Below are 60,948 nucleotides of genomic sequence, written 5' to 3'. Positions count from 1 at the left end.
TTGAAGCAGATAGCCTTTGAAAAAATATGCTGGTTTGAGTGGTTCATTATACTATACAACTTTTGTTTCCTTCTGTGTATTCTGAAAGGATGCTAATATATCTTTTAAAGAGTTTAAGCTTTTTTTGTCCTTTCTTGCTTTTGAGAAAAAGTGTGTTTCCATGTCAACTAGCACATTTGTTCCCATATATTAAGACCCATTGTGTAATTGAGATTTTTTTTCACTGCAAGATATGACTTGTTGAAGGACAAGTAGACTCCTGTTAAATAGACCTAACTGGTTAGAGTTTTAAAATGCAAATCATCAGCCCACTCTCATTTGAACATATTCAGTAACATGTAAGTAGATATTCTTGAAAAATGTGGCTGCAGCTTTAATGAAATGGACACCCATTTTTATTCTGCAGAAATGCAGAATTTCTCAGACAATTAAGTGATCACACAGGAGGAGTCAGAGTTGCTGCTGCAGAATAGAGGATCTGACTGAGGTGGGAAAGCCCCAACTGAGCCAGGTTACAGCACTAGGAAGGGTTAGGACAGCCAGTCCTTGATAGGGTGTCCTGCACTTTTTTTGTGGTCACCAAGGTGACTTCATGCATGGTATGTGATTGCCTGAGAAGTGTGAGGAGATGCAATGCATCTTCCAGCCCATCACCTACTATGCTGCTTTGGCCCTCAAAGGTTTGCATTCCTCCTTACTTGGTTGACTATGCATGCTTCATTTAAGCGTTTTGTATTTATAGAGTGAGCTGGGTGGAAGCATTGTCACTTTTTTCGTTTTCTTTTCTCTGTTGCTGAAGAAATTCAGGTAATTTTCCATCAAGAAAAAAAAATCACTGAAATTGTTAACCAGTTGAGATTATAAATCTACCATATAATTTAGTTTATTGCTTTTCTGAAGTCAACTAAGCTGCCTTTAAGGCAGTTCTTATAAAATCTCCTGCTAATCAGAAGCACTCAAACCTTTGAAAAGTTTGTCACTTTTTTGCAGTTAACAGTATTTCCACTAAGCCATTTGATTATACCTAAAAGCAAGAAAGAAGCAAGAGAGTCCTTGTAATAGTGTTGATATGGCACAGACATCCTATGATGGATTTTCTGTTAAGAGTGGCAGTTTCTCTTCAATATTTTAGTGTAAACTAAGGAACAAATTTACTAAAATAGTTTCTACTACATAGAACTTAGGAGAAGGGGGAGAGGGGGGAAAGCCAGAACATATAAGCCCATGTATTTCAATTTATGATTCCTAGTGAATAAACTTAAATTATCATAACAAAACTTCAATCATTATAATAGCACTCTTTTTATTGTAAGAGCGAAAGTAATTAATCTGTATATTTATGATCCTTGTCTATGATTAGTTTTCTGTCACAGGATGTGGTGAGTCTGTGCTGTTATGACTATATTTTATTTAATAATATTTTCCTACACAGTGCTGAACACTTCCTGCTGAAGCAGCTGAATGGACAAATCCATGAAGATATCTTTCATTTTCCCTGACAGTGAATGATGTTTCCATATATAAACATAATAATAGAGTCGTTACATATGCACTCACATTATCATAGCTGCTGTGTGCTCAGTGTTATTCAAAACAAGGCAGGAAGCCAAATTTTCCTAGTTCCCATTTTGATTCAAATTGTATTTGTAATAAAGGGATTTTCATTCAACCTAACTGCAGTTTCATCCTCGTCCAACAAACCTCCCCACTTTTTTTTTTTTATTATTATTATTTTTCCTTTTTTCTAGGTCACTCAGTCTTGATGCAAGAGAAATTCTCCTCTGGTGGTGATAACAGCAGTGCTACTCAATGAACTATAACAAGGGCTCTAAATGCATCTCCTGTAGCATACCACAGTGATTTGCAAAAGTGGGAATAAATCAAAGCAGTGAAGAGATGCCATGTTGAGCCAGAAGCTAAATGTTACATCTTGTTGCATGAGGCTGGGGGGAGAACAGATCCTGTTTTTCTGGCAGCACAATATCTTTGTGCTTGTTACCTCCGATCCAACCCCATTAAGACAATCATTCAGAATCTGCAGGAAATTGTCACCTCTTTCTTTCATGCAATGGCAGCTGTTATTGGTGCCTACACACATTTCTCATTTCCTTCAAGATTTTCAACACACATAAAAAAAAAAGCTTAATTTATATTAGAAAATGTGTCAGCTTACCCTGAGGCTCAGCATGAGCACCAGGGGAAAAAATAAAAGATAAATGCCTCTAGGTGAACTGGCAGAGGCTCTAATTCTCTCCTCACTCTACTGCTAACACAGTATGCTCTGCATTAATCATTTCACATAGGCAGACATTTAAAAAAACTTAAACTATTTTAAAACAAAGATGTGTTGCCCTAAACTTAACAATAATAATACAACTGTATATTGTGGAACAATTTCAGTTCACACACACCATATCCCCTAGTAGAAGACATATAAAACAAATTATCTGTCATAATTTTTATTGTTCTGTTTCTTTTGTCTATACAGTTATGTCCCCTCTAGTGGGCATTTTTTGCCTGTGGGTAAGGATACATATATAATGTTGTCGTCTGTTTGTCATTCAAATGCTGACATACGCAGGATGTTTCCTATCTCCCATTTTTATTATGTGGCTGGATAAATGCATTTTGTGATCCTAGTGAACTGCTACACCTCAGTCCAACTCAAATATGGAGTGGTTTTACTCTCTGTGCTGTGATAGAGGGAAATATTTTTTCTCCCTTTTGTAGCTTATGGAATGTTGTGTGATGGGAAGGGAGTGGATGACAATCAAATGAGGAGGTGGTGGACTGGAGCAACAAATAAAGTGTACAGGATAGATGTGAACAGGAGAGATGTCACAACCAAAAAAATCAGGGCAGAAGGGAAGTCTACCCCTAGGTATCCACACAAACTAGAAAGTGTCTACAGAAAAGCAGGGTGAGGAAAGATCTAACACCTCTTTTGGAAAACTCACATGACTGGATGCATTTCTAAAGTGCATGTACACTAATACATGTGGCATGGAGAGGACACAGGAGGAATTCAATGCCTAGAAGTTTCCCATGCAGTGTGGTCCTGTGAGAGGACCTGAGAGAAGAGGGGTCCAGGGGAACTGGAGGATTTTCAAGAATCACCTTCTGCAGGTTCGAATATGATCCCTCTTGCTGTGGACTAAGACAAAGATGGTAGGAGATCCATATGGTTGAACAATTCCCTCCAGACAGAACTGAAGCACAAAAGGAGGCATACAAGAGGTGGAAGCAAGGGCAGATGATGCAGGGAATATAGAGACAATGAGTGTGCAGGGATGGGGTCAGCAAAGCCAAAGCCCATTGGGAGTTAAATCTGGTGAGGGAAGTGAAGGGCGAGAAGAAGAGTTGCTGTGTATGCATCAGGAGCAAAAGGAAGGCCAGGAAAATGTTGTTTTGCTGCTGAATGGGGTGGGGAACTTGGCACCCAAGGCTATGGAGAAAGGTAGAGGTACTCAATTCCTGTTTAGCTTCAGTCCTTATAGATAAGGTTGACATTGAGAGATCCCTGGCCTCTCAGGCAAATGGGGAGATCTGAAAAAATTCATGCTTACCCTCAGTGAAGGAAGATCAGGATAGGGATATTTTAAGCAAGTCCATGGAAACTGATGGGATGCATCCACAAGTGCTGAGGGAACTTGCCATTCTTAATTTTTTAATAGTCATGGTAATGGGAGAAGGTTCCTGAGGAATGGAAGAATGCTGATGTCACTCTTCACAGAATCAGCTCTGAGCAAGACGTTTGGAGTAGAAGCCAGGGGTGCCTTCCCACCTCAGTCATTCTGTCATGAAACTTTTTCCCACAGTTTCAGCTGGATGTCTCATGAGATCCATTTGCTGAGTGCAAAATATTGCCGTAGTTCCCTTAGCCTATTAAGCCTAAGTACATATTAGTCCACAGGATACACAGACACCATTCCCATGGAAATGTCAGGTTTAAATGGTGCATAGCTTGGTAGGGCAAAACAAATTTTCTCCTTTGGAATTTGACAGAGTGTATAGAAATGGTGTTGCTGTGGTAGAAAATATAATGTGGATATGGATGTGTGTGCAGTGGGAGTGTAAAATCAGAAAACGGGGAAGGAAATGCTTTCAATGGGCATGATTTAAACAGCAGGGATGTATTGCCTGCAATCTACACAACAGCTAAGTACGGCTCTGAATATCTATTTTACTCATACCTTTTTCTTCAAATGTTATGGTTTGTGTGTGTTTTCACACAGGTGTAGAGGGATTCACAGCATCATTAAGTAAGCAATGAAAAGGCTAAGGAAGGTGTCCAAATCTTTAGCTGCCATAGGATGGCATTTTTCTACTGAAGTCAATACATCTATTTCAATCTGCAACTCTTAATATGCGACCTGCAGAATGCTGCAGAATGAGTAGAGGATGGGAGAAGATGGGAAAAAAAATACACAGTCTGGTAATATCTATTGTACAGCTAAGAAGTACAGCCTAGAAACTTTCTTTGTTATAGTGAAACTGAACTCCTCTTGGATCAACTGACGAATATGAGTTGCATGTCTTCTGCAGGATCTTAGAGAGAGCCTTGGGTCCACAGAAGAATACACCAATACTGTTGCTGGAATCACAATAACAACAACAAACGTGAGAGTAGCAGAGGAAATGGATACACTGTGCTTTTTGGCTGCTTTCAGCTTTGCATCTTTTCCAATGGCTTTTTGAGAAATACATTTGAAAAATCTTGTGTTACTGTATACTTTGTGTTATGTACTGTATAATTAGTGCTGCTATGTTAGAGTATAATAATTTTAATACTTTCATGTTTATTATGTCTCATTACATTATTTATTAGATTGCTATATTAGAGGTCACAAAATGTTTTAAATGGTAACTGTTTGGTTTTGATCTGCATAGCTTTTTCAGAGAGGCAAACATACTGCTTGAGCTGAAAATTTTAAGTGCTTTTTCTCCAGCTGAGTTAATTTTTTTCCTAAAAAAATATACAAAATGCTAAGTTATTTCTGAGTTTTCTTCTCCTGTCCATCCCCCCACCCCAGCCCCCCTGCTGCCTAGTCTAACACTTTTCTGCCCACAGACAATTTTAAAATGGCCGATTTAATAACAACATTTGTAAATAGGTACTTCTTATAAAATAAGAACATGACAAATGTAACAAACAATTGCATTCATACGTGCACAAGCACATAGGGAGCTGGTAACCTGGCTGCCTGCTAGAAACTGCCCAAAGGGTTTGCCTCCAACACTACACATATTGCTTTAAAACATGCATGAAGACACAGATTCACAAATGTGCTGTGCTGCTGGGGAAAGCTCAACCTGCAGAAATGCAGAGGAAGTGACAAGTGATAGAATGAGTTTAAAAAGGTTTGTTCCTGTAAAGGAGGGGCTGTGGATACGATTTTGGTGCCCAAGCCGTAGCCCCCAGAAGTCATGCCCAAATTGCTCTGCTGCTCAATTGCACCAGGTTTAACCTGAAGTGGTGTATTCCTGCTAATCTGCTAAAAGACACTGTTGCAGCCAGGGGGAACTCTGTCAACCTAGGCACAGGGACCCAAAATTTATTCAGATCCTAAAAGCTGATTGTTTCATCACACAGTAGAAACTCTTCTGTTTGACTCTTGAATCTTCTATGACTCAGAGCAAGAAAAATCAGGGTATTCTTCTGTCATAAGGAATCCTTATTTCATGCAAGGTTTTCTTCAAAAGGTTCAACATTGACCATAAACATGGATATATAAGCTCACAAAAAAAAATTGAGATTTTTCTGTCAGTTTAGGACTGGCTTTCTATGGAACTACCTCAAGATCAAGTATGAAAGCTAATGCCCATATCCCCCCTGAGCAGCAGAAAAACATTTTTATCTCATCTGTACTTACAGTTGCAGAAGTAACTAATGTTAAAAAGTAATGTTTCAACTATAACTTTAAAAGCTCTGTTTATATAGTAGAATCCCTTTGAAAGGTCTTTCAAAAGTCATATTTTATATTCTTGGCCTTTTTATGCTTTTAATCTTTCATATTTCCTGATTGTATTTATTTTGACCTCCATCAAGTGAATTCTCTATTACTGTTATTTTTGCAATTTTATGGTATTCTTGTAGCTTACTGTATTCTCTTTGATCTCCTCCCTTTCAGCTTTTTCTTGGGTCTTTTTCATCTTTTAAAAGAAGTTTTCTCCTTTTTCTTTTCGTATCTCTGTCTTCCAAGTGCAAGCCTTTATTTTGCATTAGCAGGTAAATGTTTGGAAATCACAAAGTCACAAAGATTCTGGAATTTTCTACTGCTGAACACAAAATATTTCAAATTCTTGCTTCAAAGGCTTTCAGGAACAAAGAAGCTTTTCTCAGACCACTAGCAAATCCACCAAGTTCAAATGAACTGTCTTTGCCAGCAGAGATGAACTAATAACAGAACAGCATAGTCTTGCAAGAGTGGCCAAATATGTTAGGGGAACAAACATATCCTTGACATCATAAGAAAAAAATCACAGTTTATCTCTTTAATAACCATCTTCAAGGGAAATTAATGCTACTTTGTCCTTTGTGCAGAACAGTAATTGGATTGTGTGTTTCAATTATATCTGGACAAAGGCCAGGATATTGAAATACTTCTAAATATTAGATTTTCTTGTCCAAAAATTAGATTTTATTGGCATTCTCTTTCCGAGATTTCTTCATTAAAATCTTCATTAAGCATAAATCTTCTTTCCACACAGCAAAAAAGAAGAAATTGTTTTAAAAGGGTCATTTAGAAAGGTTTGCTCTCCCCTCCTCCCACTGTTTATGCTGAGAGAAGAGTCACCTAACAAGGTTAGAAACTAGCCTGCCTTACCTAGGATGGTTTTCAGCTAGTTTCTTGAACTCATTGTCCCAGTTTGGCCTTCCATAATAGGTTTTCTGTCTCAAACCAGTAATTACATCCATCTTGTCATCACAATGTAGGGCTATGTGAGTAGCCTAAAGGCAAATTTACAAAATATTAATTTTAGAGTCAAAAACATATATTCCAAGTAAGAGGCAAAAGCAATAATGCTGGGAAAGATGGAATGAGGGAAAGGACACTCTGCAATTATCAAATGGGAGGAGAGGAGAGGGAGAAAGAGATGGAGAGGGAGAGGGAGAGAGAGAGCGAGAGCGAGAGGGAGAGAGAAGGAGATGAGTATTTGAAAGTTCACAATATTACTAGAATTGTGAAAAGTCTTTCCAAAAGTACCTAAGAGCCTAGTCCAGAGCATTCTGGTACTGATGGAAAACCCAGTGGATATACAAGCTCAGCAGGGGTAAAAACAGGGGTCCAGCGGAGGACCACAAAGATGATGAGGGGTCTGGAGCACCTCTCTTATGAGAAGAGACTGTGGGAGCTGGGCCTGTTTTGTCAGGAGGAGACTGAGAGGAGATCTCATTAATTCATGTAAATCTTTCAAAGGCAGGTGGCAGGAGGATGGTGCCAGACTATTTTCAGTGGTGTCCAGTGGCAGGATGAGGCACAATGGCCATAAACTCAAACACAAGAAGTTTCATCTCAACATGAGGAAGAACTTCTTTACCCTGAGGGCAGCAGAGCACTGGAAAAGGCTGCCCAGGGAGGTTATGGAGTCTCTTTCTGGAGATATTCAAAACCCATCTGGGCAAGTCCCTGTGTAACCTGCTCTAGATGACCCTGCCTTAGCAGGGGAGGTTGGACTCCAGGATCTCCAGAAGTCTCTTCCATCCCTAACAATTCTGTGACTCTGTGTAAAACCCTCAATGTTTTGAATTTTCTCCTCAGGAAGAGGTAGGTACAGGAAGTGGATCACCTCAGGTGAAGCACTGAACCAAGTGATTTTCTCAGCTCCCAAGTGCCAGGAAAAAATCCTTCTTTTCATGGGCATTTACTGTCCTTCAGCTCCTATACTGCACCCATTACTGTGCTGTCTGGGTACTTCCCAGGTGCATTTAAAAACAAAAACCACTGTCACTCCTAACTGTACTGCTCTTGTGTAGGACTAATATGCTTGTTTCCACTACAGACTATCATCATTGCTTCCACTATCAAGAAATTAACAGAGGAAAGTAAATTAATAATGGACTTTGCATTTGGTTCAGGCCCTAGCATGGACTAAGTATCATGACCACTTTTGCAGAAGTGGTTGCTGAAATTTAGATCCATTTTGTAGGAATACTATGTATTTCTTCTTCTAATGATCTTTCATGTTCATTACCAACACAATTATTCTTGTCAAGCAAAGTTGTCACAAGAGGTCATGTTTCTAAAAGCTTCTTCTTGTTAGTTTGAGTCACTGTCATGAAGGATTAGGAATAGTCTAAGAAAGATCTTAAAGTGTTTGGTAAGAGTGGGAGGTAGAAAACTGTGGAATTTTTGAATTGTTTGCAGCAAAATTGTCCCGTTGATAAGATGGGCTGTTCTCATTAAGTGGAAGTTTCCCAGGATTTTTGATATTAGCCTTTTTAATAGCTCAGAGTGCTGAGGTTGCCTAGGAGTCCCAGGGGTATTGCAGGGACTTGTCCAAGCAGAGGCAGACCATGTGCCTTATCTGCTTGACCATCTGTAGCCAACATGGAATCTTCAAAGAGCTCAAAGCATTGAACAAACATGTCTGAGGAGAAGAGACTTGTCAGTAAAGGAGGGTGTACTAAAAGGTTTAAAATGCCCTTCTTCCTCCTTGAGTTCAACTTCACTTGACCACTGGTCATCTATATGGTGAGACAGGGAGAGAACCCTTAGAATGTTTTGTTTTTTGCCAGGGGAGAAGTAAAATATCATTCAAATATTACTGGTGCAGAAGCTCAAATTTTGAGGAGTGATGAACAGGAATTTACTAAAAATAAAGTCCTATAAGATTAGGGAGCTTTTTGTGTATCTGAAGAAGATGATGTTACTGAGCACAGTGCCCAGGTCAGAGTGGGAGAAATAGCCACTGAAGAACCTTCCTCTGACAGGAACTGAGAGAGATCATGGGGTTGAAGAGAGGAAGAAGTCCCTTCAGAAAAGTGCAGGGCACACAAGTGAAGAGAGACAGACACCCACCATTGTCAAGAACCATTGTCACCCTACCTGACTTCTGGCCCGATATTTGCCCAAGAGAGAAGAGAGGTGATAGCTGAAAGATGAGGGCAGCTTTGTGGTTTTTAGGTTCTCCAATAGCTTCTTTAACAGCAGGTTTTAGGTAATACCCTGTGATATTGCTAATGCAGAGCAGTAGTTTCTATAACTGCCATATACTTCACAATGGGAGTGGATTTTTCTGAATACAGCTTTATGCACATACCTCATTACTTGACAGAAACTCTAAGGAAAGCAGAAAGAAACAATGGGGGTTTTGTATCAGCAGAGGCAGAAAAGGAAAAGCTCTATGAAATCTGTATTTTTTTCATCTCTACTAGGCAGTCCTTCATTCAACAGAGACAGCAGGAAATAAAACAGTAAAGACTTCCCTGTTAGAGTTTTTCTGGCAGGTGCCTGACTTATCACTGCATGATCTCAGTGATCCATTAAAAAGGGAAGAGAGAGAGAGAGAGAGAGAAAATCAACACATTTGTGTTTATCTAAAGACTAAAGAGGTTGAACAATATTGACCCAGTCAAAGAATTAAGTGCCTGAGATGGTATGATCCAATGAAATTATGAGATGGCAAATGAAAGTCAATCAGAGAAAATGTCTTTTCAAACAACATGAATTAGACCATGGAGTTAGTTGCCAAAATTTTCCAATTGCAGTACTTTTCAAAAATGCACTGGATATAAATATATATATGTAACTATGTATATTTATGTGTATGTATATATATATATATATATATATGAGAATTACTACAACAGAAGTTGTATTAAATAATAAGAGTAAATTAAACCTACACTTTTTAGACAGTGTTCAACATTTCAGCACAAAAATATCAGAATCTAATGAAAGACTAAGACATAAACAAAATATCCCTTGATGAGCTCCTGAAAGCTCTATGCACTTTTCTGTGAGACACCTGGTAACAATCTTTGCCCAAGACAAGATGCAGGATTGGAGGAATCACCGGCTTGTTTTCTCATTCCTGTTTTCCTAAATGTGAGATGTAAACAGACATCTTAGGATCTTCATATTTACAGTTATTTTTCTCTCTGCTTCATCCATCATTTATTCAGCTGTTCCTCTTCCATATGTTACCATACTGGAAAAGGAAGGTACATTAACTCTGACTTGTAACAGTTTCATTATTACCTGACTTTCATCCCAGCCAGTAAGAAATATATGATAGCTTAGAAAATCATTTTTCCATTTTTCAGCCATTTTTGTTTCCAAATGGAACAGAAGATCAGCAAACCACTCAAATGCTGATGCGTCTCGACAAATCCAGTAAAAATAAACCTGTCAAATAAAGTAAAGTGATTTAACAACTTCCTAATTACTGGCTCAACTCATTAACCATATAGTGTGTGATTCTTCTCCACACTAAACTTATAGTAAACATAATTGAACATAATTTTGACATTTTAAAATTTTGACTGTCATCTTAAACAATGAGTGGATATATTAATGTGCTAGTGAAAGTAGGCAATGGGCAAGCTTCCCATAAAGCCCTGCCACTGCATCTCTGCTTTGACTTGTAATACCTAGCCCTTCATTTCTTGCAAGTAATTTGATGATTATTTGAAATTTTGGAATTATTTAATTTCAGTTTTATTCAGCATTGAAGCAAGGAATTCCTTGTTTCTCAAGACCTTATGCCATAGGCTAAGTCTTGATGTTGCCAAAAGGTACTTATGTTCTTCAAGTCATATGCCCTGTATAAAACAGGTGAGAAATAGTGAGAAATAGTCCCTATTCCTTTTTCAAAAATGTATTTCATGTTTAATTTGGAGCAGTTCCTAGGGAAACCTGAAACTAAATTTACAATTGCCAAAGGGGTAAAATGAACTGCTATCCCATGATCGGTTTTCTTAACCCTCCTCTCTGTCAAAAACTGACACAATTTCTTTTATCCAGATTTCACTAGTTTCACCTTTCATCTTTTATGTTTATTGTCTATTGGGTTGGAGAGCCTGTAATCAAAGTTTTGTTCAACAGGTAGAAATTAGAGGATGAGATCAAGTCATCCTATAATTGTGTCTATGGCAAACCAAATGTTCCTGGGATCACTGCCACTGAGAGGCATCCTTTAATCATTCCTATGGCTTATTTTTCCTACTCTATTGCAGTAAATTGAAAATATAGCAGAGTTTGTTGTTTTTTGATTTTTTTTTTAAAGAAGAAGCTAATTTATTAATATCTTGGCATAAGGTAATGCTTGCATAGGAAAAAAAAATTTTTCAAACAAGACTGTTAGTCATTGTCCATATGATGATGAGTTTCTATTTCAAGAGTCCTTCCTCTGGCATCTTCAGCTGGAACAGTGGGAGTCCACAAGAACCTTTTTCTGCCCAGTTTTTATAGCCAGCTGGCCCAGGGATCATTGTGACCACTCCTGCATGTGCATGATCTATTGTGATCTGTTGTCTTAGCTGCATATAAAGCATCTTCTAACTAATTAGCTAATTCTAGAAGGCTGTCCTATATGACCACTTCTGCAGGAATGGTTTCTGGTGACCATTTGCAAATGTCCTGTATGTGTACAAGTTAATAAATTTTGCAGCAGGAACTGCCTCAGAACTGCTGAAATTCCCTTGTCAGGATCGTATCAGTGCACTAAAACTCAGTCAGGCCCATCAGGAATTACCTTAGAGAGTCTTCAACACCATCATGATTTCCCAGTTGGAAATCTCCTCTAGCAATGCTGTGCTGTGTAGAGGACTGGGACCAGTCCATCCCCTGGTTTCAGCTCAGTGCCTTGTATGAAGCCAACGCAGCCCCCCCTCCTTCCCGCCCCAGCATGTTTTCTTCATTCTTCCAGGGTATGTATGACAATGCATCATACTCTCTGCGCCATCAGACAGTCCATGAAATGTAGGATAATCCTCATCATACGTCATGCCACTCCATCAAAAACCCAAACATTATCTCGCAAATGGATGATATTCGGCCAGTACACCCACCAGATACGTTCTTGTTTCAGGTACCATATAGCCCAAATGCTCCTACCCATGGCCAAGCCGCAAGCGTTCCCCAAAGACCCAGAAACTTATCTACTATACAAAGCACCCAATCTCGTGAATGAGGAATGTCCCAGTACACCTTTGAATTCCCCTAGTCTACAGGATTTGCCCGCCTCCTTGGTAATATTCTCAATCTACAGCCTTCAAGCACTCCCAAGAACTGAGCTACTCAACGTTATGTGTGCTTTAGGTTATTGTCTTCAGGCGCATACTTTCCCCCTAACCACCAAGCTCTACTTGCTCTTTTGTGCTAGATATGGAGAAATGGAGAAATGGAGACAACTCAACTGTGAGTTCCTGTTCTACCCAGAGAATGAATGCCTGAAATTCCCAGGCTGTCTGTCCAGGTACTACCCTGATGTCAGTGTGAAGCACAATTACAAGATAAGTCTGATTGCAGTTCTTATTACTCAGATTCTGCAGCTCTTGCCGCACACTCTACCATTATTTTGACCGGATGGTGCCAAATGTCAAATGGGCCTCTGCAGGCTGTGCATTTTCAAAATTTATCCAAAGAGGAAATTCACAAACATGGAGGAAGTCTAAAAATACACAGTTTCAGATGTGAAAGGAGCAGCAGGAAGGACAATGTATAAGTTTATAAAAACTGAATGATTGGAACTTATTTTATTATGACTGTGATTTTTATTTTGTTGAAAAATCCTTTAGCTTTCTCCAACTCATCTCCTCTGCTCACCAGCCCCTCTGTCTTTTATTGTACTGCAATATCAAAGTTGATCTGGGAAGTATGTTCCCAAGGCAATCATTAACTCTTTTCCACAGGATCAATGGGATAAAAATGCGTATTGGACACTTCTGAAATGAAAAACCAGAGAAAGAAATCAGAAAGCTATAAAGAGATTTCCCAAAGATTTAATTGTTGTCAGACTTCTGGTAAGGTGGTGGGAGAAAAATGTGGTAATACCATGCTTCAGTGGAAATTTGGTGAAAGACACTAACAGTAATTTGAGATGTTTCCTAGATCTGAGTGTACTGAAGAGACCATCTGTGGTTTATGTAAGAAATATAAATGATGTATGATCCCAGAAACAGAGATAAGGCATTCAGGGTTAAGTAGGGTATTTTTACAGCCCAGGAATAAGACTGTCTGTGGAACTTTAGTACTAACCATCTTGGCTGTTTGCTTTTTCCCCTTCTGTTTCAATATTTTGCCTTAAATATGACCTCATTGCTTTATGGAGGGGGGTTGCTGCTGATTTACCCTGGCATAGGTTATGAGAAAAAAGCAAGCCCACTAATGTTCTAGAATTTCAAATTTGTGGCCAACAGCAGCATTATTTTAAATTACCAAAACTAGGTAAGGTTTATAGCCTTAACCTGTATGTAGCTTTTTCTAAGTCCTAAAGTTGTTCTATATACTCAGCACCTCGAAAAACAGCCCACTGAGTGCTGTCAGTCTGTATCACACCATAGCTGTTGATTTATAGTGAGAAATTTCTTCCCCCAGATTCTACTTGATCATCTTATTTCTCAAGTTTTTTCAGCAGTGCATTTGATGGAAATGTATATTTAGTACATGTGTGTGGAGAGGAGATATGTGTTTCTAAATGAGTAAAGAAATGTTCATTGGGTAGCAACTGGGAGCATGTGGGCAGGACTGGGAGATAAGCACATTCAGGGAAGGAGGAAGGCAAGCTAGCCAATGAGTTGAGACAATACAGTCTTCAAACTGGGGAGCCGGTTTCTAGAACATCAGACTATGCATCTCGAAGGAATGCTTTTAGCTGTTTGCAGGCCTGGCTGTCACAGGAACAGCCAGTCCCACTGGTTGGAACAAGCCACCCCTGGCACACTCCTCTGAGGAAAGGATGCAGCTTTCTGAAGCTGCAAAAATTCCTTGAGCTCATCCTGCGGCACCCATTGCGTTGCCTCTGATTTTCACATTAAGAGGTGGCAGGCATTTGGTGATGAAGAAAGACTGTAATTGTTAGAAGAAATATTTTTGGCTGCGATTATAATCTTAGAAAGAAAGAGATAGTGAAGAAGTATGGCCTATGGGTAAAAGGAATTAGTTTCCCTTAGATCAAAGAGGACTTCTAGTCTAATATGTTAAAATAAATGGTGTTTACAAAGAAGTCTTCCTTTCTTTACACTGGCTGCCCATAGCATAGCACAACATATTACATATATAATTAAAATACAATAAATGCACCAAAAAATTAATCCTTATTAAAACAACAGAATAAAGTAGCTCCAGTGCATTTATATAATTAAAGATTATTCTGAATCCTGTTTTTTTCTTGTAAGCCTCATACTATTAACTGACTGCAATTATTTAGGACCCTTAAAAATCTGGTTTAGATTTATGTTTCATTAGTCTCCACCCACCCTACTGCCATCAATTGCATTTATCAGCTTGATGGCTTGCCCAAGTAAACTGTCTTAAATTTTCCAAGTACTCTTTTTGCAAATTGAGTTAGATGCAATATTGCTATTAATCAGATCAAAGCTGGGGTTTGAATAGTTGCTTATTTCTGTAATGCTCTTGCAATTCATGGATATTTATCCTTCAGTTTCCCACATCCTGTATTTTGTACAATGGACAAGAGCAAGAGCTGTGTTACCTCTTTCCTGTAAGGTGAAAGAACATTCTTTGTAAATCAGCTTCCATCATGAGGAAAGTCATTAGTAATTATCTGTTGGAGAGCATTCATCTGTTTCTCCCTGCTCCCTGAGGGCAGAGTTGGAGCTGCAGCTCTGGGCAAAGCCAGCTTTTCACTAAATGGGTGTCAGAGGAGGACATCCCTCTTCCCTGACTCTTGCTGCTCTCTCCTAGGCATGAATATCCCTGCAAAAACCTACACCTGCATGTGGGCACCTCCCTGCAAGCCTCCAGTCCTTCATGCTCTTGGGTATACTGCATTACCTGTGGGCTGTAGCATACAAAAACAAACAAACAAACAAACAAACAAAACAACAACAACAAAAATCTCAGAGGTCATGCAGGAGGGGGATTTGGCAGCCTACAGGAGGCACTGACTTAGGGTGGCAGCAAATGGCCTTTCCCATAAACGCATAACAAGGTTCAACATCATATTCCTAAATTTGAGGCAAAAAGCTTAAACTGTTATCAAAAAAGATCAGAAAGGTGGTTACATTTGACAGAAGAAAGAGCCTAGGTTTTTAGGTCTTCAAGACAAGATTTTTATGCAGGACTGGAGACTGGGGCAGATATTTACCTCAGGCGTGGAAGTCAGTCCCAAAGCAAATGGAAGAGGCTGATTGTGTTTTCCTTTCCTTGTAGCTGAACTGCCACAACATGCTATGGTTGTTTAAGGTATATATGGATTCAAAAAACAATTAGACTACTCCATGGAAGAAAAAGCCACAAAGGGATATTAAAGACAGAAGTACAGCTTTTGTATCAAGGGGTTACTGAGCTACAAGTCACTCAATGGTGAGGAAGTGTCCTGTAAAACCAATCACCATCTGATTTTTCTGGTCTGTATACTTTTCTCTAGGTGTTCATGAAGAGCCACCATTGGAGACAGGATATGGGGCTAGATGGATATTTGGTGCTACTCAGTAGGACCCTTCTTATGTCTTTTGTAGGGAAGAGAAAGTGGATGTTTGCTAACACTAGAATCTGATGGATCAGTACAATTTTATCAATTTCAGTAGCAATTGATCTGAAAAATGAAACCACTAATGTGAAAAAAAAATCGTATTATGCATAACTAGAGCCAGTAGAAACTTTCCAGCCATGCCTGGTAGTACATACAAAAAATGATGGGGAAATGAGGGCTCTAAGGCTTTTTAATTGTGAAGAATCAATTAGATAAATGTATACTCCTTTTGATTTGTTAGGTTTTTTAAATTATACAGCTGCAGACATTATGGAAACTATGAGTATTTATATCTCAACCATATGTGGGCAACACTAAGAAATATTAGTTCAATAACCGTAATGATAGCTGTACTCAAATCAAAATGAAATTGTTAAAAAAAAGAAAAACCTCTTATTTATTTCCTTAATAGACATTTCTATGGTACTCATCATGGCAAAAAGAGAGTGCTGAATACTTTGAGGAAGATTAAATTATTTGTAATTATACTACAAGTGGAAGCTTTTAACCAATGGAAAAAAAAAGTGGAGCTACCCTGAGATTAATCGCTCTCACTGAGATGACTGCTAAATTTTTTTAAGTAATGCTGTGAACTTCCCCATGACCTTTCATCCACACTTTCAAAATATTTTACCAGCACTGATGAAATTTAGCCTCATAACACCTGTGAAAAATAAACATCGCTATTCCCACTGCACCAGTAAGGAAGCCAAGATATAAAGAAAAGACAAGTAGAAATCCTAATAATTTTGTATTTCACAGGAATTCAGAAAAACTATAGAAAAATATGGAAAAAAATTTCTATTGCAGAAAGGTATGGCAGAATGCATGATGCATTTATCTTTGCAGGCACACTTAGCCGAAATTCTCCCTAATTCTCCCTATGAATGAACACCCTCAAATATTCTATTGATGCATAGTTAAATTCTGTTCTTTTCCCCTTAAGATAGCAACAATGACAATAATAACAACAACAACACTTTTACTTGTATACATGTAGAATATACATAATCTACATATAAAAAGTTTGTATGCATATGAGTAGCTCTCCTTCCAGTGAAAAAGATCATCCTGGTACAATTGTAGTGTTTGCAAATACACTTCTTTTCTCAAATAGCATGTATTTCCATTTTTATTTCCCTCCCTTCTCAGTGCTTTTTCTGCCTCAAAGATCCCCCCTGGCAATTTGAACCTGTCCTCAGCTCTTCAGTTACTAAAATCCCAGATTCTTTTTCAGTGGCAGCTCGTCATTAAGATGCCAGTTTTAACACTCTTTCACTTAAAAAGATCAGCCCCCTGGTCCTGCAATCAGCTCCATATGTATTGACCCTTTCAGAGATCTGTCCCTTCCAATGCAATTTCAATGTTTGTCCTTAAATGTGAAATGTTGAAAGTTCCTGATTCAGCTTTTAAACTGGAAAATGGCCTAAAAGCTGTAAGGTCCACAAGCTACCACTTGCCATGATGGATACAGAAGAGAATGTTTAATGCTGATTTTTTTCTATGCTACCTTCTTGCCCTCACCCCACTTCACCTTTTATCTCTTCTTCAACTATAGTCCCCAGTGCTGCCTCACATGCCATTAGCAGAAGGTATGTAACAGGTTAGAAAATTAAGAGTATGTTAATTAATTTGGTGCCATCTTTACCTTATACATCTGAACACATTTTTTCAACAAAATAATTAAAGTGCTGCGAGGGAGTAATATGCATCTTGATATATGCATCTCATCCGGAGCTTAAATGCCTTTTATATTCCTTCTGTGCTGGTTAATATCCCAACTGTGAGAATGTGAGAAAAGCAGCAAATGGTTGCTGAATGCAGCCTTCTGGACCAGGACATGCTGCTGAAGGACCCTCCTGAAACTTGCACCTGGGCAAAGAGCAAGTGCTGCCCTTCACTTCTGATTGAGATGACATTGCAGGATTTATTTTTCATAAGAAAGAGGCTAAGTTTCTCTTGTAGCTCCCTAATTATCTCTCTAGCTGTGAAAGACATTCCATAGTTATCTCCAGTTGCTATTGAATCTGATCCTTCAAATTTTACTAAAAACATTGCAGCTTGGGCTACCTTCTTTCTTGGAGAATGACACTGACTTCACCCCACAGCAGTTCCTAAGGCAACTGGAAAGGGAGTGCCTGCTTCTCAGAGCGAGTCAAAGCACTCTGCTTTGAGACTCTAGCTTTGAATTTCCTCTCTCCCCTGGCTAAGTAGGCTCACTTGTGGAACTTTTTAATGAAGCAGTAAACTTTTCCACCTACCTTCTGCAGTGCCAGTACTGTGTTAGGGTTGCAGCATTTGTACCAAATGGATTTTAAAATAGAGGCAAATGGTGTGACTCCAATTCCTGCTGCAATACACACACTGACTCGGTAGTGGAAGATGTCTGTGGTTGCAGATCCATATGGTCCATCCACAGCCAGTCTACAGCAAAAAAACATTCAGTCAGGAGTCAACAACACATAAAGTGACAGAAAGGTTAACATTTGTTGGGCTACACATTGTCAAAACTGAATTTCTGTTAAAATAAAAGAGAAAATACATGTCTAAGGCAGCACATAAATTGCCCATACAAATACATTTAATTTTCAGTGAGTGCCATTTAATAGCAAAGCAACTGTCTTCTCTGAAATGAAAGAACAAGAGCACCCATGTGGATTTGGGGCCTGGCCATCTATTTAAGCATGCAATTGCAATTTTCTGGCTTTCTGAAATGTGATTAGTCATATAATTGCATGTCCAAATTTAGCTGTGGAATTTGCATATTTAATTATGAATTACTGAAAAGCATCCTGTTTTAGAGCTTTATTTGTTATATTGTACATATCAAAGTAAAGAGGAACAGATTATATTAATCATTTTTAGAAGTTCTGCATTTGAGTTAAAGTAATAAAGGAGAAGGAAAAAAAGGGTCATCATATGCAAGGGAACTACTATTTTCTCAACTCTTTCTGAAAAAGCAGTATTTCAGGAATATATATTTGGCATAATACTGTACTTAGTATCTGATGTAAAGGCAAAAATGTGTAAGGAGACATGCTTGTTGATATTACTGCCTCCTGTAATCAGTGTTGCTGATGCCAAGAAATTAATTTTGGTCAAAATTTGAGATGAAAAAGATTGTTGAATAATCAGATTAATTCCTTTAGCTACATGAAATGTAAATACACACAGTACTTTGGAGTGCTCTTTCCAGCCCTGTCTTTATACAACATACATGCTTGGAAGATGGTTTCACCAACACCCAGTCCTTATGGAAAAAAAAGGCTTTTTCTTCCTTTTAGATTTTCTGCTGTTTTGTGCTCTTTACTGCATGAATCATTGTTAAAATTTATCCTTAAATAGTACAAATAGGCACACATAATTAAAATGAAGTGTTTTGACAAGAAGAGAAAGGGGGATCCCCAAGCAATGCTACACACAAATATGGGGACACAAGGGTATCTCAAACCTTATTGTTATTTTTTTAAAAGTCGTAACAAACATTCACCATTTTATTTCAATATTCAAAATGCCCTGCAAGTGCAGTAGCAAACAAAACAGCTATTCTGGCATAATTGCTAGAAATCTGACCCTAGACATAAAGAATTGGTTTTTTTAAAATATGTGCAATTATTTAGATTATTGCCCAGCCCAGTATTTTTTGAGCACTCAAAAATTCCTGCAAAATATGGTTAATTTATGGTATATAACTATAGTGCCTAAGAACAGCTTTCAGATAAGCCTTCTATGTAGTTCAATGTGAGGCTGGAAGCAATTCTCATTGTTGTCAGCAGATTGAGAAAAAATTGATCTGGAAGAAATTTCAAGGATTCTCTAGTCTGTTGCTGTGCTATAAGACAGGTTCAATTATTTCTGAATCATCCCTTGAAGAGATTTGTCTTGTCAGTCTGCTCCTAAATCCTCAGGTGACAGAGATCCCATCATTGGTTTGAATGCTTTACTCAGCCACAGATACACAGCTGAGCCAAACACAAAGCCTCAGAGAAGCAGGGAGGAGAAAGAGGAGAAGGAGAAACTGAGCTATGCAACTCATTCATTTGATCTAGACAGAGTGGACAAAGGTAGGAAGATTGTAAACAAAGTGCCAAAAAAAATTATATTTGCATTTGCCAAGGAGATGTATAAAATAGGGTTATGGACTTTCTTACTGTGGTTTGGATTGTCCATATTCTTCCTATCCATTTCATTAGAAAAGAAATTAGATTCATGGGGAAGGCAGGAGAAATATTTAGTTTTGAAAAAGTATTATTAACAGATTCTGTGATTATTTTTAGAATTTAAGCATTTGCTGATCACCATGATGATTGTGTAGTACTCCTGACTGTGAGAGTAGTTAGATTTTGGGGCAGTGTATTAAACCAGCAATTAAGTCAGCCAAAATCCTGAAGAGACATAACATGGAACTTAATAATTTTCACATTAATAGTCTATTCCATGGCTTTAGCTCCCAAATTTGTCAGAAATCACAACTCTCTTTGCCACCTATATATATGTATGAACATTTATTTTAATCCTCTTTAAGAAATTAAAAAACACACATTTTATTCTTAACCCTACCTTATTATTCAGTTGCTATGTCTTCTGTCTTCTGCACAGCCTTTGCTATATGTTATTTTTTTAATATAGTCACGAGTTTGGTGTATAACTTTAGATATTGAAACTGTGAAAAAGACCTGTTTTTTGCTTTATTGCTAGTTTAACCACTGAAATATTGTTCTTAGTATATTGCAAGAAAGAAACTGAAGGATGTCATTAGGCACCCTAATGAGATTAAAAAGAGAAGTGTTTATATATGTCAGTACTGTTAATTTCAACCCTGCATTGTGGCAAGCAACATCTGATAACTTTTTTCTCTTCCTCATTTTTTACACTTGCTTGCAATCACTTTGAACAATTTTTGCTCCAGTTCTGCTGAAATGGCATACTTCTCATTCCATTTGACTTTAACAAAGGCACTGATTTCATTTCTAATTCTTATTAACTGATACAATGCAAGGACTGGACCGGATTTTCCTGTCTGCACCCAACCTCTAATAAAACCCTGCAGCTCAGTGATGTCTATGAGCTTTCCAGGGAGAAATCAGTCCCTGCAGTCCCAGGCCCTACATACTCCACTAGAATTTAAATGATCCTGTGCTGGGCTCTTCTTTGCTGAAAATCTCCCCTATTCCTGCAAGCAGTGCAGAAGCAGAGCTACGTGGTTTGAATCCATTCAGTACAGAGCCAGATCCTTGGCTGGAGTAAGTCAGGATGGCTCCTTTGACTTCAGAGGATCCCTGCCTGACTTGGAACAACAGAGAATCAACTTTCTGCTTGTATTAAGATGCCAAAAATACATAATTTGAACACGAATAATCTTTATAAAGTGGAGCAGGGTTTGGAAAATAGAGACAAGGTCAAAGGAGAAAGAAGTAAGGTTTAGGCAGATGTTTCAGGGACTGCAAAATATCTAAGTAACTGAAAGGGAAAAACTAGAATTTTTGGATATTAAGTGATGGGTACCATAAGCATAGAGGCACAAATCTAGCAGATATCTTCCAATGTCATTTATTAAACAACTGTCTTCCAAAATAGATATATTTAGGTGTAGATATAGGTGTTAGAGATCCAGATGGAAGCAACAGAGATAAAGATCATGATATGGACTTTAAGTCTTGGATTAGTCATCACCTCCTTTTGGTAGCTTCTGGCCCTAGTTCATGCCTAGTAGTTTGTGGTGTTTTTTAGCATAATGCTGAATTTATGAATCCAGAACTACAATCTAATAATGTATCATAAAAAACATATGCAAAATTAATTAAAGGTAAAATGTTAGCATTTATTTTAAAATGTAGAAATAACATTTTAAAACATATAGTCTCTTATTCAAACCTTGGTAACATCCACAATTCCTTCAGAGCTTTTTCCTCTGCTCCAAAGGCCTTGAAGAGGGCTGCAGTCCAGTCCCCAACGAGCCGTATGTGGACGCTGAAGTAATCCTCCTCGGGAGCTGAGGTGAGGGTGAAAGGGTGCCACTCCAGCTGTGAGACTGACGGGCACTGTAGGAATATATACTGGCCAGCTCCCATTTTAAAGCCATGTTTCTTCATGTGGATCTCAAGGACTCCCGAGGAATGTGTCACCACCTAAAGAATGATAAAGGGATAAATTTTATTTTCATTCAGAAGGGTTAATGTTTGTTTTCATTAGGTCACAGATATCCTAACCTGCGTGTTGCAGTGTTGTTGCCCAATGGCTTGAGAGCATGTACAGTGTTATATATATTGTACATGTACAGAGCATGTAAAGTATGTATTGTAGGACAGCTTGGCTTCTGAGTGCGAGACACAGAGAAAAGGTTGTAACAATTCAACAATTTGTCAATTTTCTTGGTATAACCTGTGCAAAATATAATTCTTATATAATTAGAATAATTCCTTAATTCCTAGTTTTGCTCTCATGTAACACTGTTAACTCTGTGGGATTACAAAGAAAAAAGCACAGTGAGCTCAATTCTAATACACTTTTATAAAGAGGTAATCTCAGTTAAGCAGCAGTTTTGTATGTCACCTATAATATATTGAGATTCTCAGATCACAGCCACTCTGTGAAATCAGCAGCAGGACTTATCCAACATCCTGTTCCCCTCACACAAGATACACCTGTTCCTGATCCCTGGCATGACACACGTGGACTCATTTGCTTCAGTAGCAACATCCTCAGTCTATTCTGGTGTGATTTAAATAGTCCCTTGGCACATAGCTGGGGGAAATTGTTACAGTGGTATTAGTGGAGCTTTGACTATATATGCTAACTGATCATATAACCCTTCATCTCCTTGGAAGACTACAGATTTTATAGTAAAAACTGTGTGCTGCTACTGAAGTCAAGGTAGTCTCTGGCCTTAACTGCAGTGGAACATGGCTTTAGTTCATTAAAAGGGAGACCACAAACAGATGTTTGTGTTATGGTGGTGTGAAGTCCGGTAGTCATTAATCAAGTTTGGTCCCATATGGAATATTCTTATGGATTTGGTATTGGAATAAATGCAAAATGTAAAATCAATACTTGGCTGAAAACATGGTAATGATTGAAAAGTTGCTGAAGCTAGGAGTGAAAAATGAGTTCCCTAATGTAGAGAGGTTAACTAAAAACAATAAAAAACAATTGACATAATGGGGTTTTTTTTCAGATATGCGAGCTATGTTACATACCTTAGTAATTATGACTTCTTGTCGAAATCTCCAAAACCTAACAATTCTTTCACAGATGTACAACACCATAGGACTTAAAACCCACTTCCAAGCCTGTAGAAAATTCCATATTAAAAAGCAATGTTTATTTGAATGTCTACAAAATTACTTTGCTTTTCTGGTTTAAATCAGCAGGTAGCCTAAAATGAAATTACTTGATTTTCTGTGATTTTTGGTTTATCTTTCTCAAGAGAGTATTTGCGTTGCTGCTGTAGGTGTTCTGGCTTTCTTGTGGAATAGACATATGGGACTCCCTCACAAACACAGTCCAAAAGCAGTGCTAATATCTATCTGTACTCTGGCCAAGAAGAGTCCCTTAAAATGTTTTCCTATTAAAAGGTAAAGGATTAATCTATTTAGGTGTTGTTACATATAGTTGTCATTGGACCTGAAGCTGTATGGATGCATACAGTTATACAATATTACCCATAGACTTACCTTTATTTTTTTTGCCCAAAGTCTAAAGTATTTCAAAGCAGGCAGATAGGAGTAGCTGTTATTGTCAGCTGTGAGTTTTCTGATGGTGCATGAGAAAACATTAAGTCTCAAATATTCAATTAGAGAAATGGGATACATTTCCATTTAATCCATTAGTCAACTCTTTATCAATAAATGGGGATTTTTTTGATCTGGGATACTGAGTTGGTCATACTTTTAAGTATAGCAGATGATTGCTGCGCTTGTACTTGCTAATCCTATGTACTGATCTGTAACAATCAGAGATACTTGGCTATTCAAGTATACGAGCTGATCATTTCACTGAGTTGCACTGATAGCTAAGATAATTAGATATAATTGAATCTTCATGATTTAAAAAGAGTGTGGTTTTTTTCCCAGGAAGAGACACTGTTTTATTTCCACTTTCGTTAATTACACTGCTTATTCTAGCAAACTGAATACTCCACAATCATGTGGCTTTTAAAATTGCCAAAGAGTAACTTTACTTGCTGAAACATTGACTTTGCTCCACAAGCTGGGTAGCGAGGGTTATAAAGTATCTTTTATGAGAAGCAAGCCATAAAATTATGTGACTTCCTTAGAAAGTGCTAAGAGGAGGAATGGCAATTTCCCAAGGTTAATTCTTGAAAATTAAATTAAAAAAAAAAAATCAGGATTTAATAATGGGAAGAAACCAGCATAAGCCAGAAGATTCTCAGCTAAAGCAGAAACTCAACACATCCGTTGTCCCTAAATACTACAGGTGTCTCTGCGCAGTGGGTAATCTCATGTCTTGAATACATTTGCATATATCAAGGCACAATAATGATGAGATCTGTTTTTCCTCCCTTCCATTTGTGCTACCTGTAAATAAAAGCATGTGACAGGAATGATAAGGTTGCAGGCTACCCTGGGCGAGAGCTCAGCTGGGATTTTAAATGTGCCATCACTCCAGTGCAACGGAGCATTCAATCCAAAATGTCTCTTGGCTGGGTTGGGACAACAGGGCATCCACCACGGGCTCCTAAGCTACATGGCTTCTGGCTGGCTAATCAGGGCATCAGTATTCTTGCCCCAGCAGTGTTTCCCCCTGTAATGAGAATGAACTGAGATGGGGCAGTGATGGCCCAGGTGAGGCTGTGAGGACAAAAGTCCGGACACCTCGGGTGCAAGGGAGGTGCTCCATCATCCTCAGCAGAAGCCAGACTGGGCTGCTTCCTACCTGCTGAAATATGGAGCAGGGGAGCAGGTGTGATGGGACTGAGAGAGGGCTCTGTTGTAGGGGCTAGTGCCCTCTGGTCACTTCACAGTGTCGCAGCCAAGCACAAGGCTGTCCCCTCCCTGCTCCAAGGCTGTCCCACCTGCACCAGCCCCTGCAAGCACTGCACAAACCTCTCCATGGCTTTTTAGCCTCTGAGTGAATCTGTGCTGTTTGTCTGTGGTGTCTAGCAGGTATCACACCATAGCACATTAGACATCCAGCAAGGCACTGTTCATATAGATGATCTATATGCCATATGGTATTATCACAATTCATTTAAAGTAATGTGACTTTGCAAGTATGGCCCTGGGTATGCAGGAAAGTGTGACAAAAGAGGTTTAACACAGAGAAGTGGAAGTTCTTTCCGGTTAGTTTTATGATAATGAATGTCAAGACATGCTGTTGGAAGCAAGCTTGTGTCTGTATTCATGGTGCGTAGCCATGTATTGATTTTTATGGTGACATTGTAGCTGAAAGTTTTAGAGAGGCATTCATTTTCTCATTAATATGCAGGTTGGATAGTGGCTAACAATAGTTTAGTTTAAGAAAAATCTATGTCAGCCATTAAAAGAGCTACCAGACACTGAATGCTAATTTTTCTCCTTTAGGATTTCCTTTGGTATGCTTTTTTCTTTTTGGAAGAAACAACAGAAACTTGCATATGAGCAACCTAAATCTTGAGCTGAAAATGTTAAATGATTTTGTTTGTATGCAAGACATCTGACATACTGTACAAGTCTGCTACTTAATTACCCCCTGTGGATTTGCAATCTTGTTCTAGCAAAATCACCCTTCCGTGGGACATTTTTCCTGCCTTTTGCCTTTCCCTTTCATAATTCATTGTTTCAAATTCTCTCCTTTTTACCTAACTTAAGACATCAAGACTGGACAGTATGAAGCGTGTGGCCCAAAGCAAGGACATGATTTTCTCTGCACCTTGTTCTCCCTTGGTATTTAAACTACCAATACTAAAGTACTGTTAGTTAAAACAAAAATAATAATATTAATTTGCATCCCTAGCTTTACAGGTCTATTGTATTTTCTGTATCTCTACCCTTATAAGGTTTTCACTTGGAGGATCTCTTTGTGCAGTGAGCACATCAAGGTGGTGTGATATTGGTGATACTGAATTATTAAAAAAAAAATTATACAACAGATCAGAGTACAATTTTGATATTCATAACCTTCAAAGAGAGTGTTAGTTAGTGTTTTCTAACTAAAGGATCTTCCAGAAATAAAAATTGCTGTTAATGACACCAAAATTCAAGTATACAAAACTCTTCACCTGCACTGATTACAGAGGAGTTTGGGAGCACTATCTTAATGCACAGGGAGAGATCCTGGAACAGGGATGTGAAGCTCCTCTCTAAACATGACACTAAGTGCCAGTCACTGGCATACTCACTCCAACCCCCACTCCCTAAGACATTTGGCCTCCCAAGAAGGGACAATGTGTTAAAAGCAGAAGACAAGCATCACTCTTACCACAGGTTTGTTGCCAGAGAACTCTGGCAAAGGGCACTGAGTGGCATTCTCCCATTCCCAGTAGTGATCTTTACAGTAGGTGACATTGTGAAGCAGCAGACTCTGGGGTGTCTGACCTCGGACAAGCTGACTTAAAACAAAAAAGTTCATCAATGATATGTTTCTTTCCAAGGTTTCTGTGTTTCTCTAGGTTTTGCAGTCATAATCAAATGCCAGTTCTGAGATAAATGAAAGTTTGAGAATTGGCCATTTCATTTCAAACCTGTTCTGCTCTCATGTTCAAATTATCTTTCCTTTAGTTTGCAGTGAATTTTTGACCAAAGGTAAGAAGTGTGCTGTACTATTGGTGTCCATCAGTGCAGCTGAAATGGAGAGAGCCCTTGCATAGAAAACATGCATTTTACTGTATGTGGCAAAATTTGATTTCCAAGTTCTTTGCAGTAGGCTCTTTGACCTCCTCTGTATTTGAGCATCTGGGAGTGTTTAGTAAAGTGATAAAATTTAATAGTGACAGACCTTCTCTTTCCTTTACTGCTTTCTAAATGTATTTTTAAAAGCTATGAATAAAGTTGGAGGAGTGTAATTAGATGTATAATCTCTAAATATACTAAATTCTAGCTTGCTTACTTCTAAGAATGTTAAGTATGTGAATTTTTAAAAATATATCAATCTTGACTGTTTAGTTTAAATATGTTTCACCTGATGTTGATTATAGGCAGAGAAGGAAGATTTTTATGGGGAAATCCTGTTTGTTTCATATTGTTTCTCTGAATTTTCCCTTTCACACTTAGTTTGCCTCTGATGCTTGTTCAGACAGAAAGAAAAGGAGTTAGGAGTTTTGAGTGAGGTTTGTGCAGCCACCTGGGAAGGAGGAAGAAGTGGACGGGGAATGAAACCTTGGGGTTTGACTCTTTTTTCATTAGCAGGGGTTGCTCTGGGGCAGGAGGAAGCTCTGTTGCAGTGCTCTCCCAGCCTGGAGCAAGCAAAATGCTCATTGAATGGTATTGACAGGGCTCTTCAGCCAGTGCCCCAGTTCTGGAGCAATTTCTGGCTGAGTAGTGCTGGTCAGCTGGCTAGACAGAGGGAGCTTACAAAGCTGAAGGTATCAGAGGGTTCATTAGAGTTGTTTGAAATTAGATTCTAAAAGTTTTGCCAGAGAGAGGGGGGCATTTTAATCAGTCCAGGATAAAGTCTATAGTGTTTGCTTGCAGCTCTGTGTCTGTAAAATGGGACTAATTAATTGGGCCAACTTCAGGAACACTAAAGCCAAACTGGATGTGGCAACTCTCAAACCACAAGGGAAGAGGTGGGGAAAGTAACACACAACAAAACATTGCACTGGCCTGTTCCCTGCCTCATGATGAAGCATCCATGTACATCCAGAGAACAGGCACATGCACATACTGCCATGGGCTAGGAAGTTCCACTCTGTCAAAGAATCCTGGTCTGTACATACTTTAGTGGTGGGCAATAGCATCTGAATATTTTATGAAATAGACATAAAAAGTGTATTATGATCACAAGGACAGGCTGGTAGGGGTTTTAGCAACCTGGTCTAGTGGGAGGTGTCCTTTCCCATGGCAGGGGGGCTGGAACTAGATGGTCATTAATGTTCTTTCCCACACAAACCATTCTGTGATCCTGTAAACACCAAATGACTGCCCTTGGATACAAAAATCTTAACTACAGCTTGCGGCCATGTGCACACAAGCTAGCCAGCAGGAAAAGATCCATGGAGCAAAGCAATCTTTGTTGAGGGCCCTTCACAGGACATTATTGAGGGCTACCTATGGCTTAGGACCAGGTCTGGCTTGGTCATGTGAATGGATCACTTGTTAGCTCTTGGAACACAGCCATGTGTTTCTGTCACTGTATTTCCACCCCAAACACTGGGTTGTGCAGCCAGGGACTGTACCATGGTATGAGCCAAGTCCAGGGGGTGAGGAAGAGCGTGAGATTTGCCTCAAAACTGCACTCCCTGAATGAAAATGTGAATGTAGATTAACATGAATGCTATCATGCATAATGAGAAAAGGAAGTGGAAGATAGCACACAAGGGAGAAGAAGATGATTGCAGTGGAGCTGGAAACAGAAGATGAAAATGTTTTCAGCTCTAAGCACCTTGCTGCTCTCACTCTGCATTGACAGAGGATTTATCAGTCCCTGAGGTTCTCAGGGAAGGTCCCATGCATCTGCTGTCCCTCACTGTAAGAACCAGAGTCCTCTACTAAGATGACAGACCTTTCTTTTGTGCTAAGGAACAGGGAGAGAAACAGCAACCAGGCAGTCATCTCTGTCCATAAAAGTTATCCGGCTGGGCTAGTCATAAGCCTGACTTGTTTGTTACTGTAGTGCTTTAAACCTGATTTGTAGTATAGTACCTAGCACTACTACACAGTATGTCTGTATGGTGAGGAAATTTGGGGTTCTGGTCCTTGCAAGAGAAAGGTCAAAATCACTTTACATTTATGGAGGCAGAGGAGAATGGCCACAGAGACACCAACCATAGGGTAGATGACATGCTGAAAGCTTCTCAAGCTTCTACAAGGTCTCTTGAAAAATGCCTTACAAGAGCTATGAGCATAAGGTCCATCCCTTACTAATTTGAACCCACAAAGTTTTGATTTCTGATCTGTAATGTCCCCAGTTTCCAAGCATGAAAGTTCATTCATTGATAAGGTACAGGTTGTAAGGTGGTAGAAGAGTGGCTGAATAAACTGAAGGATGCTTTAATTCCTCAGAAGAGTGATGTATTTTAATTTCAGAATGTTTTCATTTTGCAAACTCCCCAAAGATCCCAACAGTTTTTTCATAGAAAAGCATGGGATTGTAGATCTGGATGGTGTTTCATCTCAAACTGTGGACATATACCCCATGTAGTTTACACAAACACTTACCCCATACCATGGACTATTAAACCAATGAAGAAAACCACAAAGAGGTGGTGGGTGTACCAGAAAACCTCATAGCATGACCTTCTGATGAGCTCAGTGGATGAAGTCATGATCAGAATTAAAGCCACAGTTATCACAACTCCAGTTATTCCAGCTATTGTGGTCAGTACTTGTCCTGTTGTGTTCTAGAATAAGAATACATTGTTAGTATTAGTATTAGTAGTTAGTGTTGTTATAACTTATTTTTCTTACTATTTCTGTTACTTCTATTATTGTTACTGTTTCTGCTATTACATCTGAAACCAAAATCTTCAGCATAGGTACAAAACCAGAACAAGACATGGAGGCAAGGCAATCCTTCATTTCACCACAGAACGGCATTGAAAGACATCCCTCTGCTCTGTTTCTACTCAGGCTTATTCCAAACAGATATTTAAATATTTGCTGCCATTTACTTGTTTCAGGGATTGAAAGAAAGAAATTAAACAGTCTCATTTGTACTTTGATCAATTTTACTTACTTGCACACATAATGAAAATGTGCCACAAATAAAGAAAAATTATCAGAGAAATGAGGAGATTAAACCTAGAAGTCTAATAAAGAAAACAGCACTAGAAACCAGCTTATTTTTGTGAAGTGATAATGTGAGGTGCTATGCACCTGCAACTGTAAAAGTGTGGAACTCTTTTGTGCTTACTTTACTTCAAAGTTTGTGGACCTGTAGAAGGCCTGAAATGGTACAAAAAGATGGCATACTCTCATTTACCTAAAAAATATATCTTGTTTACCTGTTCCTTACATTTATTTGAAGATACACTGCATAACACTTGGGTTTATTTTTTAAAATACATATTTAAATTAACAGTTTTATACTTGTCAATGAAGAAATATTAATATGCTGTCAGCACAGGTCTGGTATATCTGTCTAAACCCACCAAAATAAACTGAAGTGAGAGTGAAGATGTATTTTGAACACAACTGTCAGATGTTGATTGCAGTTATAAAGTGCAAATCGTGAAGAACAGCAGTAAAAATCTAACACACAAGATGAGAATCAGGCTAAATATGCCATCAGAGTGTAAATGAAGTCCCCATTTGTCCTACAAAGAATCTCTATCTGTCTTCCCAGTGCTGATACACAGGAATGAAGCAGCTCAGCATGTCTTCTGGATCCTGATTTGGTTCTACACCTTAATACACTAGGAGATAAAAAACAACCCTCTATTGTATTTGTAAAGTGCACTCATTTGATATGGAAATCCTAGAGGTGATAAAATTCCACAATGCCATTTTTACAATCACTTTTTACAGTAAAATCATCCTTTCAAATGCTCACACTTGACAGCACACAGTACATTTTCAAATGGGTACCTGTGAAGAGCGTGTTCAGAGCTCATTACATATTAACAGGATTGATCTAGGTGATATTTTGAACATTTCCACTACAGTGGCTAGTTTGGATATTGAGAAAAAAGGCAAAATGTCAAAGACAATACATTGCTTCAATGGCAGTAGGATAACACTGAAAAGAAAGCCTGAATTTTGATCTCAGAACTTTCTTCTCTGAAGTTAGAAACAATCTTTTGTTTGCTTCTCATCATTACTAATTCTGAGTTTAGCTACTGAGACACAAGTGAGTGATAAAAGAAAAATAAATATTAGAGGTTAGAGTAAAATCTAGGCTGCAAATTGAAAGGTAATTGTGGAGTGTATTGCTGTGAGAAATCTGAGAAAGAAATTCAAAATATCCTAACCTTCTTCCTCAAGGGTATTTAGAATCTTAGTGCTAATTAGAGGCCTACCTCACAATTATATCACTATGGAAATGCTTAGTGGAGAAAAAAAATCCTTACTGAAAGATGGTAAGTTCCTGTTCAGAGCTGGGAGCTTTGTTCTGCTCCTGGGGATCACCTCATGGCCATGCAATGGAAGTGGCCACTGGGTGTACTGAAGGACTGGGAAGCTGAGCCCTTAGCTTGCTGTCCTGCTCTGATGAACCTGACTGCTTTGTCAACACTAGCATGAAGACTTTTGCATTCATACCACTGACTGCGTCAATTTGCTTGATTTTCTTCAAATTTGAAATTGTTTTCTTGTTTATTTTGAAAGATGAAAACCCCATGCTATCTAAACTGGAAAGGAAGGAAGAAAAAGCAGGATAAGCCTTGCAGCTTAAAAGCACTGTTGAATACCATCAATGGTTCTCCAGCCATCCTCTCACTTGGGTTCTTGTTTCAGTGGAGCACATCACTGTTCCAAAGAGCACCAATCCATGGTGTTCAGGCAGTCCTTATTCCATGCTGACTGTGTGGGCATTTTCTAAAGAGCAGAACAATGTGCGTAGGAGTCTCACCAAGGCCATGTCAGCCCTGGAATGTGTAACTATGAAACAGGATACACAAGGAAACATCTAGCATAAATGTGATGTGTGCTACAATGGAATGTGGGAAAAAAAGCTGATTAACTTTTGCATGGTTTACATGCCTTCTCTGAATGCTCAGCTCTTCTTTATGCCATGAATATTATAAGGGAGAGCTTATAATGCTGTTGTGGCTTATCCAAGAGAGTGGACAGGGGCACAGTCACTTTTTTCCCCAAAACAAGCAGAACCACTTATGGGTTGAGGATCTTGTATCTCTGCTAGTCTCTGAAGAGCACACAGCAGCTCTAGATTCTGCCTGCACTGCCTCCTGTGTGCAGCAATGCCCTGGATGGTTTTAAAGGTGCTCTTCCCTGAGCAGCCACAGTTGACATGTAATGAGGCAGGATCAGCTCCCAGATCAGGAAGGTGCTGCACCACCGTGGGGAGAGAAAAATAGCAAATGCAAAAGCAATATTGTGATGTGCTATTGCTATTTGGTTATTTTTCTTTCTAAAAAGAAGTTTCACTTGTTTCATGTATTGATAGTTTTTAGGTTTTTTAAAATTCTTTGCAGGTTTATTTAATTGCCTACTCTTCACAACACTCCTTATCCTCCCCCCACCAGCTGTCTCCTGACAAACTAATTAAAATACTATAGACATTTCTTTGAGCTTAGTAACCTGAAAATTGCAGCTCTGAGTAAGTGTTTTCAGCTGAAATTGAGGTTAACCTTTGGCAGCACCTTCTCGCTCTGGTTAAAAGGCTTTGAAATACAGTTTTACCGGCAATAGAATCCACAGAGGAAAACTTTTTAGATGAGGAAACCTAAAAAGTGACATCTTACTGTTTCATAGGTCCTGATTGGGTTCAAGTAGCTTTCATTTGGGCTCTTGCCAAGACCAGAAAGTTTATTCCGTAACTCGCCAGCTTCTTTTGACTGGCTGGAATGATACCGCTCGATGTTGATGGAGTGGGCAACAATATGGATGGCTGCAGGAGAGAAAGAGTGGTGTGAAATTACAGGCACACTTGCATATGCCCACAGTGCCAGAAGGAACTTCATTACTCACACTGTGAACTATCTGAAAAGCTCAGGCATAAATTGAGAGTTTTGCATGGATTACGCTGACAATAAAAAAGAGAATTTTATCAACTGCATGTCTAATATGAAGCGACTGCTTCACAGTAGAGAGGATAGGAACAGCAGCAGCCTCACCTCCCAGCTTTACAGTCAAGTGCCCTGCAGTCTCCAGTGTCATCTAAGGAGGACATCTTGAGAGTTGATATAAAAGTGTATGCCTCTGACTTTAAATTGTTCAAAATTAGTTAAATTCATTAAAATTCCTATTTTTAGTTAATATACTAGGATGTACCATGGTTTACCCTTGCTACACAGGACACTAAGTTGACTAGTTTAAGCAAGTTTCCAACTTGCACTAGAGATGCTTTCAAAATCTGTCCCCTATGAACAAGCAGCTGTAGCATTACTTTATGCAGGTGGAGCCTGGGGAAGCCACAGGAACTATGATTTAAAGGGAGAAGAGCAAATCTCAGTGTTAGATCTGATTTGTCCAGAGTATCATATATGACCTCTACTTCTGGCCTGCCCCCGAAAGGTATATGAAATGGTCAGTTTAGAAAAATTCATTAGCTTGAAGTAAAAAAGTCCCCTGCAACTATTTTCTTGGGTGGAAACAGTATAATTTCAAGAGCTGAAAAGGAAGGACTTTGTTTTATTATTGGATTACATAGATAAAGTTGTAATCAAGCTAGGTGCAGAGTTTCATTTTTCAATATGAGAGATTCTCAAATCCATTACATGCAATTTGTAATTAATGCAAGATATTAAATGCCAAAGGATGAAAAAATGACAATGAAAGATAATGATATGTTTACAGCACAGCTATTTCTAGTTTTTATAATTAGCTTCCTGTTATCATCTCTCCTTCAGTGGTTATCAGTTTCTGTCCCTGACCATTTAAAAAACCTTTCTAAAAGGCAGTATTTGTAGTAAACCAAATATGATCTTCTTCTCTGAAAAATAGTCTCCTAAAATTTTTTATTCTCCTCTCTTCTCCTCTCCTCTCTTCTCCTCTCTTCTCTTCTCTTCTCTTCTCTTCTCTTCTCTTCTCTTCTCTTCTCTTCTCTTCTCTTCTCTTCTCTTCTCTTCTCTTCTCTTCTCTTCTCTTCTCTCACCTTTTTCTCCTCTTTTTTTAATTGTGACTATGTGGATGAAAATAATGTTTTACTATGCTAGTCACTGTTTAATCATAGATGTAAACACAGGATTATATGCATAAGGACCTTTGGTATTGTTGGTAATTTATGTGCCTATCTACTCTAGTGAGCTTACTCACTCACTCCATATTCTGAAGTCCAGCTCCTCTTCAGCACCTGGGGACAGCTGTGTCCATGGGAGCATGAGTTAAAGTAAGATGCTGGCCATGGAAATGGTTAAAGCAGCCAGTGCAAGAAGGTAAAACATTCCCTCCAACAGTAAGTTATCCCATGTGTCCACACTGGAGAGGGGCTATTTTCACTCTGTATTTCTGAGGTGATCCTTCTAGAGCAGTAGATGTGCTGTGGTTGGTTGATTGTCAGGATGCACTTCATTCAAAATGTAATGTTAACTTAGGGACTCCCCCGGCCACTTCTTGACACCTCATTGCCTCATGCTTAGATATTCACTGGGAGATGAAAGACCTATTTAAAAATCCCTGTTACATTAAATTTAAAGTAAGGCTTTAAACCAAATCACATGTCCTAGTCACTAGGTTGACTGGTTATTCTCTTTTGAGCTGTCTCTTGATGAAGCCCTTAACAAAAATAATCCAATATTTATTGATATAGGCATCCCAGGTGAGTATCCTGAGCACCCAAACTGCAAAATCAACCTCCCATTTCTCCTGAATCTTTGTCCCAATGAATAATAAATTATTTGTACAAGCTGGAATAGCTTCAGCAGGATGGAGACTGAATCCAAAGGGGTATGAACTGCAGAGAGATAAAGTGAGCCTGGAAATTAGAAGACAGATTCAAGCCATCAAAGGAATGAGACTCTAAAATAACCTTTTGATAAATGGGATAATGGGATCAAGCAGCTTTCAGCCCAAGGTTGGTCGTTTTATGAAATGGTGTGCATGACATGACTGTGAGCATCAGAGGGTGCTGGACTCTGGCCTGGCATGTCCTGCACGTGCTGTTATGGGTTAGGTGCTGCATGTGAAACAGCCTTGCCAGCATCAGGTGAAAGATGCTTCCTGGAGCCTGTGCATGAGAGTGTGCTCCCAGCACCCCAGCAGCGCTGGGAGCACTGGAAGGAAGGTGGCACTGGACCACAAGCAGCAAATGAGATGTGTGGATTTAGACTGTCAAAACCCAAGAGCCCAAGCTCTGAGCTGGTGGTTTAGGTGGCAGCTGTGTGGGGGCTGTGGCAATCTGTTCCCCACTGTACAGCTGATGCATAAGCAGTATATAAACACTGTTTATATATTTAAGTGTAACAGCACATTTAAGTGCTGAGTGGGAAGGGGGAACTGTTCCTACAATGGCCTTTCAGAACAGATGTGTTGGCCTGGTAAGGATGCTATCTGATCCAGCTGGAGGGGAACCAAGTCGCTGCTTGATGAGGACCTGATTTCTTTGACATCTCAAAAAGCTCACTCGTAGGACAGGAGTGTGGGGTAACAGATTTATGTCTTTGGTAAGTTGTGGAGTTACATGCAGCACATTTTCTGGGATGGGCTAAGGGAAAGAGGAAAGAAAACTTTCTAAGAATGGAAAACCCTGACAACGAGTCACTAAGTGGACTTCTACTAAGTAGTTTTATTTTGGCATCTATGAGTAATTACTGTAATTGGGCCTCTTGCTCTCTATACCTACAGGATGCTCTTTATAACTCTGGTATGATGTAAGAGTCCCCATAGCCTAGGGACCAGGAGAGTTTCACACAGTTAGGATCCATAGTGCTGTTACGCCAGAGCTTGCCTGCAGTCTGTCAGCTGCAGGTTTTGGATTATCTTTGCTCATTTAGAATTGTGATGTTGACTAATTGTGGAAGTTTGAGCCTGTGTTCATAGCAAAAGGCACTTTCTACTTTCACCTTCAAAACAATAGATTTTTTAAAGTGATACTGCAGACTATAAAATATTCACATGAAATGATGCCATTTCTGTTGTTTAGAAAGCTACAAAAATCTTGTACTTTCCCCAAAGTGCAGGATTCTACATGATTTGCACAAGTTCTAGTCATGTCAGCAGTGACAGGATAGCTAATGCTATCTAGTAAATGCTGAGTGTTGAGAGGGAAATGAGGTGATAGTTTTCTCCAGACAGGCAGAGGTCCACATTTCCTAACAGAGCATTTCTAGTCTTGGACAGAAGAAAAATGGGTTTAATGGATATAGTTTCTCAAGAAGGTCTTGAGACTATAGTTGATGAGGAGTACTCATGTTGCAACTCTCCCCTGGAAGGAGAGATCCAGTTCTGGCAACCTAGCCTAGTAAGGTTTTTCTGCAGGCTATCAGAGCACACTGTTTTTTCCATCTGCACATTGTTCTGTTTCCATGTGTTTCTGTCAATGGAAGCATCATCATAGATTCTTTGGGATCTACCACACCTTCCTTTCTGGTGACATTCTCTCCAGCTTTCATCTGATAGGTAGAGGATAACTCAAGTGTAGAAGATTTCCATAATGAACAGGAGAGCTGCTGTTGTTGTTTTTATTTTCTGTAAGCTGTTCTGTGGTAGATGTTAATGTAGAGAGAATAATGATACATTGAAAAATATCACATTCAGACTAATGATGTACTCAATATGTTGGTTTACCTGAGTCTCCCATGATCTTAGATATTGCCTGGAGTATTATTAGATTAATACTTCTGATGGTTTTTTTTTTGTGTGCTGCTAGCAAAAAATGATGCAATCTAAAAATGAAGTATAGCTGGATGGTAAAAGTAATGCAAAGATCTAATTCCATTTGCTGTGTGGTTCATTTAATGTATAATAGTTGTAGCAGAATAAAAATTCTGGCACCAAACACATCACCATTAACTAAAATATTTTACATCCCTAAAGTGCATTTTCTGAAGGTCTTTGCATCTGCAGTGTATAGAATTTACTAAGCAATTCCAAAATTACATATGCAGATTTCTGAAATCTCAGCTCACCATAGTTGGTAGCTATTTGCTCTGCACCACTTATCTGAGTTAACCATGAGGGCAAAGTTTAAGGGACTACATCTTAGAATTTTCAGTTCAATTTTTTCCTCATTCTGCATGTCCAAATATAACATATGGAATAAATCACCCAATCTGTTAAACAAATCTCTTTTTTATAACAGTTTATGAAGAATGAAGGATTTTTGTTGTTTTTAATGACATCTGGAACCTCTGAAGCACTTAACATACATTAATTTGTATTTGACCCTCAGATGTTCTATCTAGTCCACCTCTGAGATCAAATAAAAAGCTTTATTGGAAGGAGAGAGGGAGGAAAAGGATAGCTATTAGATCATGGTGTTTACTGTACATATCCTTAAATACAAAGAGATATAATTAAATTATCTTGAAAGTATGGTCAATTTAGCTACTCTTATTCAGCCAATTGTGCCTTCAGTGAAGCATGCACAATTCTTATTGAACTAAACAGAAATTTCATGTGTTTATCTGAGGACAAGATTTAACTCTCTCTTTTTCTGCATGCCTGTACAGGATAATAATCAAATTGGAGCTTGCTGCTAGCAGTTTAACATTTTGATTAACCAGCCTATCATGATAAAGTCAAAGGGTCAAATCCTGGCCTTTCTGCCCACAGCAAAGAGAACAGCTTTACAGGCAGATAACCCAGAATTCTGCCCCTCACCAAGGCTGGGGTTCTTTTTGCCACCCATTTTCTTGTGCCATTCCTAGTTATTCAGAACTCCTAATTCAACTTCATGATGTCTTTGTGGACTAAAAAGGTCCAGCTTGTATAAAAATTAGAAGAGTGACCACACATGTGCTGGCATTTTATTTTGTTTTTAAGAATGGTTATAAACATCAAAGAAGAACCTGACTTGGACCATTTTTTATCTTAGCTGGAAGCCTACAATCTTCAATTTAATATTGTTTCCTTCCTAGTACTTGCACTAAGTCTGGATTTAAACAATCTGACTAAAAAACAAAAAAGACATTTGATGGAAGTCTGATTTTCTGTAATTTCTGGAAGTACAACACTGAGGTATCAGCTAGACCTCTTTTGAAGATAGGCATCTGCTTCCTTGAAAACTTAATAATTTACACAAAAATGTGACTCAGGTCACCAAAACCATTCACATAGTTTACCAAAAATGGGTTGAGAATGGAAAGGTTTCCTAGTATTTTTACCTATAGATTTTTCAGTGCTTGTCAGAAGTCAAACACGCCTGGCATCACTATACTTCTTTCTTCACTTCGCATGTTTTTAAAGAAGAACGCATTGCTGGAGTTTTTAAGGAGCAGGAATCACCATTTCAAACAGGAATCACCATTTCAAACAGGAATAACCATTTCAATCAGCCTAACTCCAAGCAACCTGGCTGTCCTTCCCCTGTTTTCCCTTAATTGCTTAAACTTTATTTATATCATAATTCAAAGGTTGATGGATCAAAATATCTATATGACCTTTCTGCAAACACCAAAAAAATGCAAGCAATTTCTTCTTTAAGATAAGCCCAACATATCAAAGTAAAGAAAGAAAAATGCCCCCAACACTCGCAGTTCAGAAAATGTATGCATATGCTTTTTTGAGAGTGTAAAAACAGTACAGTAAGAAGTAGGTGCTGTAGAAAATATTATTGCTATCTCTTGTGATGTCTTTAAGTTTCAAGCCACTATGTCTCAACTGAAAAGGCTCTTTCCAGTACAAAGCGCAGAATTATTTGCACTGATCAAACTGAGAGTGCATGAAACTCTGATTTTATTCTAGCAGAGTTACAGGTCTATAAGGAAGATTTATTAGTGGCTGAATAACTCCCAGACAGCTCTTATCACAGACAGGCATGCAGAATGCAGGAAGCCAAACTAAGCAGAATTCCCTTTACTGAATTTTCAATGATGCCCTTGATTATAGATAGCATTGTTTACTCTCTCTCTTCCCTCCAACTTCCCTCTTCCACTAGTCTCTAATTATATTCCTTTATGACCTGACCAATTAAAGCCTGCTCTTGAATTTGTATTAGAGATGATGAAAAATTAAAGGTACAGATGTACTCTTTCCAAGGCCAGGCACACCTCAGCTGAGCTAGCTGCCTGTTAGAAGCCAGACAATACTAATGTTGCACTGATATTTTTAGCACACTATTAAATAAATATGCTGGAATAACACCACCTGGCAGGCAAGATGAATACATGTTACTTTAACAATAAAGGAGTTTACAATTTTATATTGTGAGGCTAAGCTTACTGATCTGATCTTCAAATTGGTTTAACTTCTTGCTACCACATTTAGTCTATTGATCATACAAGGTTGTACATCCATTTAACTGAGAATTACTAAATTGCAATGGACTAATAGGAGTTGACTATGTTTTTGTGTAATAAAAGGCAATATAGGTAGTACTAGGATAAATAATGTGTCAGTTGAGAGGAAAATGGCATCTATTTACACATCATTTTAACACTGCTAGATTTTATTGAAAAGGATTCAGTGTACTTGTGGGTACCACTCTGAAGTGTTGCTTTTCTGTCACAATGTGTTCTGTAGACTTTATTTTTCTATGAACTTAAAATTGAATTTCAGGAAATTGAGTTCCTAGTCATTCTTTACACAAGTCTAACACTATTCAGTGATGTAGTGATTTCCAAATATGAAAAATGTTTCTCACTTGACTGTTAAGGAAGCAGGAATTCATAGGTTGTCATGCTTTGTTTATTAGACTTCCTTGTGTTCTGTTTTCTTTCTCAAATATCTCATCAACTATTTTTCCATTTTATATTTTATGAAAAAATAAACCAACCAACCTAAATAACAACCCAAAAATGAACCTTTGATTTCTCCCTAGACAGTGATTTAAATGAGAATTATATGAGCATGCTTTCTGTCATTTCACATTGGCTTCTGTGTCTTTTTACTTGAAATTAGTGAAACCATTAAAGTAATCACTTTTCTGATAGACTTGCACTTCCCAAACTGTCGACATTAATGCACTAGCAAACATTTCAATATTAATGTAAAAACCAAAAACATAAGAGGTTTGACTGTGAAGTTTTGCTTTCATTTTGGAACATGACCTATTATACACCAAGTAAAGTTGGTTAATTTATATTCCTGGGTTGATTTATTAATTAAAGAAGCAATGTTGCGCTCTGTAGGAATCTGTACTGTAGTGAAACTGAACTCTGATGAATGAGTGGACCTGACAGATAAGTAATTCATCATAATACACTGTAAGATGAATGTTTATATCCCATAGCCTTCCCCTTGGAATTCTTTAGCATGACATACTTTAGCTATTGGTTCCTGTTGGCACAGCTGACTTCAAATTCTTGTCTCACGGCATGAGGACATTAACAGCCTACACACACAAAAGCAGCTCCCTCACACAGGCTGAAAAAAGATATTGGGACCAGAATTCACCCTGACAGCCTGGGGGTAGAACAGTTACCCTGTGATGTCTCATGCTTGCAAATAGCCCTGATTAATTCCTCTGTCTCTTTCCCTTTTTCTAAGAGAACTGTCTATCTGAGAGAACTATCTATCTATCTAATCTATCTATCTATCTATCTATCTATCTATCTATCTATCTATCTATCTATCTATCTATCTATCTATCATCTATCTATATCTATCTATCTATCTATCTATCTATCTATCTATCTATCTATCTATCTATCTATCTATCTATCTATCTATCTATCTATCTATCACAGATACCTCTCTATCTCTGTGTCCTCATGTCCTTCTTCACACTGACTTTTGTTCATTCCTCTCTGTACATCCTTTTTCCTCAAGCTATCTCCTGTTCCCCTCATGTTCTCTGAATTCCTACAAACTTCTCCAGGTCCTTTTACTACTTAGAGAACAGGAAAGTGCCATGTCTTTTTCCCAGCCAGGTGAACAAGCACCTCAGTAAGTCACTAGGACCAACAGAATAAAAAAACTTTGATCTCAAGTTGCTGTTTTTCCCTCAAGGGGGCCATTAGTTTCCTGGATCAGTCACCTACTAAAAATAAATATCTAGAAATCCATTGGTTTTGAGACACCTGCCTCTCTCAAATTCAGACTAAATTTATTACCTGGTTGAAAAATTAGTGAAGATGTATAGTGAAGATTTGTGGTGTGACTCATAAGCATATTTCCTTACAGAATCAGACAGTAATGCTATGTCATCTCCCCAAACATCTACCCTCAGGGATTCAATAAAAGTTATTTACACTAAATTTTAAGGGCACACAAATTGTTCAGATTAACTAAGTGGCAACTGGTGTTTACTATTCAGATTGAAAGTTTATTTCCTTAACAGTCAAACTCTTCTCAAGCAAAAAAGATTACAAATGGTTAATCAGATGGGACTCCTACACACATTTAAAGCTGCAGTCAACAAATGATTGCACTAAAATATCACATCTCAGAGCTGATGGGGATTACAGCATTAGGCAGAATCACTATGAAATTCAAAACAGTTCAAAGACAAAGAAGAAAAAAATAAAACCAAAAAATCTTACTTGCATTTAACGCTATTCCATAGGCAACCATCTTGTGAAATGTGATGTTTTTGTCAAGCTGTCTCCTCAGTGCTCCTCCACAGTACTTGGTGAAAAAGCAGAACTTGTTTTATATCATTCCTATTGGTGTTTACATCTCACATTTTGGAGAGGAGAAGAGTTCAGTACATTTGAAAATGGAATGCTGAAGGAATTCAGTGGCAGTTTTGGGTTAGTTTTAGGACTCAAGTAACTTTCCTGAGTGGCACCCCATGGTTTCTGAAGCTATTCATCCTACAAAAAAGGGTTTGATAAAGCTCTGCTACACTTTGCTGTGATTTGTGAGTGGTTTATCTGAGCTGACATCAACTCATTTGCAGGTGTAAGGACACCAGGCTGGGGCACCACTGCTTTGTCAGCTTAGCAAAACAGAGCTGAAGTGCTGGCAAAGCCAGCTTGCAATGAAAACATTTTCTCTCCTTTCAGGAAATGCACACCCCAGGAGGGTGGGGCTGTCTAGACCTCAGGTGGCTGCATGCTGGTGTGTTCCTGAGCCATGCTCCCATTATTGGAAGGGCTCAGCAGTGATGTGCTCATGGCCAGCTGGATGCCCCTGTGCAGAGCCAGCCTGGGGCTAGCTGCACTGAGCCAAAACTAACACACTCTGCTGGAACCCAGACAGCACTCATGGACAGGGTTCAGGCTCTGAGTGGTGGTGTGGGTGTCTGGGTTGCTCACATGACCTCGCATGGCGCCGTGCCAAAGATCCTGGCATGTATCCACATTGTTTCCCAGCTAATAAGTCTTCCAAAAATCTGGAGCACCACAGGATGTGATGTCAATACATAGCACCTCCTTGGAGAGGCACTGGATCCAGCCTGGTGCTGGCCATGGCTGGAGCAGTCAAGTTGCTCTGTACCATGCTCCTCAAGAGCAGAATATTCTCCAGAATAGCCAAATACTATCTGTGAGAAGAGTTCCAGTTCTCTGAGTTCTTACTCAGCATCTAAATGGGTGTGCATATATTCTGTGCTGATTCACAAACTGATTCAGAAGCCCAGGACACTTTTCCTCTTTTTTTTTTTGTAAATGTTCAACTTGTGATCTCAAACAATTATTTAGGTTTTGATTCTCAGCCTAAAGACTGCTTAAAATCCAAGCCTAACAATCACGGAAGCAAAAAAAGGCAGAACTGAAATAAGAACCATCTTACTATAAAATAACTGTATCTTACCATCTCTAAATTCCTGTTGTTCCTGCAGTCATGAGTGATCAGTGATTTTTTACCCACATGTGGCATTGGAATTGCTCTGACTGTAGTAACTCAAAGCAAGTTGAAGTTATAGCTAAAGCCTTATGTACTTCCTATGCATGATTCCAAGGTTAGTGTGAAGGTCTGTTACAAAAATGCATTTACCTCAAATGAAGACCTGGGTTGTGGCCACTCAGACAGAAGCATTTAAACATGTTCACTATTATCCTTAGAACATTTTTATCTATCTGAACAGTTTATTTCTGATTTTCACTTTGCAGCTACAGAGAATACACATGATGGATATGAATTTTCTCCATTTGGCCAAGTAGCATTGTTATGTCCCTATTTTGTGGCTTCTCACTTTTCTCTTCATGACACCATGCTATGCAGCAGCTGCCAAAATCAGTGTTGCATTTAGAGCACTGTGTTAAACAAGTCATTTGTTTCTCTTCAGTCATGAATACTGACAATTTAAATGGTAATAACTAGGCAATAGTGTACAGGCTTCTCTATCAAAAATTAAAATTCCTTGGAAAATGTTTGATATGGATAATACTGCTGAACTACAGAAATAAAAAAGAGGGAATATTATGGCTATTTGAGAAATGGTACTTACAATGCTTGCTCCTCTTAAGAATGAAATAAGGTTTCTACAGACTGGTAACAGGATTAGCATGCAGTTAAAATTAAGGCACGTTGCAGAAGCTCTTGCCCAAGCCAGGGTTGACTGTACATATAACAGCATAAAAAAATTAAATTACAAGCTTGGTATAGGAAGAGCAAAAGAAAGAAAATACTATATTAATATAATGCTCTTATATGGGAAAATTACTATTGAAGCATCAAAAGTTTTATGAAGGATGTAAATAAAATCAGACTATGAATACATTCTTCTTGTGAAGCTCTTTAACAATCAAACTCATACTTACTCCCAGCATAATCCGTGTATAAATGTAGGCATTGTCATCTTCATACCAGTGGAAGGTATCAATAAACAAATAGAAGTTCAGTCCCAGCCACACCAGCTACAAAGCAGACAGGCTACAGATTAGTGACATTTACAGTATTTTTTAATGCATAGAAAACTGCCTATGGTTATAGTTTTAAGAGAACCTGAGAGATGTTTCAGAATCAGTGTGCAATACAGTTCTTGATCACAGATGATAGAAATCAGAAATGCCTGCTGAAATGAGGCAGGGTTACAGTCCTGCCCCCAGTCTTGAGTAAAGGATAGTAAAGGATATAAATGATGTTTACTGTGTCATGGTAAACTTGCTTTTAAACACAGGCCTTAACCCGGTCTCTAAAAAGGAAATAAACACTAAAATTTAAAAAATCACAGAAAAAGAGGGAATTAAGAGCTAAGAAAATTCCTTTCTCTGCTCCCCATATACTAATCACCAAACTGTCTGAAAATAAATCAGAATATAGTTTCAATTATAATTGCAAACCCCTGTTCCCTTTACCTGAGGATTAAAGTACATTGACTTAAAAATAATTAAAAATAAAACACTAAGACTTTAAATTGTTTTTAAGACTAGTTATAAAAAGGCTGCTGAATATTTTATAGCAAGTTTTACATTAAGCTTGGGAGTATTACTGTAAGCAAACCATAAAATGTCTTTTAAACAAGCTTAAAATATTTATATATATCCAATTAGACTTTTTAATGCTAAAAATACTCACTAATAACAGCACTGAGAGTTTTTCATTCAAAATCCAGCATCCCATCCTGAGTGTCTCTCCCTATGTTAGCAGCAGCTGACTCTTGCCTTTCAATGTAACCTGAGTTCCCTGTCCATTCCTTGAGCTTTTCTACTGACTCCTTTTGTCTTTAGTTTTTAATAAGCACCTAGTGGGAGCATGAGTTCTCTCCAGGAATTTTCTAATTAAAGACTGCCTGACAAGAACAGATCACCTGAGTGACATCTCTCATGATCTGTGTAAAAAAAATGCTGGTCATTGTCCAGTCCTTTTTCTCTACAGAGTTATTTCTCAGCAAATGAGAGATTCTGTCATTAAATTGTCCTCTTGTACCAGCATGTATTTGGTTTTTCTTTTTTTTCCCTTTGTTTTTGTCTTTTGAACAGGGTGCAACATTTCTTCATGATTTGTCTTTTAATTCAGTAGCACATGGCAGCATCCCTGATGTGTGTATAATATGAGAATATGTCCTGGTGAGGGCACTGCATTTACCCTTGGTTCCCCTTGCCAGAAGCTGTGCAAATTCTGCCTGTAGTAATCTCATTCTTTCTCTAGTAAAACCATTTCCTTAAGGCTTTCCTGACTTGCCTGTAAGGGAGACCCTTCTGTGACAAAATAACTGAAAATTTCTGAAAGCTGAAATGCTATCAAGCTCAGCTAAGTTTTAAACCAGTGCTAATGGCCTTTAATATGAGTTAGCAGAACCATGAGAGTGTTGTTACAAATGCTTTGAATGCAAACATTTACGAGAGATTTGCTTTGAGCTTTATTTTCCTTGGATGGTAAAATTAAGTATTATTTAACAAACTTTATGACATGCCATGTGCAGTAATTTGCCCCTGTCCATTATGTAACTCGATATAGGCTGTCCCCCCAACCACCCCCTTTATAGCAGCTTTGGTAGTGCAGGGACTAACAGGCGAGTGAATCTTGCTGTGTTTTTCAGCGGTCAAAAGATGAGGAAACAAGGGAGAAGGGAAGAAGAATGTGCAGATGGTAGGGAGAAATACTAGTAAGGTCAGATGCCAATTTTAACTACTTAAAAAAAAAAAAAAAAAGGAAGGAGAGAAAATCCACTATCTGGATTAGCTGTACTTCAAAGGGAAATGCAGCACTGCGATGTTCAGCTTTGAAGTTCAGCCGATCCAGACAGCAATTTTCTAAACTGAGTTAAAACTGGCATCTGAAATAGATTTTTTTTCAGAGTACAGCAGATTCATATGCTGGTTTAGGCTCCAAAATTTGTCTGGATCAGCAGCTGTACTTCAAAGCAGCACATCTCAGTACAGCATTTGACTTTGAAGTGCATGTGCTCCAGATGCCAGTCCTCTTAAAGGAGCCAATGAATCAACTGCACTTTAACTTTTGTCTGTTGAAACAGCTATGCTTTTTCTCATATATAATGGTAATGTGTGTGGTCTCGAGTATGGCATCTCTCAATAAAAACATAAAGTTAACAGAAAAGCTCTTTATTGCCTTATTTTGTACAAAGGACCTGGTCAACATCATTTTATTATACTGATTTGCAGTGATCTCAGCCAATTTCTAGCACAAACTATTCAGACAAGACTCAGGAAAGGACACTTTATTGATTAAATATGTAAAGGTATTCCATTTTGTTGTGTTTTATCATTATGAGCTACAACTGTCCTAAAAAGACATAGAAAAAGGATTAAAAGGGGTTCATTCCAGTATATGGGTAAAAAGCAGTGCTGGCCATGCTGAGTTCTCATGCAAGAGACAAGCAACTCTGTCATTAGCTTAAAAGGTCAGTTTTTGCATGGAAAGAGGTTTATGAGGTGCCAAATTGTTCCATATAAGTATCTCAGCATTAATGTCAATGTTTGTATCAATTACTGCTACAGACCTCAATCACTGTTAGTTCTATTCTATTTGACAGCAACCTCTATCTGAGATTGTTAGTAATTTTTTCAAAGTACTTTGAACAGTGCTTACCCTTTGCAAGACTAATTGTTAGCATGAGACTGCACACACATACCTATACATATTTCATTTTGCTAGGCTATCCTATTTTTACTATTAGATATGCCTGCCTTGTTTCTCAAAGGCAAAATCATTTCAGTTGGCTCTGAACTTTGCCCTAGCCCTTTCATAGTTTTCCTGTGCACTTGACTTTATGTCTGTGAGTAACCTGGGTGAACTTTGTAAGCTTCACTCTGCTACTTTCAGAGATGGATTTAGGTAAACAAGCGATCCTGAGACTCAGAGTGCTGTAAGTTTGCAAACCAGCTGAAGCCATTTAATTGCTGACTGTATCAGAGGATATGCTTTGTATCAGTCTGTACAGAGTGGCAGCACTGCTGTGTTTTCTGATTTTTACATTATCTTGGCTTTATATTTCCCAAAAATTTTCAAGAAGCAAAAGACAGTTTTGTCTTTGATGAATGAAGAAGATAAGCAATATATTGGATAAAACATTCACTTCTGTAAATAGAGAAACTGCTGAAGTCAATTAGAGATCAAACCCTTTCCTTTTTTTTTTTTGTTTGTTTGGGGTTTGTGTGTCTGGGTTTTTTATTTAGGTTTTGTTTGTTTGTTTGTTTTCCCCTGTGAAGACAACTTTGAGGGAACGGAGGCCAAGGTTCATCTTTGGTTATTCTGTAGTGCTGATTCTAGCTTTACAAAAGAACACTGAATTTCCATAAACAGTGGCTGAGTGACTAGGAGCATTAAAAACCAGCTATATAATTTTTAGAGATTTTCTCATAGTGGGGCTTTATTTTTATATTTAACTGCCTCATTAATGTTAATGGATTTTTTTTTCTTTTATAAACTGCATTCACATTATGGATGGGGGAACTGTTTTGCAGTTTGAGAACATTCATAAAATCCCCAAAGCTCTAAAATACTAATGTAATTCCAGCCTTGTCAGTGCCAGAGATTCAAAAATCATAAGAATGTTCTAAAATTTATGAAAGTAAAAACTAAAGAGTGTGCAGTTTGGGGGACAGTACTGAGACTTCAAGGGCATCTGGCTTCCCATTTACAGCTTTTTGTCAGTAACAGTGTGTTTATTTTTTAATAAAATATTAAAAATCTTGGCCCTAAGCACAGGCTTGAGCAACAACAAAAAAAATACAGTTACCAAAACACTTGTGATGCAGCTGGCAGAATTATCAAGAGTATTGCAAGTATTGACTACATCCACAAACTTAGTCATTTGTCAAAAGGCACAAAATTGAGAAAAAAACTTCTGTTTCTATCCAGAAAATCAAAACAAAGTTTCCTAAACCCTTTAAAAATAATAAGAAGAAAAGAGTTCTGGTTGTAGATCCAGCTCCTCTTGAACTCCATTAGCCAGTGCAATAAAACAGCTCATGTCCCTCTGTTAGCAGACCTGATACTGGTATTAGGGATATCTCACCTGATGGGCAGTGCCAGGATCTGGAATCACAGTGTATGCCAGGGATGCCTTCAGAGTCAAGAGCAGGAGTCAATAGCATAGCAAAAATGCAAAGGGTCTAGGATGAAAATTGTGTTGGAGTCTAAATGGGAGTTTGTCACTGACCAGTGTGGGAACAACTATTGTTTCTGCCTAAAACAGGGCTCAGCACCCTATTTGCAGACTCTAGCACGTTCCTCAAGCCAATAGAAAGGTTTATCAATGAGAAACAGAATAGTTCTGTCTTGGGAGATAACCAGTTCCCAGCAAAAAATATTAATATTTGAATTCAGATATTTTCTCTCTCAAGGGACTCTTTTATTGCCATGCTTACACTGTAATCAAAATATATTCAGGAGCAATTTCAGATGTTCAAAAGCTATTTGTTTCAGTAAGTGCCAAAATCTCCCAGCTCTTGACTGTGCATCTCCAGAAATAAAGTATCATACTTTCCTAATTACATGTGCAAAATTCTAGTTTTCCCACAAGAGCAGTTTTACACCTTAATAGCAGGAAACAATCCTTCAAAGCAGCTGAAATCTTATACAAATATATGTGTCCACAGGTTACTCAGAAGAATTTTCCTCTTACCTATTTTGTAGGGAGCATACTGTGGAAAACAGTTTGAGTTTACAAAAGGGAAGAACAAGGAGCAGGAGGAAAAAGGAATGAGTAATATCCATGATTTACCTCCCCTAGAGCCAGGACATCACCAACACAATGGAAAAATTATTGAGAGAGACTCCGTATGGGTATAAAAGTGTTCTGGTTGCGCATCAGCACACAACCAATTCTTTAATGCTACTGCACATATCTAATCCTCTCCATGCTCTCTAGTGTTGGTAAGATTGAGACCTGGTGGCAAAGAACATGGCAAAGCTGAGGAGTTCAGACCATTTTTCACCTCAATTTTTACTGCTAAAACTGACTTTCAGTTATTCCAGGCCCCTGAAGCAACCTGGAAAGTCTAGAGTATCGAAGGTGTACTTTTGGTGAAGGAGAATCAGGTTAGGGAACATTTCAGCCAACTGGTCCTATGCAAGTCTTCAGAACCTAATGGAACACACTCAGGAGTGCTGACATGGCTGTGTCACTGGTGTCACTGTGACAACACTCTCCATCATCTCTGAAAGCTCAAAGCTGCTGGGTGAGCTCCTAAGGGCTGGAAGAGGGCAAGTGTCCCTTGCTCCTGCGAGAAGGAGCATCTGGGGAACCTGAAGAAGTTCCTGAGGAAGTCGATGGACTGAATCTACCTGGAAACCATTTTGAGACAAGATGGGAACAATCAGCATGACTTTACAATGAGCTGGGCTACCCAGTGTTTGAAAGATGTGCACTTACTGGAATGAGTCCACTCAGGGCCACGAAGATTATTAAAGGCCTGGAGCATCCATCCTTCATGAGAGGAAAAGCTGACAGACCCTTCAGCCTGGACAAAGAGCAGCAGCCTCGGGGGGATCTTGTTAATGTGCATAAATACCTGATGGGCAGGTCAAAACAAAATGAAGGCAGACTGTTCTCAGAGATACTCAGGGTCAGAGGCAATGGGCTCAAAGTAGAAAATGAGAAGTTTTGTTTGATCATCAAGAAACTCTTAATGTGATGGTAACTAGCACAGATTGCCCAAAGAGGTTATGGATTTCCCCTCCTTGGAGACACTCAAAAACCATCTGAATGCAGCCCCAAGCAACCTGGTGTAGAGGACCCAGCTCTGAACTCTGAGAAGGGAGGTTGAACAGGGAGATTTCCAGTGGTCCCTTTCAATGTCAGACATTTTGGATGTCTGAATTTTCCATTTAGTTTACCAGAACAAAGTAAAGGGAGCGTTCTGAAGTTTCTTACCCTAGACTATGTGCATATTTAATTTAACTAAATTAATTTGTCTTTCGTTAAAATTTTCATGAAGAAGTTATTAGATTAGTCTGATTTTATTTCTGGCTCTAATTCAGAACTTTGTGATCTCATTAGCAGTCCGTTTTTATGAGGAGAATATGTTTTGGAGTGCTAGATAGAGTATTTTCAGTGGAATATTTTATGGCAATTTTGGTTGATGTGGTGTTAAATTTTTCACTGGACACACCAAAAATAGTAAGAAGGACACAGAGGTATTTAAGAGACTTCATATACCTTTAAAATGAACATCAATGACACAAATAAATCCTTCAATTTAACTAATATAAGGACTTGTGTATAGGTGTGTTTTTATGACTCTGTGGTACAAATAATTTTTCAAAAAACACATAATCATGCAAATTCCTTATTTGCATAGTAGTAAAATTACCCGAGTTGATAAAATGGTATGTTATCTGAATGGTTTTCAGTGAATGATTTCTCCTCATTTAGACTTTATATTTTTTCCTAAATTCATTCTGAGATTATTATTAAACCCTGTTTCATGTTAAATTAAAAATGAAATACAGGTTGCCCAGCATAGGAGCATTAAAAGGTCACTCCTATGTACTCCTTGGTGTCAGTAATCATATGCACATGCAGGAAGAGTAACAATATGTACAACCTTTCCAGATGGCTGTTCACAAGTGCGCACAGAACAGAGGTCAAGAGCTAAGAGTTCACCTAGTTGAAAGCATTTTTCTAGGATGTTCAAAGTGGAAATTATATTTTAAAGTAATTACAGCCCATCATTTTTAACACTGCAGTATAGCAATGTATAAAAGCATGAGCTGTAAGTGTTCTGGACTTATTTCTCTACCAGTAAAATGTTATTTGCCTCTATTACCTGAAATTCAAATAAGTCGGTGGCACTGTCTATAAAGTATCTCTCTGTTGTGGGAAGAAGTCATGAAGAGGCATAGGCAGAGGTGAGTAATGAGGATTGAATACATGAAGAAGAGGTGAAGAAATAATGAATAAAGAAAAAATGGGAAGATGACATATTTAAAAAGTATTTTCATATTTTAAGTAACAGGGCTCTTGTAAGCAAAGTTTTCCAGTGGATGCCTTTCTCCTTTCAACATTTTCTCCCCACTTATTTCTCCCCTAGCCTAAATTTATTCTAAAAGCAGTGTTTTTACAACTAAGAATAATTAGTTCTATGCCAGACTTCTCCAATGTCTCATGCCAATGGGCCAAGTAAGTAAGAAGCCTTGCAATTTGGGGCACATTGTTTAAATCATCTCATTATTTTGTCCTTGCATTTAAATTGTGAGTGGTTCCTTCTAATGAGACCCTGATTTCATTCATTTACACCTGTAATGGAGTAATTCCCTAGCAGTGGGGGCATAAGGCTAAGCATGGAAAACGAAGCAGCAGATCTGCAGTGGACCAGCTCAGGCTCTTTTTTCACCTCCCTTCCCCTTTGGGTGTGGTGTGGGGACTTCTTCCTCCTATCCACAGCATAGGCAGGCTGGCCCCCTGCCATGCTTTATTAAGAAAGGACACAAGCAGCAAAATCAGCTCCCATCTCCTCCAGCTGGTCAGTGACCAGCAGTGTCCCTGCTGATGCAGCACCTCCAGCAGCAGCTCCCCACTGCCCTGGCCCCATTTCCCCACCCACACCTGCCCTCCACAGGCATCCCCCCTCACCAGCATTCCGGGAAGTCACCCCTTACATCATCTTGTTCCTTATTTAGATTAACGTTGCAAGTTCTTCAAGGCCTTGAGATGCCTGCAATTTCTGTGGAACTGTAAATTTGCCTTATTGTAAGTATGAACATAAAGGTAATGGCAAGGATGTGGTGATTATAGTATTTAATCTATGCCTGTTTATACTGTAGTTGCAGCTTAAGCTAATTAATTCAAGTTCTTTAAAGGTTTTCCCAACATAGTGCTTTAAACCAGAAGAGATTAAAGTGGGTTTATATTCAGATATTGCTCATTTCAGATCTTATAAAGGTTCTAACAACTGCCTATGGTTTGAGAATAAAAAAAATTAAAAGACACTTAAAGGACTATAAGTAAACTGCTACTAATTTAAAAATTGAGTAACATTTTTATACTGTATTTTATAGAAATATAACCTTGAGGGAAGCCTATTTACAAATCATGCTAGTTTTAAAATTGTTTTAACAGCAATTTGGTTCCAATGTTCTGTTTCATTTGGTTCAATATTCATTTCATTGTATTTGAATTCTATGCACTTTATTATATAATTTTGAATTCCTATAATAATATAATTTTATTATATAATAATGTATTTTTCATTCAAAACATACACTCATTTTTGGTGGCTCTTGCCATGCTTAAAGTGCTGTTCAAATATTTCTATTTAGTCTTAATATCAAACTCTGTAAGACAAAGATGTGTTATTTTTTAAAGAGAAATCAGAAGGGGAGATTAAGTGAATTTTTGAAGAGTAACAACAACTATGAACAGGTTGTGACTCATGAGCAGTTCATAAGTCTTTTTGCTATTTGTATGCTGTTTTGAAAAAGCTGAAACATTTTTCATATGTGACATAAAAACTCCACTCTCAATTGTTATAGTAAAGAAAATGGTAATATGTAATCACTAGACTCAAATGTTTGTTAATGTGATTAGATAGATCACTTGAGAGAATGACAGCAAGAAACAAAAAGCAAGATGACAAGAGATTTATTGCTTAATTTATGATTTGTCTTCTAAAGATTTTTGAGCCCATGTATTATTAATACTTTTTAAGTGGGAAACTGCTACCATAGCTTGTGAGAGCTGCTCCAGCATCCCTGACCTGACATTATGTCTAATAGTGGCTTTGGAGACTGGGAACTTTCCCTGGAACAGGGTCTGCTGTGTAGGGAGTCTGTCCATCCCCTGCCCAGCCTGGGGAGGAAACACCAGACACATTCACACACTGTTTAATCCTGCAGCCTGGGCCATTTCAAACAAAATGCACTCTGAATGTCTGTTTATATATGTAAGAATAAAATTGTATGCACAGCATGAAGCTTTGTTTCCTGGCATGCAGCGACTTGAGAAAAGTTTGTGGTTTTGAGCAGAAAACTGACTCTTTCTGAATTCCTATTACAGTGGGTGAGACAATGGCTAAATGGTTGTGGGAGTCCTGAGTAGGAGTAGGAATATGACTTGCTTTATAGCATTGGAAAAATCAGTAGAGGAAAATGCAACAGAGCCAGTAGTCAAAAATCACATAGAAAAATTGGTAACAGTAGAGAAGATGGCCGCAAAGATCTGGGCTGAAGACATTGCCATCCTTTGAAAAACTTCACTTCCAAATATTTTTCACCCTTTTCCCAGGAACTGTGTTCAAGAATGTCAGCTTTCAGTTGACAAATAAATGAACCACATCCTAGACCTTGTTGTGATGACAGCCTTGAGAATATAAATCAAGAGTAAACTGATCTAGTGATGGTTTCCAGACCTTAAAGACATCACGGAATGATTGCTGAGGAACATGAAGTGTCCTACATATATGAATGAACTATCAAACCTACAAAGGACAGCCTATGGTACATTGAAAACTGAAACTGCATGGACAATATGCAATAACTGTAATTTCAGACACACCATATAAATCATGCTGTGCACAATAGTATGTACTACTATATTTAATCAAATAAAAAAATCCTTAAAAATAAATGTTTGACATAAAATTCTTACTGTATTTCTAAAATCATAAGTAGCTTTCCTCAGATCATGCTTCCAAGACAGATTAGTCAGGGCTGCAGTAGTGAGTGGATCTTCCATCACAGCTGGCCTAAGTTTAGTGTCATCACAGAGTGGCAGGCTGTAAACTGAGCCTGTCAGAGAATGGGTGTATTTATTAAAATGCAGTTTATCACTGAATGTAGGTGCTGAACCAGACTGGTGTAAATTGAGTGAGATGGAGCAGAAAAGCCTACAAGAGAAAAGCAATGATGAGGGTAGATAATTAAAGTTCTAAAGGAACAGATTTTGACTTACACCATCCCATAATTTGCTTTTCCTTTAATGACTTCCCTCTGTCTCCCATACATATAAATTTCACTATCTGAATGTCCACTGAATACTAAATTGTACCTTTTTTTTTCTACTTCATTCTCTTTCATCCAAAATCTGGTTCTCAAAGCCATTAGAAAGTTTATTGATTTTCGATTTTCCACCACAGAATAATATTTGGTTGAGTCTGTATTGGTCAAAATTATGGCATTATGTTTGGCAATATTTGTTCACACTGATATTTTATATTCAAAACCAACTAATGTTTTATATTTTTTGAATTTTCCATTTTTATTTTTCTCTTTGAAAAGAAAACTGTGAGGAATTACATTAAAATAGTCAAACCCAGATGCTTATATTTTGTATAATTACAGTAGTTTAACTGTCTTAAGAAGCTTTGGAGATGAGTTTCATGAAAATTGTTTCTTCACACCATTTTGAATATTAAACATTTCACAATCTAAAATTTTTTTGCAATGCTGTTTATATACAAAGAAAACTGATCATTTGATATGATTGATAATTATAATGTCTCTCATTAAAACTGTGAGGTACCTATAGTCATCTGCCTGATAAAGATTTCATAATTGTGACTCTATTTTTGTTTATTAGTTTTGGCTTTTATCCATGAATTTTACAAATATTTTTATGATTTTTGTAATTTGAAAAATACATGCAAGAGGTCAAGACAGGTAGTTATTTGTGTCTGGTGTTGATTATTTTCCTGTTGATATTGAACTGATCTTAGACTTTCTGTCTAAAATTTTCTTTCTTTTAAAAGTATGGGCTGAGAGTGAGTTGGTATGTACTTTATCTACTCTCTGCCCAGCTCTCAGTGAAGGATGAGAATCTGACCTCACCCTGACCTGATCAGTGTCCTGCTTGGAACAATTGTTTAAGGAACCTGCCTATAATATGTTCTGGTTTTGTCTGGGATGGAGTTGATTTTCTTCCTAGTAGCTGGTGCAGTGCTGCGTTTTGGATTTAGGACAAGAATAACACAGTGATGTTTGAGTAGGTGCTGAGCAGTGCCTACACCAAGTCTAGGACTTTTCAGCTTCTCATAAGTGCCTTGCCAGCAATTAGGCTGGGGGTGCACAAGAAGCTGTGAGGGGACACAGCCAGGACAGCTGATCTCAACTGACCATCGGGATGGATATTCCACAGCATATGGTGTCATGCTGAACAAAAAAACTGGGAGGGAGTTGGCTGTGGGGGGTGTGTGGAAACCTACTGCTCATGGACTAGCTGGGCATCAGTCAGCAGGTGGTGAGCAATTGCACAACTTGTTCTGTACATTCTTCTACTATTATTATTATTGTTTTCTCTTTCTTTTTCTGTGCTAATAAACTGTCTTTATCTCTACCCACTGGTTTTACCTTTTCTTCAATTCTCTCCCCTGTCTTACTGAGAGGGAGTGATCATATGACTGTGTGATGTTTAGCTGCCTGCTGGGATAAACTGCAAAAACAGTTTGGGAGTTAAGGCTGTTGCTAAGAATTTTTCAATATATTAACTTGAACATAAAGCCAGTTTTCTGTCCTGAAGAATTAAGATCAGAAAGTTACAGCCATATTTTACCTAGGCAAAGAGCTGTTTGTCTGCACAGCTCCTCTGGGAGCCAAAATGTCATTGTGGGAGGAGGAGCTCAAGTTTTATGAATTTTCATTACCATCCTTCTTACCCAATACCTACCTGCTCTAGGACAACGGGGGATGGAGTCAGACTGCAGGGGAAGTTGGCTGTGCAGTGGCACAGGAAAGATGTGCACTTCCACTTTCATTTTTACATGCAATTATTTTGACTTCCATTATTCTTTGGCCAGAGAGGAATGCCTTAGGTTCAAGATTGCCTTGTAATTGAGCAAAAAACCATGCAGCTGATAGACCTGAATTTTTTGTGCAAATGAAGACACCTATCTGAACATCCACCATGACCTGAGTGCTCCATCAAGCCTTAGAGAAAACTGGAAGCATCTCATTGACTCCCTGCAATGGGAGGAGGTCTGTTTGTATCTGGCCAAAAATGGTGCCTCAAAGGGACTGGGTTGAACTGAATGCAACACTTTGAAAAATAGTCTCGAGGTGATGGAGGAGTAAGTTGGAGAACAGGCCATGCAGGAAGAGTTTGACCTTTGTTTTTTTTTTTGTATTAAGGTGCAGTTCTCTTCAAAGACAGGACAGAAAAGCCATGAATTTTCTGCATGTATTTTTAAACATGAATGGATAAATTGAGAAGGCTAAAATGGCCTAAGTTATGCTGTTTTCTGGTGGGTTTGTTTTTGAATGACTTGTCAGCTTTATCTTTCTGAGTCAAAAGTAACGATGCAAGCAAACGTAATCTATTATGGCAATCTGTGGTGCATCTGTATCTACCTGTAGCTTTATTTCTCTATTTTCTGTGTGTTTATAGCGTGCCTTCTAGAGATCTGAAGTGGAAATCAGTCAGCTCACAGGTTTGACAGGAATAATGGGAAAGGACAAATTTGTATTATGGTGGAGAGTGATAAAACAACGAGGTGATAGGAACAAAGCAAGGGGACAAAATGTCTCTTGAGGGCAAGCTCCACAGAGGCCCCTAACCAGCACATCAACAGCCCCAGAATGAGCAGGGGCAGTAAAACACAGACAGCATTTGGCCTCTGTTGAAGTTCTTGAGGCTTGAAATATTTGGGTGATGGAGTAGCTGCTCTCCCAGATGGCAAATGGTTGACAGGGAGTCAGATTCTAAGCCAGATTCTCCTACAAAGGAATGTTTTCAATGTAATAGCTAGAATGGTGCCTATATTTAATTAATGGGTACTGTTTCCAAGGTTGACAGTGAACGCACTCTGTAATCTTTACTTCTGTGCCTTTCATAAATATATTGTGAAAAACTTGCCATAGTTTTTTTTTTTAAGATCAAAATGGCATTTGCAACTTACTTTTTAAAACTACTGTCTTCTCATGGGAAATTCTGGAAATATTTTCTATAGAAATAATTCTGTTTCTAGAGCATATATGTTTTTTTATCACATTTCCCTATTGATTACAAGATATATTTGCATAAAAATATGCACATAGGAATTTATCATCTGCTGCTGCTTTTTTCTGACTTGAAATAAAAATCCCTGTGGAACAAATGTACTCCTAAGCAACAGAAATTTTCATAGGAGTATTTCATTTTAAATAAAAACAAGCAGAGAAAAAAATACCCTGAAAATATTACTTGCTACTTTAGGAAAATAGTTTTTACTAATGGCTTCCACAAAGCTCTTAATACAGTAATCATGCTTTAAAAGTTCTCTCCTAATTTAGTTTCAACCAGCATAGTATAATGCAGAAAAATTGATAGTCTATCCCATATTAATATTGTTGCAGTCTTTTCAGAAAATCTTGCTCTATTTGCCAAGATGCTATTGCAATTAAATTTTGTCTTACATCTAAAGGTGGTCAAAAGAGTAATTTTGCAAAACTACCCATGCTGGGTGGAAAAACAGAGTTATGTTTTGTGTATATTTTCCTGTGGTATATTTTTAGTATTCTCATGTAATATGTAAAGGCAATTAATTAAGTCCATATATAATAATTTTCTTGTCTGAGTGGACCGAGGCCTTTCTGGTTATTTTACATCTGTTTCTTTAATAATAACTAGCAAAATGGAGACTCTTAACTAGTTGTTTTCAAATCCTTTTCCCCTGTTACAAGGTTTGGTTTGGTTTTGGGGGTTTTAAAACTCTTATCCTAAACAGCAAGATCCTTATTCATAGCCTGAGACACACAAGAAAGAAACAAATTCAGAAAACATTTCACTGTGAGGATCTCAAAGGCTTTAGAAAGAGGGCTAGACCAAGCACTTCTAGCTTCATGTAACCTTCCTGACTTTGACTTGGCAAGGATTCTGCTTGCTGGTATGTTCAGCAGGGACATTTTGAAGAACTGTTCCTTCTCTCCACCCAAGCTCCTGTGCGATTTCTCTGCCAGCCCACCCTCAGGGCTGCTTCAGGGGCAGCCTGAAGGCACAATTAGAGGACAAAGTGTAAACGTCACCTTCTGACAGTGTGCATGGTGGGGGAATTAACACTGGTTTGGCACAACTTCTCCAGTGAACTTCCATTGATTAGAAATGAAAGCTGAATCAATAGAACACTCCCTAACTATCACAGACATGATGGTGTTTTGATCATAGCAGAAATTTCATCTGTCTTTGGGAAAGTCTGAAGAGTAGAGCACACCACAAATAAATAGCACATCCTAAGAAAGATATTTTTACAAGAAAAAAGCACCCCAAGAATGTTAATGACAAGAGAGCCCTCTTCAAGTTTATTTCCAGGCTCCAGAACTCTGAAGTAAGAGCAATTGGAAATCATTTGGCTGCATAATATCAAGTGGCACCTTGAAAAGATTACCAGAGTGATATAGATAGGGAATGTCAGCATTTTTCTGTTTAAAATTTTTAATTAAAAAAAATTATTTTCTGTTATTTACTGATTTATGGTATATTATGTTAACTTTAGAAGAGTAAATCCTTCTTAAATTATTTATTTTAGAGTATGAAATTATCTTAGATTTGGATACTAACAGACTAATCAAGGAGTTTAATTTAAAGATTGAGGATGTGTGACACCATAGATTTAAATATGCGTAAGGCAGAAGTACACAGTGGGAGCTTATGCACCAACTGTCTTTGAAAGTGGTCTCCAGAAAAGAGGGGAAACCAGCCTTGTAGTCCTAGCAAGGAACACTCACCCTGGAGTGCATCTCTGCCAACAGACCCTGAACCAGAACCCCTTCCTGTGGTTTCTCTAGAGCAATGTTACTCATTTTTAGCTCATCCCTTTTTTGGAACAACTGATTACAACTTTTCCCTACTTCCAACTCTTTGATGTACAAGGGAAAAAAAGTAAAGAAAGTGAGAAGAAAATTCATCTGAGATTCATCCAAAAGCACAGACAAAGGTACGTGATGATTCCAGCTGTACTGTAACTGATGGAGCTGAGCTACATCAGCTCCTTGAACTGCTGCAAATGTCTGCTGTCTCACTCCTTCTTCCCCCTAATGTTTCCAAGGGAAATGACAGCCCATGGATACTTCTCAATGTGCACCCCGGTTGGTAACAGCAACTGGGGCTGAAATTACTTCCTTGCAAGGAATCACTTGTATGCTGAAAGGTGGAAAGGTATCAGAGCTCTTCCCTAGCATGCTGATGTAACTTTAAAAAAGATGGATTAAGACTATTAAATGAACTTTTCTGTATTAGGGAAAAATATTACAGAACTTTCAGCACTTAAGAACAGTACAGGAGCTCTTATTTTTAATGAATTCTAAAGAGAACATTGATTCGCTTAATTCCACTTACTATTGAAATAACTAAAGGTTTTTATATGATTATTAATTATATCTAAAACAAAGTGTAATTACATTTTGCAATTAGGTTAGCGATAAAAATACTTTAATTTGGTGATTTCCTTCTAAAAGGACAATATGTAATCTTTTTATATTCAAGTGAGTGATAATGGGCAGCTTTGTAACCCATTCTTCAGCATAAGACCAGTTTAAAGTATCTCTAAGTAACACATGACCTCATATATTGTTTTTATCAGAACAGAACCTCAATAGGATATATTTGGTGAATTAGTAAATGAAACAATTTCATTCAATTTTCCAAGATTCTACAAAGTGGAAAATTTAGTCCTTGATATGACACTTATATCTAGTACTACTGAGGCAGTTTTTGTCCTCTATGGCATCTAAAACAAAATAAAGCCTGAATATTAAAATTCTGCAAGAAATCTTATGGAATGTCTTGGTACTCCACCCAACAGTCCATTAGTGGCAGTAAGATGTCCACAAGAGCCTTCCCCCCACAGAGCTTTTTTTTCAGCTGCTGACAGCTCTGAAATCGGTCATACAATAGGCACAGGGCTGACTTTGTCTGAGTTAAATCACCCAAAGTAATCTTTAATCTCTGTAAGTGTCTAATATAGATTCAAAAGTTTAGAAATACAAAGATATTTCTCTCTCTATGAAACCAATACGTAATTCTCTGATGTCTAAAATCAGACAAGAAAGAACACATGGTATATGTAACGGAGAGGGTTTTATCCACTGATACCTGATTTTGTAATCATCGAAGTATCTCTCTGTCTTTGTACATTGGGATAAAAAGCTCATAGTAAAATCTCTAAAGAACTAACAATATACAAGGTGCAAAGTCAAGCTACAAGTATGCACTACTGACTTGGCATCACTCTTGGTAAGAGAAAGATTTGTAGTTAACCAAGGTCTAAATACATGATTCAAATTGTTAGTTTAAAACAACAATTCCAGTTAATCAGCTTTCACCCAGGAAAAGAGAAAGTATTTACTTGAAGTTGGAGTTAGGAAGTTATTTCTATCAGTATAAAAGATTATAAATTTGTCTCACAACCTTTCAGCAATTTAGATGTGCAATTGGACCTTCAAGACACATTCTGCATTGACATGTGTAATATTAAATTTCTATCGCTGTAATTTATGCACCTAGCTAGTAGTTCTGAGAGCTACTAAGTATAAACATTGAGTTTAAAAGCATGCCCTTACACACAGGGATTGAAATTCTGTTCCCTTTATCATTGACTCAAGCAGAGCAAAGTTTTCACAAGGTGGTTTTCAACTTGCCATGAAGGTATCGGGGCTTTAAGAGAAAATCAAATTACATAAAACTAGTGAAGAAATTGCATAGAAAACAGCAACTATTTCACTACCCATTATAAAAAGTGGCAATAAAGGAAAGGAAAAATGTAAGAAGCAACATTTTTAAGCCTCTTAATTTCCGAATTGTAAATTCTTTCCAGAAAATTGGTAACGTTAGTAAGATTAAAATGTACTTGAGACCATCTCCTGAAATCTGATAGTCAAGTAATTCAATTGCATTCTTTTTCACAGAATAAATCTGGTAGATAAGGCTCTGCCTGTGTTCTTTCTGCTTCATACTGTGTGTCATGTTATACTTTGGGTTTGGCATTTCTGGTAGTCCGAAGGGTAGTGTATCATTAGATTAAATTATGTCCTCCTGAGATAAATAAAACAAATATTGTTTAAGAAACCCATAACAATAAAATATACTTTTCTAGTCATAATTCTGCCTTTAATGCAGCATGGAAACATGGATTGCAACAATACAGAGTTTATTCCTGAACGATTTTGTATTTTGTATTCTTTTTTTGTTAGATATTTTCAACATATTAATCTGTGTAAACATCTAACTGTATCTAAATCAGTTAGGATAATATTCAAATGTTTAAATTAATTCTATGATGGCTATTTGTCTGGATGGGCTTAATGGTTATCAACTTATGGATGTCAACTCACCTGAACTGAGCAGCAATAACTTGATAGAATTTGTCTAGGAAGGCTTTTTTTCCTGTCCCAATATTTAAAAATGTGATGCAAGTGCTTTCCAATAGCAGAATTACTTTGGGAATTTCCAGGGGACACTGCTCTCTCTGGGAAATAGGTGGGATATGTGGTTCTTGAGAAATGCTTCAGGAGCTGATTGTGCTCTCTGGAAAGATTTGGGGAAGCTATAGTGAGATTTAGATGTGCTTCCCATCTTGTGGAGGGAAAAGAGGAGGAAGGAGACCAATTTAGGGCTGTTGCTGGCACAACAGAGTTCACCACTTCGAGAAGGAAATAGTTTCAAGCTGGGGCTTTGCTGTAAAGTAACAGATTTTTCTGAATGACCTTTAAAGTT

At 38.1% G+C, this 60,948-nt stretch overlaps 1 protein-coding gene across 1 annotated transcript; it reads right to left on the bottom strand.

Moving 5' to 3' along the window:
• Positions 1-4,467: 4,467 nt before the first annotated feature.
• On the bottom strand, positions 4,468-43,985 carry NOX3 (NADPH oxidase 3). Its single transcript, XM_066545712.1, has 13 exons — positions 43,941-43,985; positions 43,184-43,279; positions 42,871-42,981; positions 41,021-41,105; positions 32,183-32,328; positions 28,980-29,161; positions 26,083-26,212; positions 22,860-22,952; positions 21,538-21,791; positions 17,925-18,087; positions 10,206-10,352; positions 6,828-6,952; positions 4,468-4,594 (listed from the first exon to the last, which is right to left on the bottom strand). Exons 1-13 carry the CDS (start codon positions 43,983-43,985, stop codon positions 4,468-4,470), a joined length of 1,704 nt encoding a protein of 567 aa, XP_066401809.1.
• Between the last annotated feature and the right edge of the window lie 16,963 nt (positions 43,986-60,948).

This window comes from Molothrus aeneus, chromosome 3 (assembly GCF_037042795.1).
Source record: "Molothrus aeneus isolate 106 chromosome 3, BPBGC_Maene_1.0, whole genome shotgun sequence".
Taxonomy (NCBI): Eukaryota; Metazoa; Chordata; class Aves; order Passeriformes; family Icteridae; genus Molothrus; species Molothrus aeneus.
This window is presented reverse-complemented; position numbering and strand designations above follow the sequence as displayed.

Bases quoted from the DNA above. Each gene is read 5' to 3' on its own strand.
- NOX3 (XM_066545712.1), bottom strand. From the start codon at position 43,985: ATGGGATGCTGGATTTTGAATGAAAAACTCTCAGTGCTGTTATTA. The intron at 43,280-43,940 runs GTGAGTATTTTT...TCTGCTTTGTAG, and splicing joins AACTCTCAGTGCTGTTATTA to CTGGTGTGGCTGGGACTGAA. The intron at 4,595-6,827 runs GTAAGGCAGGCT...TTGTGATTCCAG, and splicing joins CTAGCTGAAAACCATCCTAG to CAACAGTATTGGTGTATTCT.